General features: G+C 46.9%; 1 protein-coding gene across 1 annotated transcript; it reads right to left on the bottom strand.

Annotated features, from left to right (window-relative positions):
* Positions 1 to 22,693: 22,693 nt before the first annotated feature.
* LOC138304204 (T-box transcription factor TBX6-like) lies at positions 22,694 to 65,108 on the bottom strand. Its single transcript, XM_069244069.1, has 8 exons — positions 64,297 to 65,108; positions 46,436 to 46,679; positions 37,580 to 37,847; positions 36,983 to 37,129; positions 35,137 to 35,207; positions 33,438 to 33,505; positions 30,134 to 30,410; positions 22,694 to 24,112 (listed from the first exon to the last, which is right to left on the bottom strand). Exons 1-8 carry the CDS (start codon positions 64,406 to 64,408, stop codon positions 23,692 to 23,694), a joined length of 1,608 nt encoding a protein of 535 aa, XP_069100170.1. The 5' UTR covers positions 64,409 to 65,108; the 3' UTR covers positions 22,694 to 23,691.
* Between the last annotated feature and the right edge of the window lie 6,981 nt (positions 65,109 to 72,089).

The following is a 72,089-nucleotide window of genomic DNA, read 5'->3' as shown; positions in this document are numbered from 1 at the left end:
GGTTTATTGCGACTTGCCTGTTTTTCTGTGCCCCTTCCCTACCTTGGATGGTGGCGCAGCTGTCTTCCCACTCCCAACTGTACTCCTGGGAAAGGCTTTGGTGGTATATGTTTTGCCTCTCTCCCGCCGGGCAGTGGACAACTTTTTATGCTTTTGAGGTGGGGGACTGTCCGTGGTCTGGCTCCTTAGCACACTGGCTGCCCTGCTGCCTGGCGCACTCCAGAAGCCGGTTACTACTGGCACCACTGTTCCCGATGATGTTGTGGCTGAGGTGCTGGATTGGGAAATGGAAAGGCGGGCCCTAAGGGACTGAAGGGGTGGGGGAGGTGAGGGGAAGAGGTCAAGGTTGGACAGGAAAAGGTTTTTGGACACACTGGGACGGGTAGATTGAGGGGGTTTGGGAGTGGAGGAAAAGGTATTGGTTGTAGTAGGTGTACGTTTGCTGACTTTGGGTGAAGGTGCATGGGCTGGAGGCTGTTGTGAGGTGGATGGCTGTTGGGTGGGTGTGAGACTGCTTTTGTGCACCTTGGGAGGTGGGCTCACAGACACACTGGGAGCGGGGTGTGGTGGTGGGTGTGCTGGTGATGGAGGTAGTGGCTCGCTGTTGGGCTGCGTGACCAGAATGAATGCCCTCCAGGTATGCATTGGTCTATTGCAACTGCCTCTCTACACCCTGGATGGCATTCAAAATGGTAGACTGGCCAACAGTGAGGGACCTGAGGAGGTCAATGGCCTCTTCACTGAGGGCAGCAGGGCTGACAGGGGCAGGGGTTGAGGTGCCTGGGGCGAAGGAGATGCCCACCCTCCTAGGTGAGCGGCCACGGGGCACACGCTGAGGGGCTGCTGGGAGGGCAGTGCTGGTAGGTGGGGTGGCGGCGTTACCTGTAAATGCCGGGGGCACAGAGGGGCCCGCCACTGCAAGGGAGCTCCAATCAGAGGAGGAGTCCGTGTCGCTGGTTTCAGCTCCTGTCCCCGCCGTGGAGCTCCCCTGCCCTCTGTCCCACTGGTGGCTTCTGACTCTGTTGTGTCGCCCTCCAGGGCCATGTGGGATGCAGCTCCCTCCTGCTCCGGTGCCACTGCTCCTCAGCCTGATGATGCTAATGCACAAAAGAACAGGGAGACCACAAAAAGGGGGGGGAGACAGAAGAAAGACATGTTCAGTGCATGGAATACTGCTACCGTTGGCGGACACTACAGACACAGAAGCTCCCTGCACTACGCTGTGCACTTTGAGTTCCCTAATTAATCACAGGGACATGGGGTACAAGGCTTATGCCCGATTGCTGCACACATGGAAGTCACAGGAGCCTGACTAGGTGTAGTTGCTTCTGAACACAGGTGGGGTGGGGTGCCACATGGCTTGCCTTAAGAAGGGACCTTGCCTACTAAACTCGCCCTGGCCTAGGGGAACCCACAGCCCACCTCCCCCACCCAGACACCTACAATGTGCGCTGAATCAGCAAAATGACAGTGTACTCACCCCTTGTGGCTGCTGTGATGCTCTCAAGCACCCATCCAAATCCGGATACGCCACGCCAGGATCCGGAACATCAGGGGGGTCATGGTGCGACAGGCACCCCTCCCACGTTGGGAGGCCATCCCCAGCTGGGCCTCCGCCATCTTCTTGCTCCAGCAGCGAATTTCTTCCTATCTTTTACGGCAGTGGGTGCTCCATCTGTGGTGGACCCCCAGGGTCTGGACGTCCTTGGCGATGGCACGCCAAATATCCTTCTTCTGGAGGGCGCTGACCTACACGAATAGTACAGCTGAAAAGGAGAAGATATAACCGTCCGCACTGTCAAAGTCATTGGCCCGCATCCCTACCCTTGCCATGATGCACAAATGCGCTCACCGTTGTTTCATGCACCCCCCCTATCTTTCATCCACACCCCCCTATCTTTCATCCACACCACTCCACACAGGCATTGCCCATTTGGCATGCTCACATTGTACTTACCTGTTTGTCTTGAGGACCGTAGAGTAGCGTGTACTGGGGGAGGACCCCATCCACTAGTTTGTCCAACTCCTCCGTGCTGAAGGCAGGGTCCCTTTCCCGAGACACATGAGCCATTGTCTCTTCCAGACTGAGGTCACAGCAGCACTTGCAGTGTAGGTCCTCTCCTGTCGACGATCAGGTATCAAGTGAGTGAACAGACAGAAAATGGCAGTGACGTCCGCGTCGGTGCATACCGTCACTGCCGGCGTACATCGTCATTGGCTCCGGGAACCCATAGGGTCCAATGTTAACCAATGCAGGATTGCGCCGCGGTCTTTGACCGCCTACCGTGATGGTGTACAACGCCAGTGCAGTTACATCATATCCCCTTGACCCACCTTACAGGTCAGGCAGCCGCCATTTCAGGGGGCCACATGGCATTAATTTTGACTGCGTCACACATATCTAGGCCTTGAATAAACACTAATACAGGCAGATATCGATTTTCTAAAATTATTGAATAAAGTTGTGTTTACGTACCTCAGTGTTGGTTGACTCTCAGCTCGCTGTTCTCATCCATATAGCATGTCCGCTGGTTCAGGTGAGGAGATGGCGTAATCCTCTGGTGTACAGACCGCTGGTGGACCTGTCAACAATGGAGGAGCGACATGTAATTGTCACATACAGACTTGATTGTACCACAATACTGGAACTGTGTGCCCAGTTGGAGCCAGACCTGATGTCAGCTATCCGCCATCCCACAGGGATCCCCCCACTAGTGCAGGTCCTGTCAGTACTCCATTTCCTGGCAAGTGGGTCTTTTCAAACGACAGTGGCCATTGCATCAGGGATGTCCCAGCCTATGTTCGCCAACGTGTTGTCCAGAGTGTTGTCTGCCCTGCTGGAACACATGCGCAGCTACATTGTGTTCCCTTAGGTGGAGGATTTGCCTACAGTGAAAGGTGACTTCTATGCCCTGGGACATATCCCCAACATCATAGGTGCCATTGATGGGACACATGTGGCATTGGTCTCCCCCGCAGGAGTGAACAGGTGTACAGAAATTGGAAGAGTTACCATTCTATGAATGTGCAGATGGTGTGTTTGGCCGACCAGTACATCTCCCATGTGAACGCCAAGTTTCCTGGCTCAGTATATGACGCATACATTCTGTGGAATAGCAGCATCCCTTTTGTGATGAGACAACTCCAGAGGCACCGTGTGTGGCTATTAGGTGAGGACATGGACCCAATACATTGTGACTAGGTGTCTGGGTCTGGGGATGTCCCAAAGAGTTAGTGCGTGTCTAACAGTTGTCCCTCAACATTTGCAGGTGACTCTGGGTACCCCAACCTGTAATGGCTATTGACTCCAGTGAGGAATCCCAGGACAAGGGCAGAGGAACACTACAATGAGGCCCATGGGTTAACTAGGAGGATTATAGAAAGGACCTTTGGCCTCCTGCAGGTTCAGGTGCCTCCATCTGACAGGTGGTTCCCTATTCTACTCACCAAAAAAGGTGTGCCAGATCATCGTGGCCTGCTGTATGCTTCACAACTTGGCTTTGCGACAACAGGTGCATTTTCTGCAGGAGGATGGTCCAGATGGAGGTGTTGTGGCAGCTGTGGAGCCTGCGGACAGTGAAGATGAGGAAGCAGAAGAAGAGGACATAGACAACAGGAACACGGTGATTCATCAATACTTCCAGTGAGACATAGGTAAGAAGACAACACTACTTGCTACATCTGATACCCATGTTTTACCTCTCATCTGTCTGACACCTTCACCCAGTGTATGGACCCTGATTTGTCACTTTCCCTTTCCCAAATGTGGGTCCCACTGTGTGACATCTGCTTTGTTTCCGCATGGGCTAGAGCTGTGTGACATAGGTATGTTGACAATACATTGGATATGGCATTTTTCCACAGTTATTGAAAATACACATTTTCGAAAGCACAGACTCCAGATTGTTTTGTGAATTAAGGGTGTTTATTTAAGGGCAAAATAGTGGAGGGGGTTGTTAATTGGTCAGGGGTGATGGTGGAGGAATGTCCACGGCAGAGTCCAGTCTATTTGTCTCACAGGTGCATTGTCCAAAGGGGCATAAGAAGTGGAGCTAGGGTAGTTTGAGTATGGACAGGGTGACAAAGTGTGACAGAAGGATGACATTCAGGGTGGTCTCATTTCTTGGCGTGGGTCTTGGCATTGTTCTCTGTCTTTGTCCTGGATCTCAAGGACCGTTTGCGGGGTGGTTCTCCATCTGCAGGGGGTGGGGTGCTGGTGTAGTGGTCCTGTGGCAGTGCCTCCTGTCCACTAGCGCCGGCGGAGGTGGTGGGCAGTTCATCGTCCAGGCTAGGGGCCCCTTGTTGTGCCACAGTGTCCTTCATGGTGTTGACGAGTTCCTTCAGCACCCCTACAATTGTGCCCAGGGTGGTGTTGATGGATTTGAGTTCCTCCCTGAACCCTAAATACTGTTCCTCCTGCAGCCGCTGGGTCTCCTAAAAACTTGGCCAGTACCATTGCTATTGTCTCCTGGGAATGGTGTTAGGCTCCCATTATGTTGGAGAGGGCCTCGTGGAGAGTGGGTTCCCTGGGCCTATCCTCCCCCTGTCGCACAGCAGCCCTCCCAGTTCCCCTGTGTTCCTGGGCCCCTGAACCGTGTGCCCACTACCACTGCCCCCAGGTCCCCGGTGGGTTAGCCTGTAGTGGTGGACACACTGCTGCTTGACGTGTTCTTGGGACAGAGGTATGGGTCCGCTGGGTGGGTGCTGTGCTTGTGTTTCCAGAGGGGGGAAGCTCTGTAGTGGCCTGTGCTGGTGTGAGGGGAACCGACTGTCCTGAGGTCCCAGATGGGCCGGGCTGGTCATCTAGATCCAGTTGGACAGAGCTGCTGTCATCTCTGTGGGCCTCTTCTGTGGGTGGAGTGGAGATGTCTGGACCCCCCTGTCCAGTGACGTTGGGTAGGGGTCCTGCAGGGGTGTAAAGGCATGATTATTTCATCTGTATGTGCCATGGTGTGCAATGGGTGGGTGACCCTGTACCCCAGTGCTTGCATTCTTGTGTGGGACCTTGTGTGATAATGGTTTAGGGGGGTGTATGGGTATGTGCAGTGGCCATGCCTTGGTGATGGGTGTCCATGCCTTGGTGTTGCATGCAGGGCTTGGGTTTGGGATGTGTGGTTTGTGATTTGGTGGGATATTTGTGAGGAGTTCGAGTGATGGGGGTGATGGCCAGGGTGTGGGTATGTGATAGCATGCAGGTAGGGTGGGGGATGAAGTAGTTAAGATTTGACTTACCAGGGTCCATTCCTCCAGCTACTCCTGCGAGGCCCTCAGGATGCAGTATAGCCAAGACTTGCTCCTCACATGTTGTTAGTTCTGGGGGAGGAGATGGGGGTCCGCCGCCAGTCCTCTGAACTGCAATGTGGTGTCTTGAGACCACAGAACGCACCTTCCCCGTAGGTCATTCCACCTCTTCCTGATGTCATTCCGTGTTCTTGGGTGCTGTCCCATTGCGTTGACCCTGTCCACAATTCTGCGCCATAGCTCCATTTTCCTAGCTATGGTGGTGTGCTGCACCTGTGATCCGAATAGCTGTGGCTCTACCCAGATGATTTCCTCCACCATGACCCTGAGCTAATCCTCAGAAAACCTGGGGTGTCTTTGCGGTGCCATGGGGTGGTGTGGGTGATGTGTGGGTGGTGTTTTGTGATGTGTGGGGTGATATTTAGGTGTGTGTTGTGTGAGGTGCGTGGATGTTGTGTGAGTGATGGTGTTGAGTGCCTGTGGATGCTAGTGTTGTTTCTGGTGATGTCTCTCTCTGACCTTCTTTCTCAATTTTTGTCGTAGGGGTTTGTGGGTGATGTGGGTGTGTGTTTTATATTGTATTGAGTGTGTGGGAGTGGTGTGTGTATGTGTATCCGGTGTGTGTATTTCAATTTGTCCAATGTGGATGTGTTTTGTAAGAGTGTGTGTATTTTGAGAGTGGCGGTGTGTACCGCCAATGGAATACCGCGGTTGAAAGACCGCCGCATGGATTCGTGGGTCATGATAGTGTGGGCATATTCCTGTTGGCGTGACGGTGGAGGTTTTGTTATCACCAGTTTATCACTGACCTTTGTTGTGGCGGACTTGTGTGGGTGTCTAAATTTTGGCGGATTCCGAGCTGTGGGTCATAATAGCTGTGGCGGAATTCCGCGGCTGTGTGTTGGCGGTCTTCTGCATGGCGGTAAATGGCATTTACCGCCAATGTTGTAATGACTCCCTTACTCACTAATCTAAGGAATTCTAGTAAGGATTTGGAGGAAGTGAAAGAACCATGTGTTTGGGAGAAAGTTGGAAAGGGATTTGCTTCAGTGGGAAATTGGCTTAGTCAAATTTGGAATGGGGTATTATTAAAAATCATACAAGGATATTAATTGTGATTGCTAGCATATTAGGATTATAGGGTACATTTAAATTATGTCAAAAGATAAATTGAAAAGATTTAGAAATAATCAGAGGAGGGAAGAACGAAACAGGGAAAGAAAATATAGACTTGAGAAGGGGGCAAAATACATCTGAGACAGAACTGTGAAATGTGGGAAAAGAAAGGTGTGATGACATATTTAGTCATGAGAGGAGGGACTGTTGACGCAGATATGCTAATTAGAAATTATTAATGAATGTTTATGTGTTTTGATTAATGAAAGGTTTGTAGAGAAATTAATCGTAGAGAAAATAATGTGCACTTTTTAAAAATGTGCCCTCGGGGAGAGGCAACCACTTATACAAAAGTTGTACTGAAATTAACTAGAAATGTGTGAAATAATGAGAATGTATAAGAATAATGTAGTAATATGTCATATGGAGATGTATAACTTATGTTTTGCATTAATTTGTAGAATTAACTTAGCTGAGGTTGTGGCCTAGTCTTTCCAGGCCTCACACAAGAAGCTGAATTTCTAGCGCACTGCAGAGAAGCCGGTGCATGACCTGACCTTGAACCACCCCATGTTAAAGTAGCTTAGCTAGAATTTTCTGCAATGTACAGACGGACAGGAGATGAGGAAGTCAATGTGATACAATTATGTGTAGAGTAGGCTAAATGTACTTTCCCAGTACTTGAACAATGAGAGCACTGACTAAAGAGGAATATGCAACATTTTCAATACCTGAAGAGCCGGATGATGAAGACGTCGTACAGTGGACCAATCCGTGAAATGAGAAAGAAGAAATATTAGAACTCATAGATTTGAAAAATTAATATTATAGGTTAGAGTCATATCTGCTGATTAAATGACCAATTGGGAATTAGGGGGATGGAATGAAAAACTCTAATAAAAAGTCATGACAAGGGGCTAAAACTTCAGATGCGAGGGGTGAATGCTGATGATGTCAGGAGGCGTGGTTTGAGATTCTGTTGTTGGGCTCATACTCTTCGCAGCCTGATGCATTGCTGATCTATTGATGACCTGAAGACGAAGACTGAATTTGTTGCTTATCCATTCCGTGGATAGGTAGCTATGACAGTGTGGATGATTAACTTGAGCCTTTTCTTCCAGGTACCAACTGCGCTGTTTTATAGTTTTTCTTCTAGCTAGATGTTTTCCAAATTCATATTTTCCTCAATTGTTTTGCATGAAGTCCCAGATGCTGATAATAATCTGGGATAGTCAGGTTTCAATGGGTGACTTTGACAGTGACAAATGATTGACTGACAGATTGCTGAACTTTGCTATTAATGTTGATATATTCATCTTTGTTAGCTTATGCTGAAGTTTATGATCATATGTTTCTGAAGTTCTGATTGGATTGTATAATTGGTGGTTGCTAAGGAACTAATTCTGAGCTGATTAAATAAAGTTTGAATTAACCGGATGCAATAGAATTGTAATCAATAGGGAAATAAAAAGTGTTAAACGCTTTATTGAGTTGTGGTTATTCATGAATGTTGATTATAAATGTCTATTGACTGATGATTTTCTTAATGGTTATTGATTGATGACACTGATAATTTATATTCACTGATTACTACATTGCTAGGATACTCCATGCTATCCAAAAGGTTCATCGGCCTATACGCGTCCCCTTGTAAATTAACTTAGTAAGGACCAGGCGCGCTAACAGTAGCATTGGGAGATACAGATTCTCCTTGCTTGATGACATGAGGTTTTCTAATTGGAAGTAGGAGTGTCTCCCTTCTGTTCCTCTAACGGGTACACCATATGTTTCTGCTGCCCTCTTAATTAGGCTGTTGTAGACTGTGATGTCGTTGGGAGGTGTAGTCCTCGAGGGGTAGCTGTCGACCTCCTCTTCTGGGCTCTCTGTGTTGAGGTCATTCCAAGATTCGAAGATTTCTGTTGCTTCTTCCCCTTTGGGGTCACAAAAATCCTCCTCTGCCTCCTCTTCGTGGGGCTCGGGGGTTGCTGGCGCCTCTAGAGCAGTCTCTTCCTCTTTGACGTCTGTGCTTGTCGAAGATTTTGGTGGTATTTTGAATTGTTTAGCACATTACCAAACTCCTTTTTCATTGTAGGAGTGCTGCCATTTCAGCCTCTAGTCAATGCCTCATCTTCTCCACCTCTAATGCCTTTTCGATGTCCTGTGTCGTTAACCCCTAGGGTGCCCAGGATGAGCTGGTCTCGCACTCGGCACCGAGCAGGACGAGACCAGCTCGCCCCGCTATGGGCCCATAGCACTCCCCCAGGTGGCCAAGCACCCCCCTTCCCTGGACAGAGATGGAAGGTCCGCTCCCCAGGGGGGCAAATGATTTTGAGGCCTTTTCTGCCACCCTGGAGGCAGGTCGGCCTCATATAATTATGCTGATCTGACCCCTGGGGGGGCAGAAACCTCTAGACACCAGGAATATATATATATTTTTGTATTTACTTTATATTTTTATGTATGGGGAGCAGCCCCTTAGACAAGGGTTGCTCCCTTGGGGCAAATTGTATTTAGGCCATTTCTGCCCCCCTTGGGAGCAGATCAGCCTATTTTTGTTAGGCCAATCTGCCCCCAAAGGGGGCAGAAACCTCTAGACACCATGGATTGGTGTGTGTGTATGTGTGTGTTTTGTTTGGGGGGGACAGCCCCTTGGGCAAGGGTTGCTCCCCATGGGGGCACATTACTGTTGGCCATAACTGCCACCCTTGGGGGCAGATGGGCCTATTTTTGGAAGGCCCATCTGCCCCCAAGGGGGGCAGAAAGCCCACCAGCGACCAGGGAAGATTTGTTTTTCAGAATAAAAGGTTGGGGGTATGGCCATACCCCAAGCCCACATAAATAGGGCCAAAGTTGTTCTGCCCACCAGTGGGCAGATTGGGCAATTATCCCCGATCCACACCCCGGGGAGACAGAAAGTCTACTAGATGCCAGGGAATAAAAAAATAAAAAAAATAGTGGGGTGGTGGTTACCAACCAGTATGGGCCTGGTTATGCCCCCACTCGAATTGAAGGGGCTAACAGTCTTTCAGCTCTCCCACACACACTAAACCATCTTATCCCATGGAAAGCAAGAGGACATTTGATTTTTTTTTGGTTTTTGTTTTACATTTGGGCCATGAGAGCTTGGTAACTCTCAAAAACGTCCCACTTGGAATAGTGAGGGCTGCTTACTTTGGGAGGCTGCCATGTAGAAAAGTCCACAAGACCTAGACACATCTGAAAACTAAACATCTAGTTGATTCCAGGGTGTCATGCTTCATTCACATGCACCCCGCACCATTTCCTTACCCACAATATCCTGCAAACCTGTAACTTTGCTGGAAAGCACCCATTTTTCCTACATTTTGGTGATGGAACCTTCCGGAATCTGCAGGAATCCACAAAATTCCTACCACCCAGCATTGTCTCATCTATTCCGAAAAAATTTCTGCTGCACTTGTCAGCCTAAATTTTTTTTTTTCCAAACTGCACTTTTGGACCAACTTTGGTTCCCCCTTAATTTTGACGTGTTTTGGCTCTTTCCTGCCACAAACACTTGGCCCACCTACACAAGTGAGGTATCATTTTTACCGGGAGACTGAGGGAAATGTTGAGTGGTAGGAAATGTGTCCCGGTGCGGTGATCCCACACAGAAGTGTGGGAAAAAAGTGATTTTTTAGCTAAATTTGAGGTTTGCTGAGGATTCTGGGTAAGAAAACACTGGGGGATCCACGCAAGTCACACCTCCCTGGACTCCCTCGGGTATCTAGGTTTCAGAAATGTCTGGGTTTGGTAGGTTTCCTGTAAGGAAATGCCTCCTTGGCATGGTTACCCCCTGACTTTTTGCCTTTGCTGATGCTATGTTTTGAATTGAAAGTGTGCTGACGCCTGCTAACCAGGCCCCAGCACCAGTGTTCTTTCCCTAACCTGTACTTTTGTATCCACAATTGGCACACCCTGGCATCCAGATAAGTCCCTTGTAAATGGTACCCCTGGTACCAAGGGCCCTGATGCCAAGGAAGGTCTCTAAGGGCTGCAGCATGTCTTATGCCACCCTGGAGACCCCTCACTCAGCACAGACACACTGCTTGCCAGCTTGTGTGTGCTGGTGAGAACAAAACGAGTAAGTCGACATGGCACTCCCCTCAGGGTGCCATGCCAGCCTCTCACTGCCTATGCAGGTATAGATAAGTCACCCCTCTAGCAGGCCTTACAGCCCTAAGGCAGGGTGCACTATACCATAGGTGAGGGCACCAGTGCATGAGCACTGTGCCCCTACAGTGTCTAAGCCAAACCTTAGACATTGTAAGTGCAGGCTAGCCATAAGAGTATATGGTCTGGGAGTCTGTTTTACACGAACTCCACAGCACCATAATGGCTACACTGAAAACTGGGAAGTTTGGTATCAAACTTCTCAGCACAATAAATGCACACTGATGCCAGTGTACATTTTATTGTAAAATACACCCCAGAGGGCACCTTAGGGGTGCCCCCTGAAACCTTTACCGACTATCTGTGTAGGCTGACTGGTTCCAGCAGCCTGCCACAACCGAGACATGTTGCTGGCCCCATGGGGAGAGTGCCTTTGTCACTCTGAGGCCAGTAACAAAGCCTGCACTGGGTGGAGATGCTAACACCTCCCCCAGGCAGGAGCTGTAACACCTGGCAGTGAGCCTCAAAGGCTCACCCCCTTTGTTCCAGCACCACAGGGCACTCCAGCTAGTGGAGTTGCCCACCCCCTCCGGCCACAGCCCCACTTTTGGCGGCAAGGCCGGGGGAAATAATGAGAATAACAAGGAGGAGTCACTGGCCAGTCAGGACAGCCCCTAAGGTGTCCTGAGCTGAAGTGACTCTAACTTTTAGAAATCCTCCATCTTGCAGATGGAGGATTCCCCAATAGGATTAGGGATGTGACCCCCTGCCCTTGGGAGGAGGCACAAAGAGGGTGTACCCACCCTCAGGGCTAGTAGCCATTGGCTACTAACCCCCCAGACATAAACACGCCCTTAAATTTAGTATTTAAGGGCTTCCCTGAACCTAAAACTTTAGATTCCTGCAACTAACAAAAAGAAGAGGACTGCTGAGCTGAAAGACCCCTGCAGAGGAAGAAAAGAAGACACCAACTGCTTTGGCCCCAGACTTACCGGCCTGTCTCCTGCCTTCCAAAGAAACCTGCTCCAGCGACGCTTTCCAAGGGACCAGCGACCTCTGAATCCTCAGAGGACTGCCCTGCTTCAAGAAAGACAAGAAACTCCCGAGGACAGCGGCACTGCTCCAAAAGAACTGCAACTTTGTTTCAAAGGAGCAGATTTAAACACCCCTGCAACTCCCCGCAAGAAGCGTGAGACTTGCAACACTGCATCCGGCGACCCAGACTCGACTGGTGGAGAACCAACACCTCAGGGAGGACCCTCTGGCGACTCCGAGTCCGTGAGTAACCAAAGTTGTCCCCCCTGAGCCCCCACAGCGACACCTGCAGAGGGAATCCCGAGGCTCCCCCTGACCACGACTGCCTGAACCTAAAGTCCCGACGGCTGGAAAAGACCCTGCACCCGCAGCCCCCAGCACCTGAAGGAACGGAACTTCTGTGCAGGAGTGACCCCCAGGAGGCCCTCTCCCTTGCCCAGGTGGTGGCTACCCCGAGGAGCCCCCCCCCTTGCCTGCCTGCACCGCTGAAGAGATCCCTTGGTCTCTCATTGAAAACCTTTGAAAACCCGACGCGTGTTTGCACACTGCACCCGGCTGACCCCGCGCTGCTGAGGGTGTACTTTTTGTGCTGACTTGTGTCCCCCCCGATGCCCTACAAAACCCCCCTGGTCTGCCCTCCGAAGACGTGGGTACTTACCTGCTGGCAGACTGGATCCGGGGCACCCCCTTCTCTCCATTGAAGCCTATGTGTTTTGGGCACCTCTTTGACCTCTGCACCTGACCGGCCCTGAGCTTCTGGTGTGGTAACTTTGGGGTTGCTCTGAACCCCCAACGGTGGGCTACCTTGGACCCAAAACTGAAACCTGTAAGTGACTTACTTACCTGTGAAACCTAACAATACTTTACCTCCCCCAGGAACTGTGAAAATTGCACTGTGTCCACTTTTAAAACAACTTATTGTGTTTTATGTAAAAAGTATATATGCTACTGTAATTATTCAAAGTTCCTAAAGTACTTACCTGCAATACCTTTCAAATGAGATATTACATGTAGAATTTGAACCTGTGGTTCTTAAAATAAACTAAGAAAATACATTTTTCTATAACAAAACCTATTGGCTGGATTTGTCTCTGAGGGTGTGTTCCTCATTTATTGCCTGTGTGTATGTACAACAAATGCTTAACACTACTCCTTGGATAAGCCTACTGCTCGACCACACTACCACAAAATAGAGCATTAGTATTATCTCTTTTTTGCCACTATCTTACCTCTAAGGGGAACCCTTGGACTCTGTGCATGCTATTCCTTACTTTGAAATAGCACATACAGAGCCAACTTCCTACATTTCCCTAGATGGCTGCTGAGCCCCAGACCAAAAAAAGGCTGGTCCCCCCCCAAAAAAAAACAGGTAGTTTTCTATTTGATCATTGTGATGTGTCCAGATATTGTTTTGGGGCATTTCCTGTGGCGGGCACTAGGCCTACCCACACAAGTGAGGTACCATTTTTATCGGGAGACTTGGGAGAACGTAGAATAGCAAAACAAGTGTTGTTGCCCCTTGTCTTTCTCTACATTTTTTCCTTCCAAATATAAGACAGGGTGCAAAAAAGGCGTCTATTTGAGAAAATGCCCTGTAATTCACATGCTAGTATGGGCAAATAACCACTGCTCCTCAACACCTTATCTTATGCCCATTTTGGAAATACAAAGGTTTTCTTGATTCCTATTTTTCACTCTTTATGTTTCAGCAAATTAATTGCTGTATACCCAGTATAGAATGAAAACCCACTGCAAGATGCAGCTCATTTATTGACTCTGGTTACCTAGGGTTCTTGATTAACCTACAAGCCCTATATATCCCCGCAACCAGAAGAGCCTAGCAGACATAACGGTGTATTGCTTTCAAGAATCTGACATTGCAGGAAAAGGTTACAGAGTAAAATGTAGAGAAAAATTTGTGTTTTTTTCACCTCAATTTCAATATTTTTTTTATTTCAGTTGTTATTTTCTGTAGGAAACCCTTGTAGGATCTAGAAAAATTACCCATTGCTGAATTCAGAATTTTGTCTACTTTTTTTTTAGGTTTCTGGGATCCAGCATTGGTTTCACACCCATTTCTGTCACTGACTGGAATAAGGCTGAAAGCACAACAAATCATAAAAAATGGGGTATGTCCCAGTAAAATGCCAAAATTGTGTTGAAAAATAGGGTTTTCTGATTCAAGTCGGCCTGTTCCTGAAAGCTTGGAAGCTGGTGATTTTGGCACTGCAAACCCTTTGTTTATGCCAATTTCAGGGAAAAAACACATGCCTTCTTCTGCAGCCCTTTTTCCCCATTTATTTTTTAAAAAACGAAATGTTCACTGTATTTTGGTTAATTTCTTGGTCTCCTTTAGGGGAACCCACAAAGTCTGGGTACCTCTAGAATCCCTAGGATGTTAGAAAAAAAGGACGCAAATTTGGCATGGGTAGCTTATGTGGACAAAAATGTATGAGGGCCTAAGCGCGCCCTGCCCCAAATAGCCAAAAAAAGGCCTGCCACCTGAGGGGGAAAAGGCCTGGTAGCGAAGGGGTTAATGGTCTTTTTTTCAGAGTCGGCTATTCTTCCCTGGTCTGGGATTCGTGGGCCTACTTTGTTAGTGGCTAACCCTCGATCATTGTTTTCTTGGACTTCGGGACTGCCTTGTGAAACTTTTTATGGGATTTTTTCCTCCGAGCTTTTCGGCACTCTCTTTGCCTTTTAAACTCTCCTTTCGACACCCTTCATCGTTTTCTTCAGTGCGCTTTTTTTCTCTGCGTCCCCAATGTGTGACCCCGTGAGTCTATTCTGTCCCTCTGGCCTGCGCTTCCTCATCGCTGGATAGGCCTAGGTCCTTCAGGGATGCATGAGGCTTTTGGCTATGCTTTGCTGCTTGGTGTTCTTCTCTCTGCTTTTGGCATGCTCTGATTGTTTTGGGTACAAAAGCAGCACAGGCCTCGCAGCCCTCGTCCCTGTGGTCTCTCAGCAGGCAGAGGTTGCAGACTTCTTGCAGGTTGCCCTGAACAAATTTATGGTGGCAGTTCAGGTAGAATTTAAAGGGGGTGTTTTCCATGACCCCTACGTTGCTTCATTCTCCTGCCACATGCGAAATCCATCTGCAACCCCCACCGGGGGATATGTCCATCGGTTCCCTTCTCTCTGTCGCTCTTCTCTTCCCTCATTCAGCCATATTTTCCCAAAAAGTATCTTGATTGTTCTTGATTTTTTCAAAGTTGGCCCCAAAAACTTCAGAGCGCCTCCTTTTCCTACCAGACCCAATGGCAGTAAAAAGAATCTGAAGACCATGTACAGGAACTTCCGGGATGCTGTCTGACATCACACAGGGGATGGACCAAGCACCAAATGGTGGTAAAGAACACCCAAAGGGTGGAGGGGGGAGGAGAAAGAGACAATTCCGGACCCAACTTCTAGATGGCGGAATAAAGCACAGCATGTGAATCCAGAAAAGGATTCAAGCTTCAAAACTAGATTGCCTAGCAGGTTCCGGGATTTTATTGTGTAACTCCTCATTCCATTGTTTTGTGTATGACCAGTATGTATTGCATTTGCATAAAACACACTTTTGCATTTTTGCCTGTCTTAGAACACCCTGTGTGTGTCCATTACATGGATAATTTACATATTTGCAAATGCTATGATTCATGCATATTGCTGTTATTATAGTCATTTTTTTTATTAACAAGTTATTTGTTTATTTTGTTGTAAACAAGGAAGATGTGTTGGGTTATATGTCACCTCTTTACCCAGCTGATGTTTCCTTCCTGCACGTGGAATGTCAAGGGGGAAAGGTTCCGGAATGGGGCGAACAAGGGTGGCGGTAAAGGCGATATTTGGATCGGTGGCCAGGCGCTGTGTGAAGCATTCCTTCTGTCCTGCTGTCGGTGAATAAAAAACTTCCAACCCACCTTGAAGTCGGCGACTTAATACATCACCCATCTGTCTGTCACTATGATGTGCATTTAACTATTGCGCGCCAGGTTGTGAAATCTGTGGCATATCATGTGAGCAGAAGACTAATGAGTAATCACAGATCGGCCCGTTTTAAAATCGTCATCGTTCAGCAAAGGTGTCAGTGATGGATGTAGAGTCCAGCTGGACTCATTCTAGTCTTTCTGCCAGCCACTCTGCTGAGGGCTGGTCTTACATATGTAACACACACCCACCCAACACAGGCGTCACCAGTCAGGTGACCCTGCCAATAAAAGGGGCCGGGCGCACGTGCCTGAGGCCAGTTTAATACCACCCTACCACCGTGTCTGCGTCACCTTGATTAACTAGCATGAGGGCCTAGGGCCCCACTTTACAATGGAGTCACTCGTGGGGTTATTATGATCAGCTGTGACCTCAACACAACACCTGCTCGGGCCTCTCCAAGAATCCCCCCCCACCTCTCCAACTAGTGGAATGACGGCTGTTCCAGAGCAGGCTGCGGTGCTCCTGGCAGACTGGTACCTGAAAAGTCCAGCGCCGCTACTCGGCGAGGCCAGGGTGTGGCATGGACAGTATATGGCAGTGGTTCCCAACCTGTGGTCCGGGGACCCCTGGGGGTCCGCGAAGTCTCCTCAGGGGGTCCTCAACTGCTTAGAAAATTAAATAATCATTCCAGATTAGGTCCCCAGCTTTAAGTAATGACTCACTTGGGGTCCACAGATCCCAATAATGATTCAGTGGGGGCCCCAGGTTCAGTAATGATAAAGGGGACACATAAGCCAAAAGGTTGGAAACCACTGATATAAGGTAAGACGAGTCATTACTTTCGGTGTTCAGACCTTCAAACATAAACCGTGAAATTACAGATATGTTAGTGTTTAGGCGCATGAAATCAGTATAGCAAGTGAGGAATGGGATAATGTACGTATTGCATAGGGTTGTTTTTTAAAAGTGTGTTGGTAGTGGTACAATCCCGTCACACAGCAATTTATTTATTGGCCTTGAAGTGTAATAACAAATATGTAGGCTGTGATGAACTTAATGTACATTTAGCAAATTCAGAGGTTTTAGGCAACAGACCATTGCAAAAAAAAAAAAAAAAAGTAAAACTACAAATCCCAGAATGCAATAAGGGATTGGCTACAAGAGCCACAGCTGGCTAAAGTTCTAATTCAGAATGATGATACATGAGTTATCATCTTTCTGGCTTATCATGACCTGATAATGAAGCAAAGGCACCAGTCAACAGTTTCAACTCCTTACAGTGAGAGACGTAGCTCATGACTGGTGCAACCATCCGAAAGTAAAAGTAAACTTAGCCGATGCAGGACACTGCATTTGATATCTGGAGATCCATATTTTCCCCCCAAAAGTTATTTTAAGTAAATTGAGAAATTGTATATTGCGAATTTCTTTGACGATGGGGAAGTCATTCAATCAAAATCCGTATTTTCTAATGCAGTGTGAGTGTGGCCATCAGAATAGCTGCCACGTGGTAGTGAGGTGTGTGATTAATGCCGTCTATCAGTGCTATCTGACAGCCAACAGCACTTCACATTCGGGGCCTGTGTTTGCACTTTCTCACCGACAGATTGGCTGTTAATCGTATCCGGTCAGTGCTAGATGGGACTTCTGTATTAAGGCCCATATTTATACTTTTTTTAGCGCCGCATTTGCGCCGCTTTTTGACGCAAAACGGCGCAAACCTACAAAATACAATGGCATTTTGCAAGTTTGCGCCGTTTTTGCGTCAAAAAACGACGCAAATGCGGCGCAAAAAAATGCCTGAAATGAAATCACACAGGATTGCAGGTGCACATTCATGTGATAATGTTCTTTATTATCGATAATGAAGTTAACTGCGTTACTTAAGCAGCGTGATGTAGCTCCTAACTGCCAAGTAAACAAATCCTAGCGCTCACAGACATTACCTCCCGTCCCTCCCTCGCCTTCCTTTTAACCAATGAGGCCTCCTGCCTCCCCCCTAGACCCTCCCTTCCCCTTTCAAACCCCCCCCCCCACCCTTATCCCCTCCTGTTCTTTTGTCTAGCCCACGCTAGACGGTTTTCTTTACCTTTCTTACCTGCACGGCGGGGCCTGGAGGTCGTCGATGGAGGCACTCCTCGGGACGCGGAGCTCCGCGAGGAGTGCTACGGCTGGGGCGCGTCTTGAACGAGCAGCATGGTTGCTCGAGAGGCGTGTCCTGGAGGCCGGCTGACGGGGTCAGCCGGCCCTCTGTGGCTGGGGCGTTAGTTTCCGGGTTTCCGCGCCGCGGAGCCGCGAGGACCGAGGAACTTCAATTTTTGGATGCTGGTCAGGTAGGACGGGCATTCTGCCCGTGGTTTTTTGGATTTTTACAAGGATTGTGACCTTTTTAGGGTTTGGTGGAGCCCTGTTAGGGAGGACCAGGGTCCTATATGTAGGGTAGTGTTTTGGAATGAAAGGCAGTGTTATTTTGGTTACCATGCCTAAAGCTCCAGCAAAGAGACGTGGTTGTCTCTTCTTCCTCCTCGGAGGTGGGAGGGGAGGGTAGCATTGCTCTTCCTGAGAACCCACAGGTACCTGGCAGGGGTACTCCCCTCATGTCTAGTGAGGAAGTGCAGGATATGGGTGAAATGGCTGTCACCAGGGCACTGCAAGCTGGCGTGGCCAGGACTGATCAGTCTAAGCGTGCGCAATCATCGGTAGCGGCAAGAAAATCCTCATCGGAGAGTGAGGATGAGGCCCCATCAACGTCATCTGGGGGGAAATAGGTTTCCAGAAGAGGTAATGTGGGAAGTGATGACACATGTTCGGGACAGTTTAGGTTTCCCTGTGTTTCAACCTACAAACTCAGAGTCTCATTTATTTCCTCAAATATCAGACGCCTTTTATGTTTGCCATGCCTTTCCAGGGACCTGTGAAGGATATGGTGTTTCGTGAGTGGAAGGATGTGGAGAAGGCTCAGGTTCCACGATTCCTTCAGAAACTTTACTTACTTGAGGGTGAGGGGGTTTTTCCTCCTTCAATACGCCTGGACTCTATTCTGGCTACTCTAATTGGCAAAACGGCAGTCAATCCGGAGGATTGTGTGCCTACGTATGCCACAGACCGTAAAGTGGATTCAGGTCTTAAGAGGGCTTTTGCGGCGGAGAATCTGGCGCTGAAGGCAGGGATTTATTCTGCTTATGCGTCACAATCATTGGTTCAAGGCTTTGATAAACTGGCGGTGGCTGTACAGGAAGGGGCGGAGTGTTCGGAGCTCCTGGCTGGTATGGAACAGCTGGCCAGATTATTGGCGGATGTGTCTTCAGATATAGTCCGTACTTCGGCTCTGGCATCTGGGTCTTTGATTAGGGCTCGTAGGTCCCTCTGGTTGCGTTCATGGAAGGCTGATCCAGGGGAAACGGCGGCCTTGTTGAGACTGCCGTTTGAGGGTTGTAACTTGTTTGGAGAACTATTACCATCCATACTTTCCAAGGCGTTTAAGGAGCGGAAGCATGCCTTACCTTATAAAGGGGTTTCTTCTTCGGGTAAAGGGTGGAAGAAGCATTCCAGATCTTCTCCTACTAGGGTTGCTAAATCCTTTTCGTTTAGGAGACGGCGTTTTCATCCGCGTTTTTCACCTAAGAAGTCTACTCCTGAGACCCGGGGTGGTTTCAAGAAGGGGTCCTGGCATTCGCTGTGGGCCTGGCAGAGGGCCGGTTGGGGGATGACTGTGTCACTTTCTTTCAGCTTGGGAGGACAGTGTAACCGATCATTGGGTACTAGACATGGTGACCAATGGTTATGTCATAGATTTTGTGGCGGTTCCTCCAGATTCCGGGGTGCATCCCACACCTCTGCCTTCAGAGGGGTCTTGGAGTGGAGCATTATTGGACGGAGTGCGGGACTTACTGGTCATGGGGGCCATTTCCCATGTTCCACTAGACGACCGAGGTCAGGGCACTTATGCGGTCTTGTTTCTTGTGCGGAAAGTTTCAGGGGGATTTTCAACCGGTGCTCAATCTGAAGGAGGTGAATACCTGGATCAGGACAGTGCATTTCCGCATGCTGTCCATTCGGACTATTTTTCCATTGGTCAGGCAAGGGGATTTTCTGGTGTCACTGGATCTGCCGGATGCATACCCACACGTACCGGGGGCATGGTCCTCTCAAAAGTTCCTGAGGTTTGCTGTGGGGCAGGATCATTTCCAGTTTTGCGTTCTGCCTTTCGGTCTGAAATCTTCTCCCCGAATTTTCAGGAATATGCTGGCTCCTCTAGTGGCTTTGCTTCATTCAGAAGGGGTGTTTCTGCACCCTTATCTAGTCGACATTTTGATTCATGCCCATTCACGAGACCTTTTGCAGAGGCAGGTGGCCCAAGTTCTGGGGGTCCTGCAATAACACGGGTTTTTGATCAATTGGGTGTAATCAGACTTTGTGCCGTCCCAGGATCTGGTTTTTCTAGGGGCTCGGTTTCAGCCTATTCCAGGGTTGGTGATTGTGTCCGAAAAGAGGTTGGATGCTCTCCAGGCTTTGGTAAAGAAGGTATGGTTACTGTCTGCTCCCCGAGCTCTTCTATGGTTGCGACTGCACATTTGGCGTCAGTGATATTTTGGGTTCTTGGGCACGTTTCCATCCCCTGTGCTTGATGACGTGGTTCTTGAGTAGGTGGGATCCAGGGTCCGGTTCTCTGAAGGACGGGGTTCCAGGGTCCGGATTGATTCACAGAGAGTTGCAATGGTGGTTGGATGCAGACCACCTGAGGGTAGGGGTGTCTTTGTCACCTCTGAGACCCGTGGTGGTGACGACGGATGCCAGCCTCTCCGGTTGGGGGGCATGGATGGGGTCAGCTCAGATTCGGGGGTTTTGGTCCCCTCGGGAGGCGAGTCGGTCATCTAATTGGCGAGAATTGCGGGCTATATTCCTGGCTCGGGTCCATTTCCAGGATTCCCTGAGGGGGTTGGCGGTTCTGGTTCGCACAGACGACTTAGTGGCCGAGGCTTATGTCATTCGGCGAGAGTGGTAAATGTTCGGGCGGATCTACTGAGCAGAGTGATTCCTTCCTCTCAACTTTTCTCTCTCCGGAGGTCTCTGTTTCGGCATCTGGTTCGGCTTTGGGGTCTTCCAGTGCTGGATGTGTTTGCGTCAGTAGAGAATGCGATAGTGGAGTGCTTCTGCTCCCGGTTTCGGTGTCCCCAAGCATGGGAGGTGGACGGGATGTCATGTCCTTGGCCGCAGGGCCTTTTATATGCGTTCCCTCCGTTTCAACTATTCAGGGCGTTTCTGTTAGGTGCCAGTGGCTTTGAGTTCTACCTTGCTGGCTTCATGGAGACGTTCAACTTTGCTTTCTTATGGTAGACAGTGGAAGGTGTTTTCGTCTTGGTGCTTAAGTCGTGAGTTGGATCCTTCCTGCGCTTCTCTCTTTGAGGTGATGCAGTTCCTGCAGGACGGTGCTCGTTTAGGGTTGTCAGTGGCTTCTCTTCGGGTACAGTGGGCGGCTATTCAGGCATTTAGGGACCATGGCGTAATCTTCAAGTTGAAGGGCGATTGATGCCTGGATTTTTTCAGGGGCTTATTAATTTATTTCCTCGCCCGGTACGTTCTTTTCCCTCATGGGATCTGTCCTTGGTTTTGGATGTGTTGACGGGGGCCCCTTTTGACCCATTGGGGGACTATGATTTGCGACGTCTATCTTTGAAGACGTTCTTTTTGGTCACCATTACTTCGGCTCGTCGGTTGGGGGAATTGGGGGCATTGGCATGTTCCTTTCCTTTTTTGTAAGATTTTTCCCGATAGGGTGGTTCTGGTTCCGGTGCCTTCCTTTATTCCAAAAGTCAATTCTTCGTTCCATTCCAGGCAGGCGGTCATCCTTCCTTCATTTTGTCCGGATCCCTCATCTGGGGAGGAGGTCCGTTTGCATTTGTTGGATGTACGTAGGGTTTTGTTGGAGTATCTGCGGGTGGTGGCTCCTTTTCGTACAGGGGATTCACTGTTTGTTACTTTTGGTCCGCCGCGCTAAGGTGAGAAACCTTCCACGGCTTCCTTGAGTCGGTGGGTTCGATCTTTGATTCTGTTGGCCTATTCCTTGAAAGAGGTGGTTCCTCCTCTAGGGATTCAGGGGAGGTCTTCCAGAGGCATGGCGGCGACGGTGGCAGAGCTTCAGGGGACTTCAGTGGTGGAGATTTGCAGGGCCGCCACTTGGGCTTCTCCTTCGGCGTTTGTGCGTCATTATAGGCTATCGGACTTGGGTGGTTTGGAGTCGGTGTTTGGTCACCGGGTCTTATCCTCTATGAGATAATGTTTGGGATGTTCTTGGTGCAGGATATTAACTAAGGGTCTTGCAACTCGATGTCCGTCTCCGGTGTGTTTTTCTTGCTATGTCTCATTGGTTAAAAGGAAGGCGAGGGAGGGACGGGAGGTAATGCTTCCATTTTCTTACGATAATGGCATTACTCCTAGTCCTACTCCCTCGCCTTCCTTTTCCGTTCCCTCCCACCCTCCCGGTACGGACTGTCCGAGTTGCGGCTTGGGCTTGGTTTTTGTACAGGAGGGGATAAGGGTGGGGGGGGTTTTTGAAAGGGGAAGGGAGGGTCTAGGGGGGAGGCAGGAGGCCTCATTGGTTAAAAGGAAGGCGAGGGAGTAGGACTAGGAGTAATGCCATTATCGTAAGAAAATGGAAGCATTTCTGGTGCTTTGCAGCAATCAACTTCTTAGAGTCTCTCGTTGCACAAATGAGTGTCATTTCTGATATTTATATGTTTCCCTCGTCTTCACTGCTTGATTTTGCTCGTGATAAAGTATCATTCATTTTCGTTTAAATGTCACTCATAATGACACTGAAAATATGAAAATGTCACACATAGCAGTCGGAAATCTTAGCAGCTATGCCTGGTGGGGGCAGGCGGCAGTGAATTTGGCGCTATACTGACCGACGTCGCCAGTCTAGGCTTTAGGAGCCGGAGCCCCGCAGCCCGTGATGCCGCCTCACCCTCGCTTTCAGGCCAGGCAGTGTCGATGCAAAATTAGAGGGGGGGAGGTGGGGGACGTTGTCAGCCTCAGCCCCCTGGATTTGGATTAGCTGGAACTGCGGCCCTGATTGAGAAGGACAGAGTAGACTGGCCACCAGAGCGATTATCAGGTCCTCGCCGATGAAGAGCAACTTTTGTCGGACAATCGAAAGAGTTTCCACACACCATGCGGCTGTTTTCATTGTAACTGTATTCGTATTGTTGTGAGAATTGAAATACCTTCTCTGCTCAGATGTTTGTCGGTTCCTTATGATTTACCTTCCTGCTTTAGTGTAGTTTACACCCTTGTGGATGGTAACTCGCCCACACTCTAGCCCTTCGGTTTCAGTTTGTGCGTGCTGACTTTCTTTCATATTTGAGCCTAGTTAGTTATTGGCTGCTTTCACTGACTATATATGTAGTCTCTGTGCAATAAAACCTTTTACAAAATACAGTACAATTCTTAAGAAACAGTCCAAGCACTCGTTTTAGTTTTCAGTAATTACAGTTCGTCTTTTATTTTAACTATAAAAAACACAAACAATCTGCTCAGATAAATAGGGAGGTGAGAAGAGGACAGGCGATACAATCTAATAGGATATAAGCGGGGGTGTGGGTGGGGCGTGCAAGCAACCTCTCCCAGGATAGGTCAGAGAGTGAGAGGAGAGCTGGAGAGAGATGGGGGTACCATGAGGTGAACGGGGTTTCCTGAAATTGCAGAACTGGTGTTGCAATGAGGCACACATGCTGAGACCTAAGGTCTGGCTGGAGTTGGGCGGCGACATTGCGAGTTTAAGAGACTTTCCTGAAGTCACTCATAATCAGTGACAGGTAGAAAAAAGGGACCAGCGAGATTACTACTGTGTTCCTGTAGCCTTGTGCAGTTGGTCGACCTCTTGTCGCCCCCTCTACATTTGTGGGCTTCATTTCTGATCTCATATCAGGGACACTTCATTAAAAAAAAAAATCAAGCAAGAGGAAAGAGTCTTTGGGACTTAGAATTTCGCAGCTATCTCCCAAGGACACAGCACAACAACCTGTGTTCTACCGAGTATCCCCTTTTCCCGCTCGCATGGGCAGATGCAGTACTTCACCATTGTCCTGTCCGCTTATGTCGTGATCACTGCGAGATGTAGGTGGGGGTGCAGATCCTTCATGCTCAGCCAAGGCCTCTGCTGTCTCAAAAAGAGCAGAGGGCTCTGTTGAAACCAACCGTGGTATGTCAAGTGTCTGTGCTGCAGGCCACGATCTTCACGAGCATCCTTTGTTAGAAAATGGATTTGTCAGTGTCCAGGTAGGCCGAGGCAGGCTGGGTGCTGTAGGCGCGGGATAACTGAGCACCTGGAAAGGGCAGGGCATAGGCACTGCAAGAGTTCTGCATAAATGCCTGAAAGCGCAGGTCATTGCTGGGAGGGAAGGCCGGCCCACCACGGACTGCCAGCGGGCCCTCCTCCATGCGGGGACCATAGCCCATGCTGGAGAAGTCAGGTCCTCCATGGCCCACGAGCGAGTTGAGGTCAAAGCTGTAGCAGGTGGAGTAGTTGGTAGAAGGTTGGGTGCGGAAGTCATTGGAGATCTCGGCGGAGGGGCTGGTTTCTGGCTCGACTGGTTCTTCAGGCCCGAGGTAAGCCATGTTGAGTGCTTCGGATTTCCCTATGTTGTTTTCCTGGGGCACATCACTAGCAGGTCTGTAAGAAATGGAGAAGTGGAGTTAAACATTTGCCGTCGATCAAAAATTTAAAATCCTAAAAAAAATCGTGCTAAACTATATATAACATATATAAGTGGTAAAGAATGTAAAACAAAATGGCAAATGAAGATTCTGTTTTAACATAAACATGCTTCTAAACTTTATAGGCAATAGAGGGAATCTTGTTCCACAAGGCCGGATAGTTTGTGTAATGTCGCACTTGCATAACCAGAGCGGAAGGCAGCGATTACTCTGTTCTCTGTTCTGGAAAAAGAAAGTTGGCACTGGGTGTCATTAGGTGTCTGCATCATTAGCATACTGGAATTGTTTCATTGTTGAATATTGTTCATATGTCACATCAAGGATGAAGTGATGGGTACTGCATTTGGTGTGCGAGTTATGGTATGCATGCTGTTGTGCAAGCTAACGGCATGGATTGGTGGTGGCCTATTTTATGCCCTGCGCTTTGGTAGTTAGGCTATCTGATGGTACGGTATTGTGATGGCTTGGGTTACAATTATGTATGGGATGCTTTTAAAGTCTACAGGGCTGTCTACAGGACTGTGTGCCATGTTGGTGGTGTCCTTTTCCATCTGAAATGTGGGGACCCTGAGGCCACAGAACCATGCAGAACATTGGTGGTGCTCTCAACCCCCTAAACTTGTGTCCTTTATGAGGCCATCTACACGTGTCCCCCTGTTGAACAGGCTGGCCTCTAGGCTGCTGTTTACTTGATTAAGCATCACTATTCAGAAAGATGCTATACGAGTGGGCAAACGTTTAGTTACACATTAACTGAAGCAGAGGAAAAGAAGCACAAAAGTTGTTCTGCACCACTTCTCTGTAGGAACACCATGTTCAAATACATCATGCAAAAAATGGGTACAAGTATGACAAAACCTCTTCAAAATTCAAAACGGTGTATTTCTCCAACGTGATTTTTTTTTCACCTCAGCACACCAAATTGTATCATTGCATTGAGTGGCATTTGTTAGAAGTGAGAGTTCTCAAACATAAACTTAGAAACACTCATGCCCTCCCCTGTCTCTGACGACAATGACATTTCGACATTAGTGTACGAAGAGACATGTTAGTTGTCATGCGCACCCTCTGTGTGGCCCAGGTTGTTCTTTTATAGGAAACCAAATTATAGTCTTTGAAAGCTAATACAAAGGAAGTATTTGTACAGCGCATACCCAGAACTCATATATTCCAAGATGCTCTCATATGTGGATAGGTAGAGAAGGGAAGCAAGGTGAAATGAAATAATTGCCACGAAGCATACAATTAGGTCAAGCAAGGTAGCCAGGATTGATGCCAGGATTTGTGGTTTCCACATTGTGCATTTCGGCCTCTAGATGGGTAGCTCTTTGTCTCTCTCGCTCTCTCATTTTACCACAGAAGCTAGTGGTTTGTCTTTAATTCTTGGCACATGAGGCTAGTTCATGCGTAGCAGACAGAAGCCATGTGAAGGCTCATCTGGTTTGGGGCATGAGTCAAGAGGACCTCGAGCTGAGCCTGAGCCAGAGCCAGGCATCTGGCTCAAGCCTTCAGTACCTCACCCCCTCTATCAAATCATGGCATTCAAGAGGACAAAGGCATAGGAAGGATATGATTCGGCCATGATCAAACAAAGAATCAGCACCATGGTGCAGAACTCATTGTTTCCAGGCTCATAACTTTCTCACTGCATGACACTTTCGTGAGTGGACTATGAGAGCGGGTGTTTTTTCCTCCACAGGTAAAATCCAATGATGGTTAGGATTCAGCCCTGTTTTCTCAACGTGTACTTACTACCAGTGTTTAGTTTGATTTAGGCTATATCTATCTCTGTAAAAAAAATAGAGAAATATGTTCCAAATGTGATTGCCCAAGAGCACACAATCAGTCATAAATAGTGGCCAGGATTACTTAAAAAAACATTTCTTCTGGTTCCATGGTTTCCATCTTGCTAAGAAGACAACTACAGGGGGTGAGACTCTGGGATGTTATGGAACCTGCCAAAGCTTTCAATACTGAGTCCACACCCAGCATATTTGGCAAAGTGGTAAAATCAGGATTAAACATCAAGGTGGTCATTACGACCCTGGCGGATTACTTCCGCCAGGGCCGCAGGACGCGGTGGCACCGCCGACAGGCCGGCGGTGCCCCGCGGGGCATTCTGACCGCGGCGGCTTAGCCGCGGTCAGAGAAGGGAAACCGGCGGTCTCCCGCCGGTTTCCCGCTGCCCCCAAGGAATCCTCCAAGCCGGCGCAGCTTGCTGCGCCGGCTTGGGGATTCCGACTCCCCCTCTCGCCATCCAGTTCCTGGCGGTTCTCCCGCCGGGAACCGGATGGCGGGAGGGGGAGTCGCGGGGCCCCTGGGGGCCCCTGCAGTGCCCATGCCAACAGCATGGGCACTGCAGGGGCCCCCGTAAGAGGGCCCCAAAATGTATTTCACTGTCTGCCTTGCAGACAGTGAAATACGCGACGGGTGCAACAGCACCCGTCGCACCTTCCCACTCCGCCGGCTCTATTACGAGCCGGCATCCTCGTGGGAAGGGAGTTTTTCCCTGGGCTGGCGGGCGGTCTTTTGGAGACCGCCCGCCAGCCCAGGGAAAAACTCATAATACCCTCCGCGGTCTTCTGACCGCGGAGCGGTATTATGGAGGGCGGAATTCTGGCGGGCGGCCTCTGCCGCCCGCCGGAATCGTAATGAGGGCCCAAGTCTCCTAGTATCAAGGCTAAAACTCTCCCACTGTACAGCATCAAGCAATGGAGGTTGGGTGTTTGTGTCGGCACATCTCAGTGAATTGCACACCTTGTTGGGAGGTATTTGTCAAGGATTTTTTAAAGCAGTTGCTGCCTTTATTGAGCTTTTTTTCAAAGCACAACTATTATTTACAGGTAAGAGACTAAAGGTGTAAGGGGATTGGGAGGCCTAAGATTCCATTTCATTCCAACTGAATAATCAGGTTACTTCCTTTGTACACTTGACTCACCAAGTGTATCCATAGCAATCAGAGAAGGCTTACTCCAAGGTGTGGTTGACAGATAGTAAACCAGATACATTATAACACAGTATATCTCACAATATGCAGCAGTCCTCTGCATTTGGCTCGCCCGCCAAAGGGCTGCCTCAGCAATGGCAGTATCAAGTGCCACAGAGTCAGTGCTGGTTGTGGCTTGTGTGTTGGAAGCCCTGTCTTCTCTTGTGGGTGTGACTCCCCTTCTCTGTTGTCTTCTGAACTGTAGGGCTCCCATTGACTTTGCTGTTTCGTTGTCTTTCTTTAGTTGTTGCAGTGTGTTATCCACTGCACTTCCAAAAAGGTGTTCTCCGTTCAAAGGGGTGTTTATTATATTGGCCTCGACTGCATTTTTGAAGCCTAATTCTTGCAACCAGGCGTGCCTTCTCAAGTCCCTGTCATCAGTTGTCATCATGCTGTAACTGAAGCATCTAGCACAGATTTTAGGCACATGTCAACAATGTTCTTCCCTTACTTAACGAGGGAGGTTGCTCTATTCTGATACTGCTCTGGCAAATGTTTCATTAGTTCTGCTATCTCCTCCCAGTGTTGGTAGGATTATCTGTTAAGGAGGGTATTAGAATTTACAATGTGCCATTGTGTTGCAGCTACACTCTCAAACTTCTCCCCCACCATTTCCTTTCTTCTGGTTTCTTTATCTAGGGGTGGGCCATGGGAAATTGGTACATTCGCCCTTTTCCTGGTGGTGATTAAAATGATGGAGTTCGCTAGTGCATTACTTCGGATGTATGTAGGACCCTTCCAGGAGTGCTTATTTTGCTTTTTGACCCTGGGTGTCACTGAACTGCAAGTTGCTGCTCCTTGAGGGCTCCTCTCCCCTGGTCTATGATACTCAGAAGCATGGGCAAGTACTGGCTCTTACTTTGTGAGGCTATTAGTGTCTCTAGCAGAAAGCATGTCTGTAATTTTTCCTCCTCCAACTGAACACTATACTAGACTGCTGCCGTCTTTACTATTTGATTGTACGTGGGGATGTCATCTGGAGGTTAAGGCCTTGCGGGACTGGAGGGTATATATTTAATCCTTTCTTGGAAGCATCAACATCAAGATCCTGTCATTGCTCCTCGATGCCTTCTGATCCTTAGATATCTTGGAACTGACTCTGTGAATCTGGGCCCTGCTGCTTGTAAAATATCTCCTGTTTTCTCCCTCCTATGGGTCTTGAGTCATTTTAGTTTCTAATTCCTCCAAGTCTTTCTCCTCCATTGTATGTTCCATCAAAGGTCTTGATGGGATATGGAAATCTCAGAGGGAGACGTTGAAATCCTGATTGTCTGCTGGATCTCAACTGCACATTTTTCACCATTGAGTGTCATTGCTGGTCTCATTTGTAGTTATCAGAATTTCGGCTTTCCTCTTCTTAGGTTTTTCTCGAATTTGGTCGTCTTTCGATGCTGAAGTCTTTTTCAAGTCTTGTCTCCTTGCGGTGTCCTTTCTGTGAGACCCTACGGGTTCTTTCGAACTTGACTTGCCTTCGGTCCGTGAAAATGTCAGCACTAAGGCAGCATTGTGGGCTCTAGAGTCCGATGTTCTAGACCTGCTTCAACTTTGTTTCTTTAGCATTACCTGTGCCTGCTTTCCCTTGAGTTTCTTGCCATCCCATTCAACGTCAATGACCTACTTTTTGACGTCCAGGCCCTCTCCATCGGCTCCTTTGGCGAGGTTGTCCTCATCCTCACTCAGCAGTTCAAGGTACCTCAGCAACAGAATTTCCTGCTGTCCCTACATGGTGTATTGTGTCTGCTTTTGCTTCTTCCTTGCACTTGGCATTTTGGCTTGAACCATACACAAGTCTCACAGCCCTCAGTGTTGTGGTTTTGTGGTATACAGCGATTACACACTGGGTGGTTGTCTTTCTGGGTAAACTCTCTGGTGGCAGGAAGGTTGTGTTGTCCTTGTCACTCGGAGCAGGGGAACTCCTTCTCCTGTCGGCCCTCCACGTACTGCACTTAGGGCCAGATGTAGCAACTTTAAAATTTGCGAGGTGCAAAGTGCGAGTCCATGCGACTCGCACTTTGCACCTCGCAAATTGCTATGCAGTACGGTGTCTCAGACACCGACTGCAACTCGCAATGGGGTCGCAATGACCCACCTCATAATTATTCATGAGGTGGGTCGCAAATTGCGGCCCCATAGCGAGTATAGGCACTCGCTAACATGGAGGCCTGCTGTAGTCAGCAGGCCTCCATGTTAGCGACCTGCTTTTCAATAAAGCATTTTTTTATTTTTTTTAAATGTAGCCCGTTTTCCCTAAGGGAAAACGAGCTGCATTTCAAAAAATCCGAAACCTTTTGTTTCGGTTTTTTCAGGGCAGGGAGTGGTCCCTTGGACCACTCCCTGCCCTGAAAAAATATTTTGGGGTCCATTCACAAAGGGGAAGGGGTCCCCTGGGGACCCCTTCCCGTTTGCGAATGGGTTACCATCCACTTCAAGTGGATGGTAACTGCGACTCCATTTGCGACCGGTAGGTGGATTCTTTCGAACTAACACCTTTCTTTGCAAGTGTTGCAATGATGTTTTTGCTCTGGAACTTTGACTTTCTTTTCGACGATCCTTCGTTTTACTCTTCTTTCCTTTGACAATTGGAAAGCCTTCAGCAGTGCTTTTAGACCTAACGGTGGAAAACAGAATCTGAAGATGGCATCCACTCACAGAGGCTTCCGGGACAGGTGTCTGACGTCAGGAGAAGTCTGGACCAATCACCAAATGGTGGAGACAGTTGAAGCCCAACAAAAAAAAATAGAAGAGAGAAAAGAAACTACTACAAGAAGGGAGTTCCAGACACAACCCCTAGATGGGGGAATAATGCACAGCACGTGAATCCAGAAAAGACTCACCCTGCAAAACCACCAAAATAACTTTAAGACTCACAATTTGCTCCTCTATGCCCACATAACAACTCCCTACAGAGATCCATGTGGGCATCACTGTTGCCCACAGTCACTTTTTAGCCCCTGGGAAAATGTTTGTGAATATCCATGCTATAGATCATACCTGGAAAACATGTTGCTTTCTTTTGCAGTTTGCATCCCATGGAATACAGCAGGGTGCTGCAAGTAGGCCTCGGCGCTGGCAGGGACCCCTATTTCCTGAGACTGGCTCTCTTGAGCACGAGGGAAAGGAGGGTTTGGAGAAGGGGTGGCAGGTGGGGAAATGGGATGGAAGGAGCAGTCGGGGCTGGGCAGCTGCATGACCAGGTCCAGGGGCCGCACTCCCATCTCCTCATCCAATGTGGAATCACAAGGCCCGGACAAGCGTACCTGTTTATATTCTGGGAAGAAAAGAGAAGAGGGTTATATAATTTATTCTTATGCTTGTGTATTGTCTGTTACCAACTTGAGGTGTCACTAGTGAGTCTAGGTGGGCAGGTTCATGTATTTCAAGTAATCACTTTTTAATGAATCTATAACTCGTCTCCACAAAGTTCTGTAGACAGTGACAAAAATATGGAATATATAGGAGGGACATAGAGAACATGAACTAATATCATAAAGAAAAGGCTTGGCACAGAAGAGAGCAAGGGCTCTTTGAGGTGGGTCTGCAAGATGCACAATGCGGTGCAGAGCAAAATCAGAATGGTTGAGCATTCTAGAGCTTAAGGATAAGGGCACAAAAAAGCATGGACATGAAATTGCTCAGAAAGAAGTTGCTGCATAAGCATTTTGACCTGTGGAGCAGACTGTAGGGTAGGCAGAGGAATGTAAGGTGAGGTAAAAAAACAGAAAGGTAAGTGGGAGCCAGGTCACAAAACAGGACTTTGAAACAGTTGACAGAAAGCTGTACTGATGTGTGTAGTAAATGGCAGCCAAAGAATGAAGGGCAGCAGGAGAGGAAAAATACAAGCTGCGAAAGAAACCTTGAAAAGACAAATGTAGCTGTCTTAAAGACGGACTAGAAAGGTGAAGAGCATCAACAGGAAGGTGTAAAGGAAGTTTATAATAAACCCAAGGCCAACAAAAAAAATGAACAAAGAATTCACATTTTAGTTATCTGAAAAGTATGAATACACTTAAGTTTGTGGATGCTGTATGGCTATAACTAGAGGTGCATATAAAAAAGGAAATCTATATAGTAAAAAGAAAGAATTAGTTAAACGGTAGACTTAGATATCAGGCAGAAGATAATAGTGGAACAAGGCGAAGAGGGACTAAAGAAGGAAAATAAATATGTGAGAGGATGGAGCATTAACCGAGAGTCCTAATTTTAATGGATCTGGTTATAATGTCTCAGAGGCCGTTGACGAGTGCATTGCAGAAAGTAAGCTGAATATCAAAAGACAAAAAGGGAAACAAAGATCTTGGTGTTTGCACTTTAGAAGTGAAAGGAAAGACAAAAGGAAGAGATGTCGGAAGCCAAGAATGTACTGTAAATATAAAACAGGATCAGACTAAGAACAGAGTCCTGAGAAACACTGTATAAAGGATGGAGACGTGTTGAAGACTGATCAGCCTATGATGTGGAATACTCAACTGCAAAGGTAAGAGGACAGTGAAGAAAGCTCACAGTAAGAGGTACCAAGAAAGTAGAGAAGAGAATATTGTTGTTGACTGTGTCAAATGCTATGAAAATGCCAAGAAGAATGAAAAATTAGAGCAGTTCAGAGTGTGAAGCAGTGGTAAGAACATTTGAATAGGTTCAGCTGAATGGTTGGAGTGAAATCTGTGCTGGAGACAAGGTGTTGAGTTTACTGCAGAGCACACACTCAAAGTTCCTTAGTATGGTAAGGGAGATAGTATGGAAATTAGTAATGAACAGTGTGTGAATGGAGGTTTATTCACAATAGGAAGGTAACTGTTGATCAATTAACACCCCAAAACGTGTAGGACTTTTAAAAGTTGTATCAGTCTGAGGTTATTTAAGTATTATGAGTTTGGAAATTAAATGCAAAATTTGAAACATTATCCAAGATTTACATAAACTTCCTGGAGACAGGAATTCCTTACCTTTTATTAAAGATGTTTCTGTCTGTGTTCTATGGTTCGGTCAGAATTGACTAATTTTACTTTAGATGGGATACTGCCGCCTACATAAAATGCTAAGCATCCTTCAAGCCCGGAAAATCAGTTCTAACAATATAGCTATGAGAAGGAAACTTTGTAACTGGGACATTAGGGTAGGTTTGGATCATAGTGGTGTAATGCCGAAGGTCCTTTGGAATGTGTCTTGAAACAGTAATATCAAGGAAGCAGGGAAGCCAAGTAGGCAACACAGTGTGCATACTTCTCTCTACTTGCAAACCTATGTCTTGTAGTTTTACATTATTCTTTGATATCTAGATAGCATAGGAAGACCAGTATTCTGCCATTGCAGTACAATGTTGAGAGATCACTGCCGAGATCTATGTGTAACTTTCAGGACAAAAGATTGAACCTAACACAATAGAATTAAAGTTCCTCTTCTGAGGCTGATAACAAGAATAATACTTAGCCGAGTAAAAATAACATATAATATCTAATGCAAATTAATTAATAAATGCTCAATGTATGCACACTGATTAAAATGGGGTTTTCACAGTCAATGTTTGCATCTGTTTCAAAAGACATTCGGGAAGGTAGATGTACTTCTTTAATGAGATACTATCCATCCATGTTTGTTTGGTGTAATTTAAATCACATTTTAGGTGAAGTGCAAGCATTTATTTTCTTTGGGACATGGGAAGTGGACACAGATACTGAGATCTTTGCATTCTGAGGCGAGTTTAGATAAAGTAGGTACTAACTCTTCACTGTCGGTTTCTGCTTGAAATCAGACGAGGATGGAGTGGAGAGGTGCACGCCAAACCACTGCAACTGGATTGGAGAAGTTGTGGGAAATGGGGATGCATCCTAAAGTACAGTCTGCTCAACAACTTTACTTTTTTATATTTGGCAATTATTCACATATATTGGGCAATGGCTTCAGGCATGGATAGAAGAATGTAAAGAATATCAACCAACACAAAAGTAGAAGCTATGTACCCCCTGGGCATGGCATCAGTTGAAGAGTTTTTTTCCATTGATATTTACAAATGTTTGAGCGCAATAATGGCTTTAAGGTTGGTCCCTCGCATGTTAAAGGTTTAAAATGTAGTTGGCGTTTTCAAAACTGGTGATTAATATTTAATTGTATTTGTTTGCAGTCAGAGAGGCTTGATTTTCTGTGCATTTCTTTACTGATGTTCATTGTTTAACAGTAATTTTCAGTTGGATGGTGGTTTCTATGCTAAGTGCAGGATGTAAAGCAAGAGCAGTGAATTTTGTTCACGTTTTGGCATTCCTGGAGATGTATTTAGTTATGGTGAAACAGATCCTTCACTGACCACTTTGTAATCTCTCAGTTTCTCTTCTTGGACTCTTCGCCTTTCTCTTCATCCTAGAGTCTCGTTCTCTAAAAGCAAAAAATAATAATAATACAATTAGCGTATATGTGAAATGGAAAGGTAGTACTGTGACTTATCCAGTAAGTGGGTGTGTGAATTTCCCCATTCAGTGCACTATTGATTAGAGGAATCATAGAATAGGACAGACAATTGATTCTAGAAGGTGCAGTAAGATAACTGGCTGTAGGATCAGATCGACACCAATACCCCCATCAGCTGCTACAGCCCTAATCGTCCAGGGCCTGTCCCTGCTCCAGCACGGAAATTGCGATAATGCAGTTGATTGGCCATGCTTTGAGAATCAGACACAGCGGATAACTTTGACCTACAATTTTACTGGATTTGTAGTGATTTTCAACACCCTTGACTCCTGGCACATTTGCCACACTTTCCTCCAGCAGGGCCTCTCCGACACACCATTGGAGTGGTCCATCTCAGGAGTGTAACTTAATCACAGCTGCCACTGTAGTGTAAGGGGGGAGGGGTGTTGGGGTGCCCCTCACCAAGTTGCTTGTTTGATCAATGGCCATTTCTAAATTTGCGAAGCCACTGGCCTCAGTAAAATTTTAGGGCCCCTTCAAAAATGTCATGTTAGACTATTGTTTCACCTCTGTAACCAATTTGTGCTTTTGGACTTGCTCACATCTTGCCCCATACAACCTCCCATTGCATCTCCCAAGGCTCTGTATTGATCCCTAAGGTGTTCACTATGTAGACAGAATCCTGCTCTTGAAACAAGACATCTCACAACATCAGTACGTAGGAGTCATACAACTATACCTTAAAATGCCGTTTATCAGAGACATCCTGATCTTAAAGCTTGCGTCAACACCATACAACAAGTCTGACAACTACCAAAAATTAACCAAATTGAAAGCCAATATGTGTTTATCAATAACAGCATGGTTGTTAGTGAAATATTGTCCGTCTGTATTTGTTTTATGCCCAACTGCTGTCATTTCTGTCACTTTTCGTGGGATTTGGGAGAATTTATTTTCTATTTTTTGGAACATTAGGGCTAGCTCCAAAAAATGAACGCAATATTGAAATCTATGTATTTGGCAATGAGTATTATATTCAAATTACTAACAGTTTGCCACTGCTACATTATGCCTGAAATCAGTGTTTCAAATACTCCCTCTCTGAGACTGCAACTGTCACTTGGCTTTTGCAAACTATATAAATCACCACGTAGTCAAAAAGTTTCTAATCACCTAGCAGTAGGTATTACACTCACAGATGATTGCTATCTTTAGAGGTACCCAGCTGATCACCAATGAACAGAAATATGACCATATCACACCAGTCCTAAGATAACGTAATTCAGTACGTTTTGAAGGCCACATTATCCTCCTGCATGATGTCCAAGGCCACCAATTCCATTTCCTTCAGGTTACATACATCTTATTAATTGAGAGAGCTGAGCTATCAGGCAGGTTACAAAATGTACATGCTGAAGTCTCAGAAACTAGAACCACTCCTCAAGTTATGCAGATCTTTCGCAATAAGAGACCATAACTATGCTTCAGGTTACGTAGTTGTTTCAGGATGAAGCCTTGGTTGACAGACGCATTATTCTGATTTTACAGGGCTTACCATGTCTGGCTTTACAGACTAGAGCTATGGCACATTTTCTCACCTCTTGTGGTTCATCCCATCCTCACGGAAGCCTTTGGCGAAGGGGTTTGTGCTGATCTTCAACTGAGTGATCTGGAGAAAGACCAAAAAAAACAATTTCCTAAGTCCATGACCTCCAGCAATGCAGGGTTGTGTGGAACATCTTCAAGGTGTTGGCACAGACTGAAGGAGGAAGCCTGGCCAACGTGGAGGAGAAAGGAGAGGGAAACTATCAGATGAAAAAAAGGACCAAGCAAGCTAGGGCTGCTGCCTGACAGGGGATAGACGCCTATCATGCTGTGGCATTCTGGTCCCAGTCAGGAACGGTATTATAGATGAGTCTCTGTGGTGGTGTGCTGAGAACTCTTCTTCGCTCATGGATACTCAATACATTTTTAGAAGTGGCTGGTCTCAGGCTAAGAGACAGAGGCACACTTGGGGGCTGTGTTGAACGTTTGGTCAGTTGACTGCTATTCTTGGGCAGTATACAGGGTGTAGCACAAATGACTTGGAATTGGATTCCATAATCTGCACCATCACAGGGTACTCGGGAGATATAGGCAGAGGATGAGATCAACACTGAAGCAAATGGAAACAACCTAATCCAAGGTTGTCCACTCTGAACAAGCATAGTAAGATAATTGGCCGCCTTTTCAGGGTGGTGGGTACAGAAGGTTGATTACACAGCTTGCTGATGTGATGTGCCTCTCTGTGGGCCTTTTTTTGGAAGAGCGCCAAGCCAGTTACTTGTATTGTATTGCATCCCTCTTTATTTCTGTTCTATTTATTTGTGAAAAGGTAGTAGAATATTGAAATAAACAGAAGTATAGAGCAACTAGTTTGTAACATATTGCATAATAGGTAAAGCAAGGCATCTAAAGGGGTGCGCAGCCAGATCTCTAATCCCAGTCTCCGTCCTTGTTAGGGCCATGTACTCCAGCCAAAAAACATGTATTTATAGTGAGAAACGTACATCATGATGAGGCAGCATTGTACCCACACAGGCCAGTACTGCATGGCAAGTAAAAAAACGTCCCAAAATTGTTTTTGTCGGCATAGAATGAGATGCCCTTAAGAAAACCATAGAGGGGCCCTGCATATGTTTCTGACCTGGGCCACTCAAATATTTCTGACTTACATGAAGTAAAGCAGTTTGTGAGGTTACTCAACAATTATGTGAGGAAATCGAAGGCGGGAGATAAGTCAAGATACATTAACAGTCCGGGATCTTCTGTACGTGCCAAGATAGGAGTGAATGGATTCGGTGCATCACAGATTTGAGTCCACGGCCTATTTTATACATTTCTCTAACGCTGAGACTCCATTGCTTTTAGCCCTACTTCTCTCAGTTATTTACATTTGCTCCCGCTGCCCTGCAGTCACTGCTCGCGCTGTGTTTCTCTAGCTCCATAACCTTATACGCTTTTTGCGCATTTCTGTTATTGTTGCTACTTGCCCTCTTTAGTTCCGTTCTGTGCACTTCTCTACCAATGTCACCTCCAACTAGTTTAGAGATTATTTTGCTTGGAACCTGCAGCTTCCGGTTCTGATGCTTTATCATCGATATTTTCAGGTACTGGTTTAGCCCATACCTGTGCCCATTGCCCTCCAATGTCTATCAAGAGGCCGTCGATCGAGTTAAGGAACGATAGCGTTTTTCTTTTCCCAGAAAATAAAAAGACACGTGACTAGGTAAGATCCACTAACAACAGAAATGGAGGCAGGTATTCACAGAACAGCTGTGGAAATGAAGGGTGTGAGTTGACACTGATGGTCAGAGGTGAAATTGACAGATTGGAGGAGATTGTTGAACACAGGCTGAAATTAAGTCTGAGGCAGAGATGAGATGTACGCAAGACACGACTTACCTCCTCGTTCTGGTAGGCGGTGACGGTGACGAAGGTGGTCTCTGGGAAGGTGAAGGACGAGCAGCCCCCCCAGCGCCGACTGAAGACGTCATTCGCCTGGACGATGTGAAAGCGGGGTTGGTACTTGTGCATGGAGTGCAGGATGATCTGTGAGGGGGTGCAATGTATGCGAATAAAAGCATGAAAAAATAATGATAACTTAAATGGCACACTGTCCACCGCCCTTAAACCTGTATGGCCCATGATGGTTGCCCATCACTATTTTTCAGTGTGGTATGGCCCATATTAGAGATTCTTCACCCACTCCCATCACCTCTGTACTGCTGTCTCCAACTTACTGGAGGCACAGCCCACTCCCTTGCCACTACCTGGTACATGCAGGACATGGATTATCCTCTCTGGTGCACAAAATAAAGAAAGCGACCTTCACCAGTGGAGTATAGGCCATGTAGGTCAAACAGAACCCTCGATTAATGCTGAAAGTAAAACTGTAGAGAAAGAATCCCATGCCTAGTCCTAGGTGGCCAATATTTAGCCTTTCCCATGGCTCACTGCAACAGTCCTCCCTGATCGCCGACTCTCCCTGCCCCTCCTTACATGGCCCATCTGGTCCAGGGTGTTATTTGTAAGCTTGATCTTGTGAAAGGAGATGGTCTGCTTCATCCATTGCTCGCCGCTGGCCGGGGATTCTGGGTGGATGTAGACTCGGTTGGGGAGCTGCGGCTCAGCTTTGCCACTAGCTTCCCAATGCTTCTCCTGCCATTTGTACCGCGTGTTGTCCACCGCCACGATGTCCAGCAGCATCATATAGCGGGCATGAGGATCCAGTCCAGACACACGAACTTTACACTGTGGAAACATCCGTCTAAGGAGAGGTGACAAAATCAAAGGTGAGTTTTGCACAAGCTAATTACTCAGTAGATACTACCAACTACCATGAAACCTATCAAGGAATCTACTGTTCTTACTGGAAATCTTTTTTGCATTTCTAGAAGCCACGTTTTAGCCCCTTTCAGTGGAAATCTGAAGTCAAGCTTCTGGTGTCACTCATGGAGCCCGACATACATTTGTGACAACGCTTCAAAAGTTACACATCAGACTGTCCAGGGGACGACTTATGAGATAGGGGACAGAGGTGGAATAAGTTGAAGTTATCAGCCACAGAGGAATTTTTCCATGTAGGCGGCATCCTCCTTACTGACGGGAGACCCCCTAAGTGATAGTGTGTGTTAGGGAAGGACTTCCCACAGCAACAGGACAAAGCTTCAATGTGGTCGACTGGCCTCAGAAGGTGTGCAGAAGATGGGTTTTTTTCGCCACAACTCTAGACTGGTGATATAAATGCAAGCTGCAGATCAAGCTTTTACTCTGGTGCTTGAGTTAGATGCTCATTTAGTTTTAAAGATGTTATTAGTTTACAAAAGTGAAACATAAAATACAAAGCAATGAGGGAAATTCCCTAGCAATAGTCCCCATTACCCAGTGTAGTGTAGATAGTCCTGTAAACGACCAACTGGAAGATGATGATTTGTAAAACTAAAGCGGTAATGATGTTAGGTGCAGAACACCTGTCTCCGGACTTCTAAGCACGGACAACAACTCATATATTATTACATCAACAATTTCTTTATCACAACTATTGTTTGGAATTTACTGATTGCGATCCGAAATGGAACTCTTGTGCTTCCAGAGCAAAAGTCTTTTTTGGTCTCAATCCCTTTCATCCTTTCACTCCACTCCCTCCAGCAGGCTTCTTCATTTTCAGGTTTTGCCTAGACAGCGCATGTGCTAGCCTTGCAAGACAAGTTGTTTACATGCAGTGGGCTTACAGCCCGCCCATAGCTTACCAATTGTTAGCTTCAGCGTCGCTCTCATTCCCTTCATCCCAGTTTGTCACAGCGTGCAGGTGGCATGACATCTTCTTGTGTTTGGCCCTCCCCTGGAGCATGGACTTTGGCCCTCCCCTGGTGCATAGATCAAGTACTTGTGTCCATCCACTGCTCCTGTTTTGTAGCTACTTTTTTCTTTGTGTTCAAGCACTCCATATGACTGCTAGTGTTCTCAGTCCATCTCCCATACCCCCGCCCATGTAGCTTCAATTCCCTCTCACCAGGTCCCCTTCCATGTTCGTTCTTTTCCTTCCCATCACCCTACCCTGCACTCTATGCCATTGCACTCTACCCTGCACCACTACACGCCACTGCACTCTGTGCCACTCTTCTCTATGCCACTCAGCTCTTCTCTGCATCACTCTACTCTATGCCATTTTACTCTGCAGCACTATACGCCACTGCACTTTATGCCACTCTACCCTGCACTGCTCTATGCCACTGCACAGTTTATGCTACTGCCCTCTACTCTGCACTACTCTACTTTACACCGCTGGGCTCTATGCCACTGCACTGTAGTCTGCAAAAATCAACTCTAGATCTCTGCAATCTATGCCACTCTACTCTGCAGCAGTCTACGCCACTACACTTTACACCACTCTACTCTGCTCTGCACTACTCTACACCACTGAACTCTGTGCCACTGCTCTCTACTCTGCACCACTGCATGCTATGTCACTGAACTCTACTCTGCACAACTCTACTTTACGTCACTGCACTCTGCCACTGCACTGTACTCTGCACCATTGTACTTTAGGCCATTGCACTCTACACCATCTACTCTGTATCACTCTGCACCACTGCACTTTACACCACTACACTTTTTGCCACTGAACTCTACAACACTCTACTCTGCACTATTCTACGCTACTCCTCTGCACTCTACGCCACAGCCTCGACTCTAGGCTACTGCACTCTTTGACACTCTACTCTGCACCACTGTATTCTATGCCACACTATTCTGAATCACTCTACTTTATGCCATTGTACTCTTCACCACTGCATGCTACTCAGCACCACTCTACTCTAGGTCACTGCACTCTACACTATTCTACTCTGCACCAGTCTAGTCTACTCCTCTGCACTCTATGTCACAACACTTACACCACAGCACTCTACTCAAGGTCACTGCACTGTATACCACTGTACTCTGTACCACTGCATTCTACTCTGTACAACTGCACTCTAGGCCTCTCTACTCTGCACCATTCCACTCTAGCCACTGCACTCTACACCACTGTACTCTACTCTGCACCACTCTGTGCCACTGCACTCTACTCTGCACCGCCCTACTTTGTGACAATGCACTGTATGTCACTGCACTGTATACCACTACATGCTACGCCACTGGACACTGTGCTACTGCACTCTCAGTACTCTACTGTACTCTACACAACTGCACTCAACGCCACTCTACTCAATGCCACTGCAATCTAAGCCACTGTCCTCTATGCCACTCAGCTCTGCAAACCTCTACACTACTGCACTTTATACCACACTACTCCACTCTGCACATCCCTACTCTATGCCACTGCACTCTACGCAACCGCTACTCTACACCACTCCAGTCTTCGTCACTGCACTCAACACCACTGCACTTAATGGCATTGCACTCTATGCAACTGCACTCTATGGCACTCTACTTTGCACCACTCTACTCTATGCCAATGCATTCTAACCCCTGCAATGCACACTACTCTACTCTATGACACACACTATATGTCACTCCACTGTACTCTGCACCACTCTACTGCACTGCACTCTACACCAGTGCACTATGCGCCACTCAACTCTACACCACTGTATGCCACTGCACTTTAGAACACTGCACTCTACTTTGTGCCATTCTACTCTATGCTATTGCACTCTACGCCATTCCACTTTACTTTATGCCAATCCACACCACTCTGTGCCACTCCACTCTTTGCCACTCCACTCAATGCAACTCCACACCACTCCACTCTATGCCACACCAATCCACTTCATACAGTGCCACACTACATCACCTGCCCCACTCCATACAATGCCATTTTACTCTACACCGCTCTACTCTACCCCACTTCACTCTATGCCATTCTACTCTACTCCACTCTACTCTGCTCCACGCCAAGCCAATCTATACTACACTCTACTCTGCTCCACTCTATGCCTCTCTATATCATTCTAAACCATGGAGTTCCACTCTACACCACTCTATGACAATCTACTCTATGCCACTGCACTCTATGCCACTCTATGCCAGTCCAGTCTACTGTATGCGACTCTGCTCCACGCCACTTCACTTTACTCTATGCCACTCCAAGCTACTCTATGCCACTCCACACCATTCTCCGCTATGTCACACCACTCTACTCCAAACTGCTGCTAAGCTAAGCACTTTAGGCAAAGTGTCTTCATTTTCAGCATCCCGGGAAATCATAGGGGCTGGACCATACTGGAGTTAACAAGGTGTATGAACAATAAAGATGCCTTTAAATTTTGTTTTTATCTTGCCACAATTGCTGTGTGTTCAAAGACAGAGGTCAACTGTCAAGCTATGTCTCCTGACACATTGTTGCTTATTCTTTTCTCATGGAGCTCTTTCCTCAATGGCAAAGTGAGAGGCTTTTTTCAACTGCACTGTGACAATCTTGCAGGGGTAGTGGACAGTGAAAGGAAAGGCTGCAGGATGTCTTTTTTCTAACACACATAAACATTTAAATACCTGTAAGTGAATCGTACAACTATTTAAAAATCCATCAGCATTAAAGAAAGCACAAAGGTAGGACATTTCTAAATTTGAAGTGTGATACAAACTGAGGGCCTGATTTAGATCTTGGCGGAGGGGAATACTCAGTCACAAATGCAACGGTTATCCCGTCCGCTGTATTATGGTCCTGTTATATCCTAAGGAGATTGTAATATGGCAGATGCGATATCGGTCATGTTTGTGATGGAGTATTTCAGCCGCCGAGATCTAAATCAGCCCCTAAGATTTTGATAGGATCAAAACAAATAAAGACACTTGGTGAAACCCCTTTTTATACACATTATTGTTTGTGTGCAACATAGTTTTATTAGTAAAATTGTGTGTCTTCAAATTTAGTGGCCATTTCAAAGGAAAATGTAATGTCTGTAAATGGACAGTTCGCTACCATGCCATGCTTTATTCATTTATTTGCGAGTGAACTCTAAATGCAGCATGAGCTACACATTACACCCTTGCCACACTCCTTCTTAATGGGTATGGCTCATTTGCTACACATTTTCTGTGGCTAACAATTGGATTTATCACAATCCACATGACTTTAGTGATGTAAGAGTGATGGCAGAACCCCCACTCTGAAATGTGTTCCAGACCACTGTGGAAAATTGTCAGCTTTCCAAGTCACACTGAGCTTTGCTGGTAGCAGTAGACCAACGTGTAATTTCCCGTTTATCAAGTTATTTTTCACTGTAATTCAGGAGGCTCCATTTTAGCATCCTCTCCAGGAGTAGGTATGGTGTTTGACCTGACATCCTTGATGTGGTTTCCCCTGACATTTTGCCTCAGACCTCTTGTTTTGCTGACCTCGTTTTTGCTGGCTTCAGGACTCTGGGCACATTACCACTGCTAACCAGGGCTAAACTGCATGTGCTCTCTGCCTAAAACATGGCAACATTGGTTTATTCACAATTGGCATATTTAATTTACTTATAAGTCCCTATTAACGTGCACTAACTGTGCCCAGTGCATGTAAATTAAATGCTACTAGTGGGCCTGCAGCACTGATTGTGCCACCCACTTCAGTAGCACTTCAAACATGTCTCAAGTCTTCCATTGCAGAAACTGTGTGTGCAGTTTTAAACTGCCATGTGGACCTGTCAAGTTAACTCTTTTGCCATGTCTAAACATTCCTTTCTAATACATATGTCACCCTTAAGGTAGATCTTGGACAGCCTAAGGGCAGGATGAAATCTATTTAAAAAGTAGAACATGTCCTGTTACGTTTTAAATGTCCTAGTAATGAAAACATCATAAATGTGTTTCTCACTATTGTGAAGCCTATCTCTTCTACAGGATAACATTGGGATTACCTTATTATACTTTATAAGTGTAATTTCCAAATGGGAAGAGATGGCATCCCCATGTTTTGTGTCTCTGGAATCACTATTTAAAATCACAACTTATTGCAAAGCTGGATTTCAAACTGTAGTGCCAAAAATGCCACTTTCAGGAAGAGCAAAAAGAACAGATGATGGAAGAAATGTGGAACAAATCAATCATTCACCCCCAGTTACAGATCTGGGTTTAATCCATTAGTTTGTTTTGCTTGCCATGACATTTCAGTTTGGACCTAGCCATATGCAAATTAGTCTTGACCTCGTTCCCCATGGGAACATTCCAGCCCAAACTGCCAAGGCAGGTCTTCCCTCAACCAGAAACAAGCACCCCTGCTCAGCCAGGCTAGCTTGAGTCTGGTGGCGTAGCGAGCACGGGACCCACGTCTGGGCATACCCTTCCAACTAAAGGATACAAATGCACTTAGGGTGACTGATTTGCATATGACTGGGTCCAAACTGGGGTGGCATGGTGAGCAAAAGAACCATGGATTAAGCCCAAATCTGTGACTAGGGGTGAGTGTTTGAAAAGTTTCAGCACATCATCCTTTTGTGTTGCTAAATTTGCCCTAAGTTGGAAGGGTATGCCCAGATGTGGGTCCGGTGCCCACTGTGCCACTGGATTCAAGCTAGCCTGGCTGATAAAGGGTGATATTCTTAAACTGGTCCTAGGATGCTTATTTTGGGTCCAGGGAGGACTTGGCCTGGGATTTCGGACTGGACTGTTCCCATAGGGGACAGGGTCAAGACTGATTTGCATATTGCTGAGTCTAATCTGGGGTGGCATAGTGAGCAAAGAACAATGGATTAAACTCAGATCTGTGATTGGAGTGAGTGTTTGAAAAGTTGCAGTACTTGGTTCATTGACCTGTTGTGCTGCTAAGGTTGCCCTAAGTAAGAAGAGTATACCCAGATGTGGGTCCTGTGCTCACTGTGCCACTGGATTTAAGTTAGCTTGGCTGATGGAGGGTGATACCCTGAAACCGGTCACAGGCTGCTTGTTTGCAGTCCATGGAGGACCTGGTCTGGCAGTTCGGGCTGAGGGTCAAGACTGATTTACATATGGTTGGGTCAATACTGGGGTGGCATGGTGAGCAAAAGAACAATGGATTAAACCCAGATCTGTGATCCTTTTGTGCTGCCAAACTTTTAGAAAATTAGCATTTTTTCATTTTAACCATTGAGTGCCTTCTGCTTGTCTCTGAATACATGACTGGGGTTGGTGACAACTCGGCTTCGTGCTTTCTCTTTAGACAGCCACACACAAATGGAACTTAGGTATAATTGATGGGCCATCCACAGCCTGATGGGCCATCCTGGGCAGGCTGGGAGGAGGAGCTGGCACTTACATCTGAATAGGCTGTGTCCTGTCCCCACACAAAGGGCTGCATACCCCCCTTGTAGGGAGTATGGGGCCAGGTCAGGAAGGACAGGGACTCTGTGCACTTCAAAGGCCTCTCTTGGAAGTCTTGTCCACTTCAAAGGCACAAATGGGTAGAAGTACTATACCTCAGACACCACCAACCCAGTACATTTCTGGACCTGTGGTTACTCTGCCAGGAAGAAGGGCTGCAGTGCTCCTACAAGGACTGCCACTCTGGTGGACTGCTACTCCGCAGGACTCCTGCTCTGCTGTGCTCCTTGCCTGCTAATGAGAAGGACTGGACCTGCATCTATTCGACCCAGAAACAAAGTGACTTCAAGGACTTGCTGCTTGCATCCTGTTTTCTGAAGTCTGATGGACACAAAGGACTCCCAACTCACTTGCTACAGCACCTGAACTCTGACAGCTTTGAGTCTTGCCCTGCCAAGTGGTGCCAGCTCAGTCATGGCCCCTTGGAAGTGGGTTTAAAGGGCTTCTCATGTCAAAATCAATGCATCTCAGCTGCTGAGCAGATGGGAACCGGCACATTGCCCTCGTTGTGTGGGTTCGAACGAGCGCATCAGCCCCAGTGCGTGGATCGAAGTTGATGCATCCCCTCTCCAGTGCAGATCAACCTTGGTGCATCACCTTCGGAACCGCTGTATCTCGGACCCAACGCATCGCTGATGTTGCGTGGAGAAAAATCAACATTTCTTCGCTCCTGTGTGGAAATGATCGACGCGTTGCCTCCACTGCTGGGACCTACACTGACACTTTGCTTCAGTCTGTTCAGTGCATCCCCGATTTCTACGCAACCAGGATTAAGGTACTTTTGTTCAGCGGACCTCACTGGGTCCATGTAGTTGGCCCGTGCTCCATTGAAATCGGCTTGAAATTTTGACTGTGTCCTGGTCCAGCATGACCAGATATCTCCATTTGGAGTTTCTTATTTCTAAGACCTCTTTCACAGTTTATTCTCTAAAAAATAATTTTTAAAGTTCTATTTATTGGATTCCTGTCTTGGTTTATTTATTAAGTAGAGATCTATTTTTCTAACCATGTGATGTATCTTTTTGAGTGGTGTTTTCACTGTTTTACTGTCTGACGTTTTGCACAAATACTTAACACATTGCCTTTTAAATTAAGCCTGACTGCTCTGTGTCACGATACATGTGGATGTGCACAGGTTAACCTCGGGTGTGTTTGTGACTTACCCTGACCTGGATTGTGGTTCCTGCTTGGACAGGGTGCATACCTCTGCCAACCAAAATCTAGATTTCTAACATTTGGAAACAGCAGGGTTGTGTGACCTTGGTATAGGGTCTTGACCCTCTGCTCCTATGGGCATCCACAGAACTTGAAATTGTTTCTGTCTGACCACTTTTCCTGCTTCTCTGTCCTATTGTTTTGGAACATTAACAAAACACTGGCAATAGCTGTAAGCAGACAGACATGTTAACCCAAGTATTAAGCTACAGAGACATAGGTTAAACAAAGACAATTATCTGAAGGTCTGATGTTTTTTGTTCCTTTTTTTCCACAAAAAAGACAACTCATGTTTAGTCAAACTGGCTTCTTCAAGCCTTCTTGGAATCTGTGGTCATATTAAATGCTTGCGCTACATAGTGTAGAGTCCTATGATGGGTAATTTCTTGTGCAGTCCCATGTCACCCAGGTGGAGGTGCAGTGTGCGGAGTAGGTATGTTGGATCTAGTCATATATATATATATATATATATATATATATATATATATATATATATATAGACAAGGTATACTTTGGCTCTTGGTTCGGTGTATCAGAAAAGCGAGAAGGCATGCATGGTGTGGTAACCACTATACGCCCTTTTCAGTGGAAATTAGAAAGTGAAAGCAAGCACAAATGGAGAAAAGGGTGGTGAAGGACAAAAGGAGAAAGAAAGGTGGAACATGTCAAATACCCGCTGACAGACTAAGTGATTGGCAGACGAGTGTTATATCGTAACATAACATGGCACATTACCATACCACACCATAGCACATACCTTCAGCAAAACAAAAGAAGAACTAGCCTCACTTTCACATCACAAGACTCGTGTAAGTCCCTTTTTGCTGCACTGTGAATCAGTGGGGATAAACATACCTGCCCGCTTTGGTGAGGATCATCTCGGTGCCGATAGCATTGAACTGCTTCCACAGCTCGATGTTCTCCATGGTCATCTTCACATTACCTGGAAGGCGGGATGCTTGGCACTGAGGAGGGGGTTGGCCGTAGCCCAGGTGGGGGGGCAAGGAGAGGGCAGGGCCCTGGGGGCCAGGCAGCCCACGTTGATGATGGTCCAAAGATGGGAAGAGGGAGTCAAAGCGTGGGCCAGTGTGCTCCAGGTCTAGAAGGAGTTGAAAAAGGAAAGCAGAGTTAAAGGATGAAGAACACAAGTACAACAGCACAGCTCGGATGCAAGGACATACACATTGGGACTCGTGGAGAGGTCTTAAAGCCTAACCTCCAGGTGTCACCCTTTGGTCACATGCGGGGAGACGACAGGGGGTACTGCTTCCTCAAGTTTCTCTCGGAAGTGAGGAGCAGTAGGGGACTCCCACCATTCACTCACTTGGACACAGAGGAACTTTCCTGGGCCCTCTCTCAGGAGCTATGGATCAGTTCTGAGCCCCCCCAGATTCACTCGGGCTACAGGGTACTGTACTGGGCCCACTACTCACTCAAGGCTTGATTCACAAAGGTAAACTTATAGATTTGTGTAAGTTTATGGTTATTTTAGAATCCACAAAACGTCATTTTAATAGTAATTTTACGAGTGCACAGGCTGCGCAGTCGGGGAGTAGAACTCCGCACATAGAAAGATAGGCATGTTTTTTTAAATCTTTTTATGTGTGTAGTCTCCGCACTGGTTAAATTACTATTAAATGCAGTTTTGCCGATTCCAAAACAAAGGTAAACGTTCACAAAAGTGTAAGTTTGACCTTGTGAATCAGGCTCTCGGAGTTCAGGAGCCTTAAGAGACACCTCATTTTACATACGGACTCCAAAATGACATAACTCACCATCCCTGTCTCTTCATGTATGCACTAAGCCTGGGCAAAAATTGAACTAGGCTGACATAATTCGCAGAATTTGGGGAGTTTTACATTATGTTTGTTATGTGAAGTTCTCGAATTGCTCCAGTGTGGTGCCTCGCGTAATTATGTCGCCGGAGCACAAACATTATAGCACAGGAGCTTAGGAAGAACGCTAGCAACCAGAATGCATTGACTGTTTTTACAGCAAACATGTTTTCTAGGCAATTTCTTAGCATGAACTATGTCCGCATTTAAAAAATTGATGCAAGGACACAATTCGCTCTTAAATATGGATCTGAATTACAGATTTACGTTTCAAGTAATTGCACATATATTTTCTTGAAATTTTGAGCAATTACACAAAGCACATCACACCAATTTCACACACCGTTAGCATTCAGACAAAGGCTTTGGCAGCAACCTGCCCGTGATGACATGAGAAATCTGACAAAAATAAAGCCATTATCTAAATATTCACAAATGAACACCAAAACAACCAGAAGCTCCTCAAAAAGTTAAAGACTGGCTCTCGTCCTTCCTGTACATGGAGTTTTAGACTTAGGCATTGTACCAGAATGTTGTGCTTTAACTTATCGCCCTACAAAAATATATCAGTCAAAGTATTGCCTACCACAATATCTTGAAAGTAACTATATATACATAAGTATAGATTTACAATACTCAGCTCCTCATCTATGTACTTGGATACTATATGTAAACAGGGTACATAACTGAGGAGTTAAGCATAGTAAATATATGCTTACCTGCTATATTTACATTTACAATATTCTCCTAGTACATATTCTGGCCACGAAATGTTATATGATAATATTTTTGTATACGAGTATCCTTGTATTGTTAGGACTTCCTATATGTTGGCATTGAGTACTTTCTCAAAATAAAGGGCCTGAAGCTTTAGAACTATGTCCATCAGCCAAACCACCACTGAGCACCTGGCACTGCAACACCTATACCGCTGTTTTAAGCAGCATGCATTTGGTCACAACAATTAAGCTGTGATATATGGTACAAAATCTTCTATTGCTCCATGTTCTTGGAAAATTGTTTTATAACTGGACACAAGATTAGCAATTATGATCATATATACTGTAAAAGTCTAGATGTGTTTGATACACGAACATCTAGATGTGATGTAGGTTTACACGAAATAGGCATGAAGTAGCCATTTTCTTTGAAAAGTTAAATACATTGTTTTACTATTTTGAAAGCAAACATTGGCAAAACCAATCAATTTGGCATTGACTGACAGCACCTTTAGCTTTAACAGTGCTTGTTTTGTCATGGTTTTTACAAAACATTTTTATGGAGATGCCAGCCCTTTACCAAAAATAGGAAAAAAGCGAAAATATTTTTGGTCTCCAAAAGTAAACATTGCCATAGTAGTTACTGCCACCTAAGTAAAGTACTTGCTGTGTATATGGGATGCTTGTGAAAGAGAAGAGTAGAGTCACTCAGAGTGAACTTAGCCAGTGGCTAAAGTGGACTACTGCCCTAGTGTCCCATGCGGTATACTGTAGTGGGTGGAAGAAAAATGTAAATGACACAACAACAGCCCAAAAGATGAAGATGGGTGGCCGACTGCACTTGCACTTACAATATCTTATTTTAATTGGGACTTTGGTGGGAGCCAGCCCAGGGAGGTCTGTGTTCTGAGGTGCTGGATCTGAGGGTAGGGGGAAAGAAGGGAGGGGCAGAGGGTAAGGCATGGGGTCCAGCTTTGGCACTGGGGGCAGGCATGCCCCAGTGGAGCGACGGGGAGAGACAAGGCAAGTCAGCGGGTGAAGCAGGTGGATTTTGTGGGGGAAGCCAGGCGAAGAGGAATTCTTCTGGTGCAAGCCCCCGGGATAGCTTTATAGTAGGTTGGAGAGGGGATCATATATTAGAAAGACAGTGCAAGAGCCCCAGAGTCAGGTGGGGAGGTAGAGACAGTGGACACTCCGGCGGTTGGGGATTGTACGACGAAACAACGACTTCAAAAACAACTACTGCCTTAACAACGAGGTCGGAACACCGACCTCGTTGCTACTACTAATGATTTTACCACGAATGCCTTAACAACGATATTTCGTTGTAAAGGCATTCCTGATAAAAGCATTAGTAATAGACACCATTCACCCTACATCCCTCACCCCACCCCCCCAACCCCACCCCAAAACCTAAAACCACCTGACCCCCACCCCCTCCCCAAAACCAAAAACGCCCCACCCCAAAACCTAAAACCCCCTGACCCCCACCCCCTCCCCAAAACCAAAAACGCCCCAACCCCACCCCAAAACCTAAAACCCCCTAACCCCCCACCCCCTCCCCAAAACCAAAAACGCCCCACCCCCCCAACCCCACCCCAAAACCTAAAACCCCCTGACCCCCCCACCCCCTCCCCAAAACCAAAAACGCCCAACCCCACCCCAAAACCTAAAACCCCCTGACCCCCACCCCCTCCCCAAAACCAAAAATGCCCCACCCCCCAACCCCACCCCAAAACCTAAAACCCACTGACCCCCCACCCCCTCCCCAAAACCAAAAACGCCCCACCCCACCCCCCAACCCCACCCCAAAACCTAAAACCCCCTAACTCCCACCCCCTCCCCAAAACCAAAAACGCCCCACCCCCCAACCCCACCCCAAAACCTAAAACCCCCTGACCCCCCACCCCCTCCAAAAACGCCCCACCCCCCCAACCCCACCCCAAAACCTAAAACCCCCTGACCCCCCACCCCCTCCCCCGCCCCAAAACCAAAAACACCCCACCCCAAAACCTAAAACCCCCTGACCCCCACCCCCTCCCCAAAACCAAAAATGCCCCACCCCCAACCCCACCCCAAAACCTAAAACCCCTGACCCCCCACCCCCTCCCCAAAACCAAAAACGCCCCACCCCCCCAACCCCACCCCAAAACCTAAAACCCCATAACCACCCACCCCCTCCCCAAAACCAAAAACGCCCCACCCCCCCAACCCCACCCCAAAACCTAAAACCCCCTGACCCCCCACCCCCTCCCCAAAACCAAAAGCGCCCCACCCCCCCAACCCCACCCCAAAACCTAAAACCCCCTGACCCCCCACCCCCTCCCCCGCCCCAAAACCAAAAACACCCCACCCCAAAATCTAAAACCCCCTGACCCCCACCCCCTCCCCAAAACCAAAAATGCCCCACCCCCAACCCCACCCCAAAACCTAAAACCCCTGACCCCCCACCCCCTCCCCAAAACCAAAAACGCCCCACCCCCCAACCCCACCCCAAAACCTAAAACCCCCTGACCCCCCACCCCCTCCCCAAAACCAAAAGCGCCCCACCCCCCAACCCCACCCCAAAACCTAAAACCACCTGACCCCCCACCCACTCCCAAAAACGCCCCACCCCAAAACCTAAAACACCCTGACCCCCCACCCCCTCCCCAAAACCAAAAACGCCCCACCCCCCCAACCCCACCCCAAAACCTAAAACCCCCTGACCCCCCACACCCTCCCCAAAAACGCCCCCCCAACCCCACCCCAAAACCTAAAACCCCCTGACCTCCCACCCCCTCCCCAAAACCAAAAACGCCCCACCCCCAACCCCACCCCAAAACCTAAAACCCCCTGACCCCCCACCCCCTCCCCAAAACCAAAAACGCCCCACCCCCCCAACCCCACCCCAAAACCTAAAACCCTCTAACCCCCCACCCCCTCCCCAAAACCAAAAACGCCCCACCCCCCCAACCCCACCCCAAAACCTAAAACCCCCTAACCCCCCACCCCCTCCCCAAAACCACAAACGCACCACCCCCCCAACCCCACCCCAAAACCTAAAACCCCCTGACCCCCCACCCAAAACCAAAAACGCCCCACCCCCCAACCCCACCCCAAAACCTAAAACCCCCCTCCCCAAAACCTAAACCCACCATTACCTTCGCCAACTCCCTTCTTTGTACCTTAACCACGCATGTTCGTTGTTCAGAACATACGTAGTTAAGGCACAAAAAAACGGAGTCGTGGTTAAAAAAAGCGTTGTTGCGCTTTCGTTAACCACGACTTTCGGGAAAAAAAAGTCGTAAAAAAGGATGTTTCCCGCGGTTGGGAGATGGGTGAAGGGCCATGAATGGAGGGGCAGAGGAGGGGAGAGTAAGGGCGAGACAAGCTTACCGGACCTATGTCGTATTTTACAGTAGCCGGCACATAGTAGCAGGAGCAGTATTGGGAAGACCAGAACTGCTTACGAGCCCTTGTCCGAAGAGAAGGTGGCTGGACCACCGGGGGCCTAGCATCGTTATGCACATGGCAGAGCAGCACCAGTGCGGATGCAGCTTGGGATGGCAGGTTTAAGGCGGCCTCCAGCATCCCAGGTCAGGTACATCCCATATGTTCAGTAGCAGGGAGGGGGAGGGGGCAGGTTAGGGCCGTTCAGTGCACTCCGACGGCAGCTGGACTGCCCAGGCGAGCTTTCAATGCCAGGATGATGAACAGCCTGGCCCTTCTTGGGCTCTGAGTGGTGTCTGTAGTGTTCACACTGTGCTGGATTATGATGTGGTAGAAACAGACAGTTTGGATGAGGGCTGGTGCGTGAGTAGGAAGCACCACAGTTGATGGATGAGACAGAATGGTTGTATAGGGCAGACCGGGGGAGTGCGGGGGGGCATCTGATACTGTTTATCATGTAATTCAGGAGCAAAGCATTCCCGGGCGGGACGACAGTCATGGGGGTGTACACAAGGCCCAGTCACTGGCACGGCGGTAGAGTTACTAACGGCCACCAACCTTGCCACCAGTTAAGAATACACAGGTGAGTAAGAAGGCAATGATTTTGGTGGCAGTCGAGGCCATGGAACAAAGTAGTGAAGGTGCAGCTCGCCTCTGGAAGGGCAAGTATTTGGCAAATGTTGGCCTGGGGACAGACGAAGCAGGACTGGACAGGGCAAGGAAACCGTGGGTTAAGGATGACAGGGTTTCTAAGGAGTGGGACAGTGTGTCAGCAGAAACGGGGTCACAAATGAAAAAAGACGGGGATGGGAAGGAGGACAAAGTCAACGGCATTGCAAGAAAGGAGGTCAAGATTAAGAAGCTTCCATACATGTGAGTGTTGAAGCGCTTAGAGACACATTTGATGTTATTGACAAATGAAAATATATTTGGGGGGGAAGGCAAAATGTTAAAACTACTTAAAAGGGAGATACGATCAAAGGATGGTTCAAAGGAGGAGGAGGTTGAGCTGTCAAAGCATCCCAAAGTGCTGGTTACCATAGAAAATTGGATGGCAGATTTTTTTATTATTTGCCAATGTTTACTGCGAAAAGTACCCAGAGAGGTCAGTGGCATTGCTGAAATACATGGACGTGATTAGAAAGGCACAGTTAAGTTATGGGTGTTACACCTGGATCCAATACGATGAGTTTCAGGCCCAGATGGTGGTGGATCCTCTGGTGCAGTTGGGAGAAATTGAACGCATCTATGGCAACATTCCATAAGCGCTGCTAAATTTGGCAAGATGGTATATACTGCCAGTGGCTTGCCCATAGTTTATCGCAAGTTTTGGGAGCATCCCACTCAAGTGGGGGTGGGTTCTACAGCCAAAGCACATACTACAGGTCTGGGGAGTGGAAGTGCACAAGGAGGACATGCTGCGACTTTAACAAGGGTCTTTGCACAAGCGAATATTGCAGTTTAAGGCATGAATGCTCCAACTGCTCAGGCCAGCATGCCGTTGTCAACTGCTATGGGGGATCTAATAGCACAGGGGGGTCGTGGAGTCAGGGACAGTCCCAACCAGGCAATTTTAGGGCCCAACAAAACAACCCCACCTCCTCCCAAAGTGGGGGAGAGGGTCTCAGAGAACTGGGGAAAAGAGCAGTTAATCTGGATAGGCTCAATTTCTGGCTGGTGCGGTATGACAAGGTTCACGAAACTGCGCTGCTCCGGGAGGGGTTCTCTTGGGTGTTCCGCTTAGGGTACACTGGGCCAATAGGGCAACGTTGGGCGGACAATCTCAGGTCGGCAGGGACACATAGGCAGGTGGTACAGGACAAGTTAAGTAAAGAGGTGAGGGAAGGAGGCATGGCAGGCCTAAAAAAGAGCAATGACAGTTTCGCCTTATTCAGCATTTGTTTTGGCCGGAAGGAAATTCGGTTAATGATTTAATTCCTGATGAGCGAGTATCAGTGACTTATGCATCAGTGGATGTGGCTTTTCAATTGGTGGAGCAGCTTGGAGAGGGTGCTTTGATGGCAAAGAGTGACATTAATTTGGCTTTCTATTTGCTGCTGGTACGCCCTGATGAGTTTGAGGTATTGGGCATTGAATTTGAAGGTGCCTGGTACGTGGATAAAGCGCTGACAATGGGTTGCCCCATATCGTTTGCACTGTTTGAGAGCTTCAGTACATTTTTAAGTGGATATTTAGTGTACGGTCAGGGCATCAGTTGGTGATGTACTATCTAGATGACTTCTTCATGGTGGGTCACCCAAACTCGCTGTGGTGTCAGAGAGCTTTAGAGCAAGTTCAGATTATTATAGGGGACCTAGGGGTCCCTTTGGAACTGAAAAAACTGTGGGCCCCAGTACAACGTGTAATTTTTAGGGATTAAAATGGACTCATTGAGGATGTAGGCCTGCCTGGTGACAAGACAGAGGCAATGTTGAAGTTGTTGAGTGACATGTTGGGAAGGTAGAAGGTGATAGTACGGGACATTCAGGTTTTGTTTGGACACTTGAACTTCACATGCAGAGTGGTGTGGGTGGAACAGATGTTTTACAGGCGACTGGGCTTGGCTTTGATGGGGGACGTTTGCCGCACCGTCGTGTGTGTTTGACAGCAGGGGTGAAGAAGGACCTCAGGATGTGGAGACATCTTTGGAGACCTTTAACGGGGTCCCTTTGAGGGCCTGGGAGGAGACGGAGTGGGATGCACAGATATTTTCTGATGCAGCAGGAGGGATAAGTTTTGGTATCTACTGGAAGGGAAGGTGGTCTGCGCACGAGTGGCCAAAGGACTGGAAAAGGGGAGGTGGGAGTATTGCCTTTCTCTAATTCTTTCTGATGGTGGTGTCACTGTTGCCCTGGGGACAGGAGTTGGCTCACACGAAAGTGCTTTTCAGGCTGAACAACATAGCGGTAGTGCATGTTATTAACCGCCAGTCTGCAAGAGATGGGCAAGTGGCCAAGTTGCTCAGGATATTTGTCCTCTTGTGTCTCAGACATGACATTGCATTTAGGGTGAGGCAGGTGCCTGGCATGGACAATGGCATTGCGGATGCTTTGTCTCGTTCACAGTAGGAGCAGTTCCTTGGGCTGGCCAAGGACGTGGAGCTGACGGAAGTGTTGATGCCCCTAAACTGGTGAGCCATAGGAGGCAAAGGATGCTGCAGCTGGTGACCTACTCATTGGCAGTCTCCATGCGGTGAGCCTACTTTCAAACATGGAGGGAATTTTTACACAGTGGGGCATGTAGGCGTCAGCAGGAATGGGAGAGAGTGGAGGATGTAGTCCAATTTATATTGACCCTTATCGAGAAGGGCTAATCTAGAGTGCTGAAAGCAGGGAAGCTGGCGGGCATTGCCTTTATGGGGAAGCTCCTTTGGGGTTACCCTCTTTCTGCCAGCGAGTTGGGGACCAGGATGCTTGAAGGGTGAGCTAGGGAGGCGGGTCATAAAGGGAGGGTGAGGAAGCCAGTGTCGTTCAAGATATTGGCAGAGTTTGTGCCCAAATTGGGGTTGGTAAGTTTTGATAGTTCGGAAGACTTGCTTTTCAGCACTCTGATGATATGGATGTTTTTCAGGACCTTTAGGGTCTCAGAACTCTTGGGAGGGGAAGGCAGGTGAACTCTTCCATGAGGTGACATCCACTTGGGGGAAGGAACTGTGGAGCTGGTCATGTAAGTCAAAGACTGATCATATTGGGCGTGGGGTAAGCATTCTCTTCCTGCCATACCCAGTAAGGCCCCTTTGCCCCATAGAGTGGGGTAGGTGGTTACTATCTCAGAGGGGTGAGCCATTCGATATAGTCTTCATGCATGAGGACCAGAAATCAGTCACTGCCTTTCAACTATTGTTTATTCTTTTCCGGGCAGTAGCAGTGTTGGGGTTTGATCCTGCAGATTTTGGCACACATTCTTCCCACATTGGCTTAGCTACAGAGGCAGGGCTGGGGCAAGGAGTGCATAATGAAGGCAGGGGGAGGGTTTCTGATTGTATGCAAAGCTGTGTGCGCAAGGATGAAGATGAGGTGTTGTATGTTGTTTGGTGATTTTATTTGTTTTTTGTTCTTTACATGTTCGGTTGCAGGTCCAGAATACCCAGTGCTGTCGATTCGGTTGGTGGGGCACTCCTTCATCAAATGGGCAAGCAGACAAGCACAGAAAGGATGGCATGGGGGCAATCTGGGTTTAAATTCGGCTGCCTTTAGCCTGCGATGACACGGGAAAAGGGGTATGAGGTGGTCTGAATTGTTACCAGATTTGAATGGTTGGATGGTGAGGAGGCGGTGTCCTGATCTGCTGTTGATTCACTTGGCGAAAAATGATCTTGTAGCAAGAAAGGGTCTCCAGTTGATGATGGCCATGAAAAACGATCTTTGGGATATCCTGCAGTTCTGGTCAGGTTGCCATGTGATTTGGACTGAATTTGTTCTGTGTCAGGTGTGGTGGGGAGCGCAGAGACCTGGGGCTATTGAAAGGGCGAGAAAGAAGATTACCAAGGCGATGAAAAGCTTTGCTAGGGAAAAGGGATCACGGTTTTGGAGCATACGTACCTTCGCTTACTGGATGAGGCGTTCTTTAGGGGAGATGGCGTCCATCTGTCCTTTATGGGCATGGAGCTATATCTGTTGCATACTAAGGATTGTTTGCATAGCTTGTTTGGAGTGTGACATTAGAGGGGTCAAGTGTTGGTGGGGAGGCAGAAAAAGGCCCAGTTGACTTTATTTGCAGAGTTTTAGGCTTTAAAGAAGCAGCCCAGATAAAAGGAGCAGGGTAGATTGGCCTGCGCCTGGACAACCCAGGTTGTTCAAAGTTCAACTTGAAGTTAGGATAGTTACAGTTATATTTATTGGCAGGTGAGAGGAGTTGTAAGTCAGCAACCACGCAGTTAATAAGAAGTTCAGGCAGTGGGGTGAAGGGTAGGGGAGGGGTAGCAGTAGAGGTATATGATTGTACAGTGAGGTTATTTGTTTTGTGAAGGCAAAGGCCCAGGATATGTTATTGTTAGGTGCACCTGTCTTCAATAAAATGTCCTTTTTCACACAGCACAGTGTCAGTCTCGTTTGCCCCACCCCTTCCCCAATATATATTTTTTTGTTTCGGAATGTATCCTAACATTCCTTCAATTTAGGAGTAGGCTGGTAATTCAAGTCTTTTTTTCATTTGTGATCTCAGAAAACATATCTGTATCTTTGACCTTAGTGCACAGCCTGCACTGGGAACTGAGCATAGTGACCTGCCTCAAGTGTCCACCGATTTTGGTCTGTTACCATTTTACTTGTCTACTTCCTCTTTGTCATAAGAGTTATTTCAGGCACCACAATTTTAAACCACTTTGTTTTTAATGACATTATTCATCACCTACATAATGTTGATTTAATGTGCGGTCATGAATGTGTTGTTCACCAAAAAAAGGATTTGAGAGGATTTTAGGTTTGGAATCGGAACAATATTACTTATTCACCTTAATTTTTTTTGAGAATTTTGACATTTTTTATGAGAGTGATAATAATGTTAGTGATTTAAAGTGTAACTCTAAACGTATTTAGCTTTGTAGTAATAGTCTTACTGAAGCGCAGACCCCCAATCACCAATAACAAAGCCTGAGCTCATCCTTGGGTCATAACCCTGATGCCATGCCCTTATGGCTGCAGCATGTGGCCCGCAGCTCACGGGATGGGCTGGACATGCACTGTACTCTGAGCGTGGCCGATGATCACGTCCTTAGTCCGTTCCCCCACAAAAATACCTGCCAGGCGTGGCCAAAGTCTGGGCGCAGAGTAAAGCTGTGCCCAGTGTTGCTTTTGACCAGATCCTGACAAGTGAACCCCACCTCAGTATCTCCTGTGCACGAACTCACAAACACCCTTCACGTGGGTACTGGGTGCAGAGTGGGGAAGGTCATGAGGACCCGCTTGAGGCTTTAACTCTCAAGAGCCATGGCCCATACCCAGACTCCATAATGGTAATAAATAGCACGTGTGTGTGTGTGTATTAGTTAAAAAAGCAAAGACAAAAACAGTTTTAGTTTACTGAGCTAACTATATCTTGCGTCCCACCATGCACTGCTTATGCCTTCACAAATTACATCACTCATGACATTTTAAATGATATCACTGACATGACTGATAATATAGTCATAAACAGCATCAAGTTACTGTTTGAGCACCTGTGGGTCCAATGTATGGAACTCAAGTAATTACTAGAGGCAAGCGTGGTTGTGCATGGTGGAAGTTATATTATGCACCATTTCAAAATCACTAAAGTTTAAGGTGCGAGTGTTACGTCATGTTAAACAAAAGAAAGGGTGAGTGCACTTGATATGGGTTGCAGTTGTGTTTCAAGGAAGCTTGTGGCTTCATGCCACAGCCTGTTCCAATAATGTGTGAGAAAGGTCAAAGCTTCTGTTGACAACAGATTATCCACCAGTGATTACTGGGAAAGTGCCCATTTTAAATATTTGTAGTATATTGCTATAGACAAATTATATGTGGCACTGACATTTATAAATTGTGCGTTTTAATTTCCAGACTTCGCTGAAGATTTTGTGGCATTTCAGATTATTGAATAATATAGAATGTAGTGATGTCCCACTTAGGGATAGTTTACTTCACACTGGTGTTATAAACATGGCTTAATTGTTGTGTCCGTCTCAGGAATGTGTGCAATGTATTTAACCAAACTATGGAGTGTTGTCGACAGGGCCTGGCAAAAGGGGTTTATCCAATGCCAAATACATATCTCTTAAATCTGCTACAGCTGTAACATCCTGAATTAAACACACAAAAAGGTGATGGGAGAAATGGTTGCAATAAGTCTGACCACTGGCAATTGCTGGGATAGCATTCTAACCCATTGTTCTTTTGCCCACCATGCCACCTTAGTTCAGATCCAGCCATATGAAAATCAGTTCTGACCCTCCTCCAAAGGGAACAGTACCGCCGGGTACCAGGCCAGGACCTCCCTGAACCAGAACATCAGCAACCCAAGACAGTTTTTCCCCTGATTAGGGATGCTCAGTCGGATGTAGCTCAGTTGCCATGGCACAGTGAGCACATTTTGTGTGTTTGCATGTTGAATTACTTCAAGTCCACAAACCCTATAGGACATTGTAAAAATGGCTGGATGATGGCATAAGTGATGTCATCAATGATGTAATTTGAGATGTCATCAGTGATGTACTAAGTGAGGTGATAAGCAGTGCAATGCAGGGGTGCAAGTTATAATTAAGTCATTGAACTATAACTGGTGAATATCAATGTTTTATTTGTTTTTAAATGTTAACTTTTATGTTATTTTAACATTAAGTAAAACGTGACTTTGACCTTTGTGTGTCTTTCAATGAATTTCTGGATATTCTAAATTTAAGGCACGCTCTTATTACTTCACCTTGTTATAACGCCAACACTCAATAATTCCCAGCCCACATTTTTTTTTTATTGCTACTTTTTTACTCTTGAGGTACTGGTACTCAGGCTTCACCTCCATGGTACCATAGTAACATACAAGCTTCCCCCAGTGAAGCATGCATGCTACTGCTGTACCATGGGCGGATGCTTAAATGGGGGTTCCCGTGGTAGGGCTATGCTGAATCCAACAAGAATGACACAGTACCTGCGGCACACTTGTTTCTCATTTTGGGCCCAGGAGAGTCCCTCTGGTCCCGTCTCTCACCCCGCAAGTTCTAGGGGTTCGGGGTATCCCTACCCTGCCACCTCATAATATTTGTAATGGTTTTTTTTCAGGACAGGTGGACCTGAGACCTGTAATGTCCTTTCCATTTGTGGCTGACAAATCAGATTGCACAGTACCACAGGACTGAGGTACTGAAAGGGCATTGAGGAGAAAGCCTCCCTTGGACAATCAGAGAGCCCTATTATTTTAATTTACAGTACCATGGGATTCCCACAGGACTAACAGTCTAGATATACCTAACTTTTTAACTCCTTCATGACGACCCCACACACCTCTTTAAACGTACATTTCTAAAAAAACAAAGCACAGATTTACACCAAATAAGTTGAGAAATCAATGTTTGAGACACCCCCTTTTTCTTGCCCCTCCTGACAGATTACCCAGAAAACATCTAGGAAAGAGCTGAAGTGGATGAACGTTTTTTGGAAAGTTTTGTTAAGATACATCAAATGGCACAAAAATTATTAGCAAAACAAAAACACTCTTTATATGTAAACTTTAACCTAATTATGACTATACCGTGGCATTCTTTATTGTACAATTTATGACCTCACATTTGACAGTGCATGATGTTACATCACAAATTGCATCACTTTTAACATCATCGATGAGATCATTGAAGTTGCTCAGTCCATGGGTTAAAACTTTCATAGGCCATACCTAAAAATATGAGCTAAGCTATAAAATCTTCGACCAAGGTTCAAAGTATTTGTACAAATGACATTAAAGAATCCTGTTCCAAACATGAGTACTTCGTCCATGAATGGTAATCATTCTGAGTAGTCATTATTTTGTTCAATTCACTATTGAATATGCAATTTAGCTGTATACGTTTTATTATAAAGTACCATTGGCTATTGATATTGCAAAAACTGTAATGGTTTTAACTACCATGAATCAAGGTGTGGCTGGCATGGCTACCAATCATCCTGAATAATTCTTGTCAAGTACACCATGCACATTCCTTACGGATTTTTTCTTAAATGAGGAGCCTGCGAAAAATATACATTTTACTAGTAACCTAATATAGTCCAACAGTGCCATCTTGGGGTTGTAGTAAAGATATCAAAGTACTCAGCCCTCGGGTTTGTATTTTATTTTGTTGTGTTTTGGTTGTTGACACTTATACAGCTCACTGTCATCCTCATTGTCGTGGTCTCTGAGCGCTAATCTCCATCTCGACAAGAGACGAGTTTAAAAGCATTGGGAGAGTGTTTGTCAGCTGACTAGCTCTTGGAGGTAATGGGGAGTTTTTTCATGCAGGTCTTTTAAAAAACAGAGTTTGTCTTGTAGTAAACACAGAACCCCATATTTTTTTGTAATTTTAGAAAAGAATATCTATACATTTTGCTAATAAAAACAGCTGTCCCTGGACGACAATGGGGTCCTTGAGATGCGTCAGATGAAATGTGAAAGGAGGGGTGAAGTTGAGAGAGGTGGGAGAGAACTGAAGAAGAAACATGCCTTCTCGCCAGGGGCCCTGCTACCAGAAACAAATAGGTGCGTGTGCCCTTGCTGAGTCAGAAAATCTGAAAACTGCTTAGAGGTAATGTAAGAGCATTACCTCCAGAGTTCTAGAGTGATGTCTTTTAATGGGGACATTTAAAAAATGTTTGTATTAGATAGAGTTTGGTCGCTAGTTGGTAAAATGGACATTTTGAAAGCACTTGTTTTTATTTTAAGCAGTAAGTGGCAGATTTCACAGAAAGAGGCGCGCATCAGTCCTAAATCGCCACTTTTCTTGTATTCCCATTGCCCCCCCCCCCCCCCATGACACCATGGTTGCGCTGTATTTATAATATGGTGCACCAGGGCGGTCGATAGCACAATAGCATAAAACTTTCTGACTATTGTGCTGCTTTGCTGTGCAGTAAAGCACGGGGAGGCCCATAGCTTACTATGACGCCTGCCTTGTTGTTGTTGTAAATTTCACTGCACCATTTTTTTGGGCCTCCCTGTGTGGGAATGCCCCCCCTTGCATACATTATGCCTGGCACACCTCCTTAACACCACATTAGCATTAAAAAAATTGTTAAAGACTATTTTGTTCTTTTTAGCCAAGTCTCTGACACCTACCACGTTCACTGGTAACTCCCCCACTGCCCTCAAGATCACAGTCCCAATACAATTTATGCATTAAAACAGATGGTTAATTGGCATTTGTGTAGCGCAATCTACCATTAGCGTGGCATCACAGCGCCTATTGGTAGTTCTAGACATGATGTTTTCAAACATGTCCGCTTAAAGTCGGAATAATGTACTTGAAGGGGTAGTGGTGTGGACATTAGGTTGTTGCTAGGTGTAATCCCCTAAATGTGACACGAGGTAATCTTAGTAAACAAAAAAATCTTAGTACATTAACGCTACAAGGTAAATAATAGCGGACTGCCTCTTGTTGCTATCTCGGGACCTCTGCAGCAAGTGCGTTCACCCACTCAGCTATTTTACTGACGTGTAATAAGCTCGAGAGCCGCAGTTTTCGTGCAGCTGTCAGCAGGGAGTGCATTCACCCACTCTGCTACCTCAGCGAGATTCGAACAAATGAGCTGCAGGTTACACTCTGGTCTTTTTGCCCTATGTCCTACTTAAGAACAGATGTAACCCCTGCCCCCAGATAATATTCCGATCTTCCCTGCAATTTTTGGTCGGATACTATAAAAACCGGCCTAAACACGTCAGTGGGTTTATTGTGGATAATCGGAAATGTAACCCTCTGGCACGTTTTATATAATCCGAAATAAGCGCTATATTTCGGTGGAGGGTACAGGTATTATGAGGCCTGAACGTGTACTCGCTTTAACGCTTTTTGTTGCTTTTTGTGCTTCCGGAGTCCCTGAGGGCATGAAAAGCAGAGTACGAGTGTGCCTCAGGCCCGAGTGACCCGGCTCTGCCCTTCCGCCTCAGTCCTGACTTAGAGTCATCTCTAAGCGCACCTGGGGCCTTCACCTAACCCCCGACCAGCTCCGGCGTTGCGCTAACTCCATACACGGTGGGATCTGCTAGTTCAGCTCAAGCCGGATCCAGGCTCGGCTCTTTCACTGCACCTCGACCCCGGCTCGTTCGTTTCACTCAACCCCGACTCCGGAGTCGGATCGTCCATTGCCCTCAACCGTGCTTTGTGGGCGCGCCTCCCCTGCTCACATACAGACAGTTCTGCCACTGCGGTTCGGCCGTCGCCCGAACTTGGCTCGCTCAGTGCGGTCCAGGCACAAGCTCAGCCGCGAGCCGGGCTCAGCTCTGCCAACGCACCTCAAGCCTGCTCCCACCTCAGCTCTGGAGCGCTCTCTCGTTCTGCTGCAGCTCCCCACAGGGCCCCAGACGCGGCACTTTCAGTGTGTAACGACAGTCATTAGACTCGGCTCTGCCAGTGCATCTCAATCCCGGCCCACCTGCGGCTCGCTGCCGCTGGTGCCCCTAAAGGCAATGGAAGCATGCCAACAGCACGCTTGACATAGCCCCCCAGAAGTGTCCTGCGCCCGGGGTCCAGGGGCGCGCGAAAGTGGCAAAATGGCGATATGTTGGCGCTCATACAACTCTGATTTTAGGTAAAAGTACATCAACTACACAAGTTTTCGCTCATCACGCGCCGATAGGGTGGCAAAGATAGCAGCGATGCGCTCGTTGCATTCGCAGCCTTCTTTTCCTCTGAGGTCGGTATATCGAAATGCTATAAATTGTGCGTGTGTGATAAAAAGCGCTGTATATGTAAAAAAGAAAAAAAAAACTTTAGTCTGCTTTGCCATGCCAACTCAACCCTGCCTAGTCGGCACCCTGCTATTCTAGTACACATTGTGCTCCCAGTGGGTGGTGGCCCCAGACTGCACCCCCGTCCCCTCCGCTCTGCAATGTCCTAACACCCTTCAGGCCTCACACTCACCCTCTAACCAAACCATTTGCTGGCGTAGTCTCCATGTGCCCCTTCTTAACTCAATTTGAGGCGGGGGGTGGGGGTTTACAGAGCAGTTCATACTGTCATAATTTTCTCCCAAACTAAAGTTTAATTCAGGGTAAACTAGTGTGCAAACTGGTCACAGACTATTTTTTTTAAACACAAGCATTTTCTTCACTTTACTGATAGAACTCAGTTTGAGGCAAAACACTTTGCTCCATTTGCTTTTACATAAGTAATAGGGACAGGGCGAAGCCCGTTTGCTCGTTATTTTTTTTTTTAAAACGCGGTTAGTGTTCCTCTGTGGCACAATTGACAGGCCTACACGTAAAATGATGAGTACGTTTCGTAATACTTTCCTATTCATTTTCTTCATTATTTTTTTCCTAGTCCAAACATATTTCTGAAATATCGACTCGAGAAACAATTTCCTCCCCCTGCTATCACACAAGAAGCTAAAAATTGCAAACCTGAATTGCTTGCCCTGTAAGCAATTACACCCTTTCTAGGCCACTGCGCGGGGCCCTACTGAACACCAAACTTAGCATCAGAGGCGTTAGTGCCCTGTGCCATGGTGGAATGCCTCCTATGCCCTCGGGCATACCCCTCTGACTAGGTGCCGTAAAGGGCCCCGTGAGATTTGATTGCTAAGAATATCCCTTATTCGCGGCCTAGGTACTTGAAGCGTGTGCCACCATGCATGACAATGTCCCCTGTGCCACATCTCGACTCTGATCCCAAAGCGGTGCTCCCTATTTCCCTGGGCAGGACCCCTTGGTATGGTTGGAGTTTTATGTGTCCATTTAAGCAGGACACTATATATATATATATATATATATATATATATATATATATATATATATATATATATATATACACACACACACACACACATCTTTTGCAAAACATAGTATATTAGTCGTCTAGGTCCGATTGAAGTAAGAAAAAGACTACAAATGCCAGAACCCACCCTATTGTAAAAGGAAAGTCCAGGGCTGGGCACCCGTGGCCTGCTGCCAGGTGTCAGTCTTAGAGAAGGGCGCTCCTTTAAGGCAGCCCCAAGGTTCTTCTCACTGGAAAGGAGCGGATGCATTTTATTTATGGGGAGGTGTCCCTCTGTTTTGTGCCCCTTTTCCGTCCCAGAATCCCCAAACTTACCTGGATATCGAAAGGCCTCGTGGTGCCCAGGGGCATAGGCCGATGCCATGGTGTGAGGGGTCCTGATGCCATATGAGGGCCCATAGTGCGAGAAGACATCCGGATGGTACATGATAGCTCTGCTCTCGCGAGAGGGTCCAGGTTTCAAGGGGCCACAGACTGCTGCTGTGTAGCGCCCAACGCGGGCCTAGGGCACAATCAGTTTTTTCTCCGCGACCTTTTATGTAGGGTCAGACTGCCAGTACAAAGGGTTCAGAAAGACCCAGTGTTTTTGCCCCAAAATGCCCGAACTTCAGCTGGGTTGAGGGAGTCGCCGTTCCTGAAGATTCCGTTTAATATTGACCGAGGGCCCAGGTGAGGTGTGAGAGAACCATGACGTCAGTGGGTCAGAGGACACACTCTGTTGCTTCGGATAAAATCCAGTTTATTGAAGTCCGGGTGGCAGTGAAGATTGGGTGCACAGGCTAGAGACGATGCGGGCCCCCTCCGAGGATCAGAGGGCACACGGTGTTGCTTCAGGGGCTGCTGGTGTAATTATGACTGAGGATCAACGGAGGCCAAGTTCACTGGTCGCTGGTACTCCCAGAGAGCCTGGGCCAGTAAAGGGCACTGGGCTGCTCCCGGGGATCAGACTGCTGCTTGGGAGTTCGTGAGGGCGCAAGCTGCCACTTCCCAGGCTCCTGGAGGCCGAGGGCGCAGACTGCCACTTCCGAAGCTCCTGGAGGCCGAGGACACAGTCCGCTACTTTGAACAAGGAGGACTTTTGCTCCAGATGTGACGGCACGGACTGCTGCTTGTCGAGGGCCTGGGGATGCTACAGAGGGGGACCAGTGACCTGGGTCTTATTTATAACCCTTCACGCCCCCCTTTGACGCAGACCCCCCCGAGTGTTCACACCTGGGCAGACAGGGGAGGGGCCAGGGTGCTTTGACACATTACCACTGAATTAACCCTCATTGAAGGCCGATTTATGGCTCCAGAGATGCCCTGTGATGGCTGGAGAGAAAGAGAGGGCGAAGAGGGCAGGCTCTGAGGAAGGAAGGAGATGTGAGTGGCGTTGGAGGAGGATGGTAGCGAGGATGGGGTGATATAGGGAAGGGGGGGGGGGGAGACGGGTAAAGAGACAACAGAGAAAGACAGACCTGATTGCATGATTGTTTTGTTTCTCCAAACTCGATGAAGCGCTTTGACGCCCTTTATCCGAGTATGGTTCACACCACACCAAGAACGAAATAAATTCAAAAATCCTAACTAGGAGGGATTGAAGAAAGAAGAGCCGCGAGGGAGATAGTGTCAGGAAGGGAAAAAAGACGAGAGTCAGATCCAATGAAAAAGACATCAGACGGCAGTATGTGGGGAGAGTGCCACACGGAAGGAAGAAGGGGAGAAAAGGGTGAGAGACGGAGGAGACATCATATGAAAGAATCGTGGGTGAGAGCGCGATGGGGTGGGACAGAACAAGTGGCAGGGTGAGAGAGAATCAAAGTATGAGGAGAGAGACTAGAGAAGAAGACCAAATGTACGGAAAGGACCGGTGCGAAGGAATGGGGAGAACACAAAAAACGGGAGAGGGGAAGAGATCGATAGGGGAGTGCAAAATGCGCACGATGGAGCGAACAAAGGCAAATGAGGAGGGCGAAGGCAAAAAAGTACAGGAAGAGCAGTATAAAAGTAGAGATCATGGCAGAGAGACGCGTAAAAGGAAGGTAACGCGGCGTGAGATGGAAGAAGGGGAGAGAGAAAAGGTAATCAGTGGCAGCGAATGAGACGGTGAGAGCGGGCAGAGTGGCAGAAAATACGAGGGAAAAAGAAAACATGCTAGTTTAGTTGTAACACAGAGAAGGGGGCAACCGGATGCGCGAGAATGAGAAAGAGGAAAGTGAAATATAAGAGAACCGATAATAGGAAGGCACAAGGAAAATAGAACAAGGAAGAAAACATGAAGTAGATCATAAGAGACATTAGTAGCCACCAAACATGAAAGAAATAAGACTCTAAATGGGAACAGTAAGAAAAGAACGTAAGAAAAGGGGAATCGCAAGAAAGACTGGCGGAATAGGGGAGACACTGGAAAAATACAACGAAAGTTCGAAAGAGAACAAGAAATGAAGAGTAAAATAAAGAGAGGGAAATCAATATATTGGGGCTTATCACAAACTACTGCACTGAACATTTCTGCAGAGGACTAGCTCGCCCCCATCTGTGGGGTAGTTCCTGGTATTTGACCATTCCCTGAAGCTCCCTGAAGTCACCTTCTGTTGCGTAGCCCTGTGTTTCATCTTTGAAGTATTACATGGCATTGACTATAATGAACTTTCTCCTCTGTTTGCTCACCTCATTGCCACCCGGGTGCGAGGACACTTCTCACACCCTCCCTATCCCCACCTGGGCTTCCCCCTTCCCTCCGCTCCCAATTAAAATCTGTTTGAAGTGTTCCCCGCCTGCCTCTGGTTCTCATGGGAGGGGGTGGGAGACTATGGCCTTGAAGGACGAGGAGGGCAACCATCAGCCTCCGCTAGGCCTGTCGTAGTGCTAACATGGCAGAAGCAAAGCGTGACCAGGTATCCCGGATAGGCTGGGACAGTCCCGGGTTTTCACCAGCTGTCCCTACAGATTCCTGGAAATGTAGCTCCTGTCCTGGTTTTTAGGGTGGGTCGACTGAGAGCAGCGGGAGGTGCCTTTTACTTTTTCCAAAACAGGGCTAATTAGCAGCTGTTGTAAGATAGCAATTTAATTACCAAGCACGATACTGGCTTTAAAAATCACATTTAATTATTGTTCTTAGTGCCTCTTCTGTAAGTCTCTGCTCGTGAGCAATGTTATTCTATGCGCTCGGTTGAAGTAAATATTTAGTCCTTCTTCCATCTTTGTAAAATGTCCCAGATTTTGTCTTTAAAATTATTGTCCCCCTACAGAAGCACCCTCTCCCATCTCAATCGGGAGTGTTGGTATGTATCAGTTAGTGTCTGCCATATCGCCCCGGCAGTGTGTAGCCTAAGATATTTTAATTTATCATTTTTAATTCCCTTTCAATACTTTGCTGTATTTTGACTCGTGTGGTATATATGTGGTTCTGTCATGTCTCTCATCTCCCGCTTCCACTCTATTCAAATACTGGAGGCATTTAAATGGCATTGTCATTTCTCTCACCCGCCACACAGAGGTATGTATGCCCCGCATCTCATTCTCTCCGCGTGATTTCTCGTATAGACTATGCGCCATGTTGAGTGGGTAAAATCCTTTCAGACATACACACGTGAAACCTGGATTGCCCAGGACTGCCAGTGCATGAAAACGAAAGCATATGCACACTATCAGAGAAACACAATTAGTAAAAGTGAGTCAAATGTTAGTTATTTCTCCCCTACCCGCGTCTTTTCATCCCTCGGAGCCCCCAGTCAAGCCCTCCAGGGCCTCTTGGTACCCATGTGCTGGTCACAAGCTTCAATTGAAGCAGTAGGTAGCATAATATTTAGACTGACACCTTCAAACAGCCTTCGGAGGACATTAAAGGATATGAACACTTCCTCTCAGATCCACGCCCTACCACAAACAAACAAGGGGGTGGGGGGCTATGAGTCGAGAGGGAACTCCAACAGGAATCCAGGGACGCAGCAGGAGCAGTGTAGGGGGGTTTATATTATCTTTACGTCTTGGGGTACAGCCCTGCTGGCCCAGACCTGAGCTTTTGAAATCGGTGTGTTCCAAGCGACAGCATTCATGCCTGAGTCGACACATTCTCAGTGAAATGAAAGAAAGCTCTGTTGTCTGAGGCCTGTCCCAGGCGTTGTATGTAAAACGGCGGCTAGCTATGTTGCCTGTGTTCTAAGCCTGTACAATGTGTGCAGCTCTAAGGCCCAAGCCTGTAAAATCCGAATGAAGTGACAGGTAGTCCTGTCGTCTGAAACATGCATCTGCTTCTAATGTGAATCTCCAATGAAACTCTACTCTACCTACAGATTCTGGGCTAACCCATGTGTGTAGCTTCTAGTCCTGTAAGCAGTGGATTAAGTAGGGTGAAAAGGTGGAGTAGGTCTTTAAAAGGGCACGGGCAAAGAAGTATGTCAAGGAATCTTTTCTAAGAGGCATGGCATATGTAATAAAGAGCATGGCTTATAAAATTATGCTAACGTTTTCTGCTTCACAGTGCCACCTCACCAGCATTTAGGTACCAAATACCTAAAACAACCAAGACCTATTGTCTTTGCCAATGCTTGTTAGCTGTTTCCGATAAAAGAGTGACAACGCTTTTGTTGTGAATAATCAGAATTGAAAAAATTGATTCTGAAAGTAAAGATTACGAGGGGGCGTTGAACAGGGTGCTTTAGACAATCGTTCTTCCCTTCAAACCCCTTTCCTCTGCAATCTCTCACAGATAGCCACTTGTACGCCCCTTTCCCCTCACAGCTCTCTGACATCCCCATCTGCATATCTCGCTCTTTCTCACATATACAGTTGGCACCTATGCGACCATCACTCGCGTTGGGTGTTCATGTAGTCGGTACACCTTTATGAGCACTGACCGGCCATGTGAAATCAGTATGATCTGCAAGGTTGTTCTGTTGCCTGAGCTGGTAATATTTGAGTAAGCTGAATGATAGTTCTATTGCCTGAGCCTGTAAAGCCTCTCTTTACTAGGATAGCATGGCTGTGACACGAGCCAAGAGGGTACAGGTACCATGAGAAATTGCTCCAAGGCTAAAAGAGCTTTGTAACTTTAGGGATAACCCCGCTGTCTGCTACCAGAGCCTGTGAGATAGCACTGCTGTCTGTGGCTACAGAATGTAACATTTGGGTAAAACGAGGGATAGATCTGATGCCCAATGCTGTAAATTGTTTGCACCTTCAGGGATATTCCAGATGTTGGGAGCCTGCGTTTGCAAGGTCTCTGTAAGCAGAGACAGGCGTGTTCATGATCTGTGGAACCTGCCGTACAGTTCTGACGTTTAAGCCTGTACTATGTTTAAACTGCTGGCCTAGCTCTGCTTTCTGAGGCTTGAAGGTGGAACCATCTTTGTCATCCGATGAGTAGTTCTGCAATCCAAGCACTCAGGACACCTGTAACCTAAAGGACGGATGAGCTTTAGGAGATCGGAGACTTTAAGCTCTTCGTCCCTGGAATATTTATGCTGCCTGATTCATGAGCCTGAAGGAAGTGCTTAACGCGACGGATTGGCCTGATGTATACAGCTTGAGCCTATAAAGTCTATTGGGCCCAAGGACAATTTAGCAGCCTGGGCCTATAGGATCCCAGTATTCGGAAAGATCTTCTCTCTGACACGTGATTCACGGGGATCTGTGGAACGCGAAGGACAGCTCTCGGTATCTGAACGGGGCCAGAACTCTATGAACGTTACTCTGTGGGGCAATAAAACATTACACGACGCAAAAGTAAGAATTGTATTGAAGCAAAAATAAAAACAAGAATAGTGAAAACATTCCACACAGTGAAAAGCAGCATTCTAAAAAAAATGGACAAAACGGGAAAGCGAATAATTTATGTTAAAAATAGCATATGCCCCGACCTTATAGTCTAATTTTTGGCATGAACAAACCGACCCATATTTGTGACACTTTAACATATTCCATATTTTCCTTGTTATTTTAAAGATATTTCTGTTTTGCTCCTATTAAATAATTAAATAAGGGCCATGCTCCAAGTTGTGTCCTCTCATCTCCCTTACACCATGCAATGTGCGTCTTTATTGTTTCCCTTTCAGGTTTTGGATATTTTCATATTAACTTTCATTTTTGGCATACTTCCTGCAGTTTTACAATCTTTTAGTTTATCCCGAGGATTAGCATGGAATTTGATGGATCATAACTCTGTAATTGAAGAAAATATGTGGATTGAGGCACTGTGTTCTATTGTGATTGTTTTGCAAATGCATGATAAATGTATCTGAGCAAAAATAAGAGCTTTATATGAATTGTAACTGTGACCATTTACGATGCACAGATGACAAATTGGTCAGCGTTTTGACGTTTACATGATAGGTGCTAGTACTGGTGTTGTCAATACCCACCTCAAATGGACGTTTTATATTTTTTTTAAATGATGAAAGGCCGAGCCTACCCTGCTATGAAAAATAGAGCCAAGGATGAGAGACACACCGTAGTGCCATATGTCTCAAACTGTTGGGTTTGTTAATAAGATAGTATCCCATCTCTTTCGGAAAACATACATTTCTGCAGCAAGTGCCTTAACAGACTGGATTATTTTACTGACACTTGGATCTTTGACCTGCATATATCATGCGCGCGCGTGCGCGTACACACGCGCACATGCACACACACACCTCCCCTCCCCTCCCCTCTCTCCCTGAGGCCTTTGTTCACACCAACAGCTGGCAATTCCACACTTTCAGTCACACCACTTGAACCTGTCATGAGAGAACCCATCTCAACTTTTAAAAAAGCACTGTCTTCTTCTGGCAAAGAGTACAGACCGGAAAAGTGTGCCATCCATTTAGCAGCAGCAATATTGTTCTGAATTGGGTGGGGTCCACCTTACTCCCTGTGGCCACTAGGTTCCAGAAGGTACGATGATCACCCATTTTTGCAGCAGCAAAAAGACCTTTCAACTTCCCTCGATCCCTTGCCTTTTTCACTTCAATCACAACTTTTTTATAAGCCGCCCTCCTAACTTGTATCATCTTCTTGTCTTGATGCTTTATAGAAGCAATAAGAACAAGCTTGATGTTTCTACAGGTTCGATTGAACCAGGAGGTTTTTTTTTCTTGCATGCCACAGGCTTGGTTTCCACAAAAAGGAAGTTCTTAAGGCCCTCAACCATTTGCTTATGTATTTCCCCATTCATCAGTAGGGACTCGCCTTGGTCCAAAACCAAATCCAAACAAAGCAGTTTCCCAAGACTTCCCTCCACTAGCTTGTAAATTGACTCAACCAACTCTTGAGAGTATACCATGGTGCTCCATTTAACCTTATGCCGATTGGTGGCTAATCAAATCTTTTTGTCAAAGGGTTTGGGGCGGCTAGCTAGCCTCATGCAGTTGGGGAGATCCAGGGCAACAGTTAAAGCGTTGTGATCGCTATTGTGTCTGAATGTAACTACCATGTCGATAAGGTGTGTCCAGAGTCTTATATCTACCAGTAAATAATCTGGTCAGGACCATTAGACCCATTGTCTCCTGAACCTGGGCTGGGCCTAACCACCTATGTGAATTGGTGAGGAGGACCTGCGAACTCTGTTTTTGCCCTAACATCCAGCTCATTATTAGCCTGTGGATCAAATGTGTGGTCATCTTGTTTCCAGTCTCCAACAGCCTGATAATCTCAACATTTATCCCTCCCCCACCCTTCTGACGGTGCTTAGCCTTGCAACGCCCATCGTTGATTACTACAGGTGGAATGGTGCAGTGAGCACACACATTACCAGTAAATCAGTCAGCTCCTGCTGGATCATCAAATCGATTAGAGATTAGAGACAGAAACACTAAATACTACATGATCATGTTGTGGGCCATTGGGAGCTGGTACTGTTGAGGGGAGAGTTTGTTTCTGCAAAAGTTGATCATGCCTGATGTAGAAGCTAGGTTTGTAGAAGTAGCAAGAGGACATTAGAGCAATTTTCGACCCACCATCCTCATTATTCACACGATCAAAGACCAGCCTTCGTAACAGATGTGCATCTTTGAAGTTAATTATAACACAGTCCAGAGGTCGGTCCACTGGCCCTGGCCCAATCGACCCCAGCCTGCGAGTAAATAGTATGTTGTTTTCCATTAATAGGACGAAGTCCCTGTGCCACAGTTCATCGATTTATTTACAAG

The sequence above is a fragment of the Pleurodeles waltl genome, chromosome 7 (genome assembly GCF_031143425.1).
Source record: "Pleurodeles waltl isolate 20211129_DDA chromosome 7, aPleWal1.hap1.20221129, whole genome shotgun sequence".
NCBI classification, from domain to species: Eukaryota; Metazoa; Chordata; class Amphibia; order Caudata; family Salamandridae; genus Pleurodeles; species Pleurodeles waltl.
This window is presented reverse-complemented; position numbering and strand designations above follow the sequence as displayed.

Excerpts from the sequence above, each read along its gene's own strand:
- LOC138304204 (XM_069244069.1), bottom strand. The coding sequence starts at position 64,408 with ATGTACCATCCGGATGTCTTCTCGCACTATGGGCCCTCATATGGCATC. Across the intron at positions 33,506-35,136 it reads GATGGGATGAACCACAAGAG|AGAACGAGACTCTAGGATGA; the intron begins GTGAGAAAATGT and ends TTTTGCTTTTAG. Across the intron at positions 30,411-33,437 it reads AACTGAGAGATTACAAAGTG|AATATAAACAGGTACGCTTG; the intron begins GTCAGTGAAGGA and ends TTTTCTTCCCAG.